The sequence below is a fragment of the Prionailurus bengalensis genome, chromosome F2 (assembly GCF_016509475.1).
Source record: "Prionailurus bengalensis isolate Pbe53 chromosome F2, Fcat_Pben_1.1_paternal_pri, whole genome shotgun sequence".
In the NCBI taxonomy this organism is placed as follows: domain Eukaryota; kingdom Metazoa; phylum Chordata; class Mammalia; order Carnivora; family Felidae; genus Prionailurus; species Prionailurus bengalensis.
In genome coordinates this window covers 24,507,705-24,579,793 of record NC_057353.1, presented here as the reverse complement: position 1 = coordinate 24,579,793, position 72,089 = coordinate 24,507,705, and the positions used below count along the sequence as shown (strand labels likewise).

At 36.3% G+C, this 72,089-nt stretch overlaps 1 protein-coding gene across 2 annotated transcripts; it reads right to left on the bottom strand.

Annotated features, from left to right (window-relative positions):
• Window positions 1-20,315: 20,315 nt before the first annotated feature.
• On the bottom strand, window positions 20,316-70,502 carry CRISPLD1 (cysteine rich secretory protein LCCL domain containing 1). 2 transcript variants are annotated; one of them, XM_043601226.1, is made up of 15 exons: window positions 70,134-70,502; window positions 68,867-69,186; window positions 43,181-43,299; window positions 42,712-42,844; window positions 40,944-41,059; window positions 40,177-40,277; window positions 38,381-38,521; window positions 38,114-38,174; window positions 37,938-38,004; window positions 37,598-37,728; window positions 35,600-35,643; window positions 35,434-35,506; window positions 29,737-29,812; window positions 23,434-23,564; window positions 20,316-20,520 (listed from the first exon to the last, which is right to left on the bottom strand). In XM_043601226.1, the coding sequence occupies exons 2-15, from the start codon at window positions 69,122-69,124 to the stop codon at window positions 20,469-20,471; spliced, it is 1,503 nt and encodes a 500-aa protein (XP_043457161.1). In that variant the 5' UTR covers window positions 69,125-69,186; window positions 70,134-70,502; the 3' UTR covers window positions 20,316-20,468. The 2 variants fall into 2 exon arrangements, with proteins under 2 accessions (XP_043457161.1, XP_043457162.1); XM_043601227.1 differs by lacking the exons at window positions 40,944-41,059; window positions 43,181-43,299; window positions 68,867-69,186; window positions 70,134-70,502 and having other exon boundaries at window positions 42,712-42,779.
• Between the last annotated feature and the right edge of the window lie 1,587 nt (window positions 70,503-72,089).

The window sequence follows — 72,089 nt, the reverse complement described above, 5'->3', positions numbered from 1 at the left end:
GCAAAAAACAAGCTATGCACTAAAAGTCATAAACCATCAAGTTTGCTAACCTATGGCTTGAATTGGGGGGACTTATAGCTTCCCCCCTCAAAATTCCCAACTAAGTTTCACTTTGAACTTGTTTTGTAAACACTTATCAAACATTTTCCATATATATTATTTTCTTCTTATCTAGTTTATATATTTTTGTAAATATATAAATAGATTATGAATATATTGAGAATGAGAGCCCAAAGAGAGTAAGGAAGTTTCCTGTATTTGTAGGATTCAGGATAGTGCCTGTCACATAGTAACTACACAATAAACTCTGTCATAAAACAGAAAACAACACACACACGCACACACACACACACACACACACACACACACACACCCTTGTGAAAGGTAGTGTGCTTGACTTTAGAATGATGCGTTTTTATCAACAGTTTTGCTCTGTATGGTCTTATGCCTTCCATGAAATTAATGAATTATTAATACAAAGATATAACCTTATATCTGTAAAGCAGCTACAGGTAATGAAGTGTAATTTTTTTCTTCTCAAAGCAGCTAATGTGTATAAGATTTCATGGAGGCATTGTGAAGAAATTATGCTTCCAGTAGTTTAGCATAAGTATGCTTTTAGTATGCTTTTATGTTGTGGGGGCAGCTATTTATTTAAATCAAATAACTTATAGGGACATCTGGTTGGCTCAGTTGGTTGAACGTCCAACTCTTGATTTCAGCTCAGGTCACGATCCCAGGGTTGTGGGATCAAGCCCCACGTCAGGCTCTGTGCTGAGCATGGAGCCTGCTTAAGATCTCTCTCTCCTCTTCTGCACCTCTCCCCAGCTGTCTGTTTCTCTTTCTTTCTCTCTCTCTCTCTCTCTCTCTCTCAAATTAAAAAAAAAGAAAAAAAAACTTCTTCCAACACTCAGTTCTGAATTTCACAAAGAATATTTCATGTATCATGTATGAATTTGCATATGCCCTTTATTAGCAGTCAAAACCATCATACAAAGACATGAATTTTGAATTCGGAGTTCGAATTTACTAGTTAATAAAAATAATACTGTCTTTGTATCTCAGTGTTCTTACCCCCAAAACAGAAATAATATTACCTATTCTATCTACCCTCACAAAGTCCTTCTGTTTGCATGACAGTGCTTTTAGAATTCTTAAGTATTATATAAATAAAAGATATTATTGTATTCAATAACACAAACTCAAACTTCCAGATAACCTTAAAAAGATAATATTCAGGAAGATGCAGCAACCAGCCAAAATTTAATTTAATTAAAAATATTTATCAAGTACCATTATATATCAGACAATATTCAAACATTTGAAATGTGGTGGACAAGACAAACAGAACACCCTGCCTTCAGGGAGCTTATCATCTTGCTGACAGATATGTTAGAGGGTGTGTGTTTATAAAGTGAGGACACATGTTTAAGGGTGGGCAGAGAGGAAAGAGAATTATTTTAAATACTAAATGTACTGTTTCTTCTTCTGGCTTCTATGAAAGCTAACCTAATTCATAGCAAAGGAGTATATAAGTCTGTATTTCTTTATACAGAGATGTACTGAAGGAAGGGGGAAAAATGAGTCTAAACTTTAATGCCACTAAGTCCCTTTTGGTTAACTAAATTAACTCATATGAAGCCGTGATGAGTCCAGAATTATGTGGAATTGCTTAACATTACAAGGTGAGAGGATCTTGGTGTACTGGTAAAAAAGAGGGCCTAGAAAAGAGACTAAAAAGATAACAAGGTGTAAAACTTATAAAACAATCTGGTTGGTATGGAAGTCCACTGGGACAAAATGTGTATGGAATTCAAACACTGGGATGCCTAAAGGATTATTAAATCACAGGAACTTATAATCAGTTTTGAATCATTTTTGTTTCAATATGAATGTTTTCCATTACCCTAGACTAAGGAAAGGTCCACTATACACACAAATACTTGGGTTTTAAGAAACTCAAGGAAAAGCAATTTTTTTTCTATACATGTATTGGTATGGAGCAAAGAGAGGAGAAGAGTCTCAGGAAGTGAGACATGAAACTGAACATTCAATAGGACCAAGAACTAGGATCCCACAGTCACCACAAAAAGTAAGATCCTAGGAGTGCACAGCAATCTAAGTGAAAACATGAGATACTGCCTACCATCTTACACATATGGAAACTGAATACAGATCTGTGGGTCTGAGCCAAGTTTATACAAATATCATGCAGATTTAAATAGATGCCTTCAAGTAACGTTCCCCCCACCCCCAACATTGCAACATGCTGTTTTATTCCAATGGAAAAGACTTCTAAAACCAACAAGCAGAAGTAGAGAAGTAAAGAGTATTCTGTATTTAGATTGTGGAGATCTACAGATACCTTGGTATAGTGGGACCATAAATTCTGGGGCCAGAGAAGCAAGTAATGGGGCTGATTATAAAATCACCCATTTCATAGTAATGGAAAGCTTTATAAGGATCAAGAAGGAGCTTGGAATATCCCATAGGCAAAAGAGAGCCTCATAAGCAGAGAAATGATACATCCGATTTATGACTTAGTAAAAATATTTGGCATTGTGAATAACATGTCTATAAGGATATAAGGATAGGTATATGGTGAAAAAGACTACTCATGAATCAGTTTAGCAACAGAATTAGCAACTGTCCTGTTATCTAATACCTGAGCAGTTTCATTCAAAATTTTCTTCAGAGGTCTAGCATCCTTGCCAGTGTAAAGTACTGAGCAGCAGAAATATGCTGCCTAAAAAAATGGAAACTCAGATTCAAGTTTAAAAAGACAAAACCACAGGAGGATGACTTTGGTATTTTCTTTTAACTAATGAAAACATCAAAAATTGCTAATACCCACAGTTTTCCAGGAAGAAAGAATTGCTTTACATAGGACTTTCCTGCCAAAGTTTTCTTCTCCCCTACGTTTTAAAAGAGAGCCTTTGGGGCACCTCATACTTTATAAACTCAGTATTTGAATCATTATTTCAGTTTTAAAAATTCTGTATGGAAGGTAAGTTTCCCTTGTAAAAAATGTATGCTACAGGCTGACAACTGAGAAAGCCAGAAGATTAATATTTTTTTAAATGCAGTTCAATGTATTTGAAAGATAGAAAGGAGGATCTTTAAAATATGTTAAACTGGAAAAACAATCATGAATATATAAGAATATTGTGAATAAAATTGAACACAGAATCACCCATGATTAATTTCTTAAATTTCCTACACAAAATAGTTTTTTTTTTCATGTTTTAAGAGATAACACAAACAAAAAGAAGAAATGCCCAATGGTTAAAGAGTATCAAAAAGAAGGCATATCTGTTCAAATGCTATTTACTTTCTTTGTCTGTCAGAGTATTTGAGAAACTGACTATGGGAAAATTAATTCTTCCAATTCATGGACATATAAAATCTTTACATTTATTTTTTGGTTTGTTTCTTCACCTCCACAGTTAAATCTTATTCCTAAGTATTTAATTTTTTAAATACTATTAAAATGGGACTGGGGCGCCTGGGTGGCTCAGTCGGTTAAGCGTCCGACTTCGGCTCAGGTCATGATCTCACGGTCCGTGAGTTCGAGCCCCGCGTCGGGCTCTGTGCTGACAGCTCAGAGCCTGGAGCCTGTTTCAGATTCTGTGTCTCCCTCTCTCTGACCCTCCCCTGTTCATGCTCTGTCTCTCTCTGTCTCAAAAATAAATAAACGTTAAATAAAAAATTAAAAAAAAAATAAAATGGGACTGTGTTCTTCATTTATTTTTCAAATAGTTCATTGTTAGTGTATAGAAATGTGAGTGATTTTTCTATGTTGATCTTGGACCTTGCAACTTTACTGAGTTCATTTATTAGTTCTCAAAGTTTTTTTTTTATTATTACTATCAAGTATTTAGGGTATTCTATACATAAGATCATGTCACCTTTAAACAGAAACTTTTTTATTTCCTCCTTCCCAATTCTAATACCTTTTATTCAGTTTCTTGTCTTATTGATCTAGCCAGGACTTTTAGTACTACGTTGAACAGGAGTATGAGATTGGGCACTCTTGTCTTATTCCTGATCTTAGAGAAAAAGCTCTCAACCTCTCACTGTTAAGTATGATGTTAGCTGTGGCTTGTCATTATTTAGTATGTTGAGATATGTTCTTAATTTGTTAAGGAGTTTTGATCATGAATAGTTGTTGAATTTTGTCAAATGCTTTTTCTACATCTATTGAGGTGATCACGTAAGTTTTATATCTCATTATGTTAATGTGGTTTATCAAAGTTACTGATTTGTTCACTGAACCATTCTTGCATCCCAGGGATAAATCCCACTTGATCATGGTGAATGATCCTTTGAATGCACCGCTGAATTTGGTTTGGTGATATTTTATTGAGAAGTTCTGCATCTGCATTCATTGAATATTGGCCTATAGTTCTCTTTTCTGGTAATATCCTCTTCTGGTTTTGGTATCAAGATACTACCAGCCTTGGAAAATGAGTGTGGGAGCCTGAACTTCTCTAGTTTTATGGAAGAGTTTGAGAAGGACTGGTATTAATTTTTTAAATGTTTGTTTGGTAGAACTCACCAATAAGACCATCTAGTCCTGACCTTTATTGGTTGGGAGGTTCAGTGTAACTGAAGAAATCTCCTTACTAGTAATTGGTCTATCAGATTTTCTATTTCTTCCTAATTCGGTCTTGGTAAATTGTATGTATCTACGGATATTTTCCATTTCTTCTAGGTTGTCCACGGTAGTCTCTGATGATCCTTTGAATTCATGTGGTATCAGCTGTAATGTCTCCTTTTTTATAATTTTGTTGATATGGGTTCTCTTTGATTAGTTTAGCTAAGGATTTTTGGCTTTGGTTTTATCTTTTCAAAGAAACAACTCTTAGTTTGGATAATCTTTTCCATAATTTTTCAGTCCCCTACTTCATTTATTTCTGCTCTAATCTCTATTATTTCCTTTCTTCTGCTAACTTTGGGCTCATTTCTTCTGCTGCTTTCTTCTTTCTTCTTCTTCTGGTTCCTTAAGGCATACAGTTAGGTTACTTTCTTGGGATCTTTCTTGTTTCTTTATATAGGCAATACTTTATTTTCATTCCATTTTCTGTTATTTAGGCCAGGTAAACCCTTTTGATATGTCAAAGTTAACTTATTTTATCCTCTGACATCTCCACTTAAGTACTGAACCCATCCAGAGAGTTATGTGTTCCGCTATTGTGTTTTACAGTTCAGTAATTTCCACTTGGTTCTCCTTTGATATTCTATTTTTTAACTGAGATTTGGGGCTTTATTTTTTTCATTTGTTTCAAGAGAATTTTAAATTGCTTAAGTGCTTTCATGATGGGTATTTTAAAATCTTCATCAGATAATTCCAACATTTGATTTGTCTTTGTTGCTACTGTCTTTTCTCATTCACATGGTGGTATTTTCCTGGTTCCTGATAGGATTTTTTAATTGCATCCTAGACTTTTTTGATTTTGTAATATAATAAAATGAAATACATACATATAAATATAATTTGTGTTATGTCCAGGAATTCTATATATATATATTATGTGTTTATATAAATTATAATATATTTATTTACAAAAGGTTTTCCCCTGTTGAGGTGTAGCACGAAGGCCAAGCAGGTATTTAAGATTAGCTCTTGCTTGGTCCAACTACACCACCCCACACAAGTGGGGTACCCACTAGTGCAGCACAATTTCTTCCAAGTAGAAGTATAAGAGCAAGCCCTTTCTGGGCCCTATGCTACTAGTGGAAGAGAGAGGGAAGAGCAGAATACAAACTAGTCCTATCTCTTACTATTTCACTGAACCCTGCTGATGCTGGGGTGGGAGGTGGCAGAGGAGTGAGTGGTGGGGTGGGAGGCCGTAGAGGGGTGAGTAGTGTGCTTTGCACCACCTTGTTCCGTCTCCTTGATGCCACGTAACGTGGGGGCTCACCAATCACTGGACTACACTGAAACTACCTGGGTGGGGGTAAAAGGAGCAATGCCCACTTCTGTTGGGTGGGGAACGGACGCCAGTTTCCCATTTAGCCCCACTGCCACTACCCTACCTAGGGAACTAAAGCATCTCCTAATTCAGTTGTTTGAGAATGGAAGGTCAGCTGCCTGCATGGGCCCACCAACAGCCAATGAGGCCGTCAGAATCACTGGATTCTGTGAGGCAGGCATAGTGTGGAAGATCAACTTCACCCTCCGTTTGTCTGAAACCACAGGTATAGGGGTGGATGTTCTGTTGGTGTTTGACTGAAGTAGGGGAGATATTGCCAAAAACATGTTCTATTATCAGGTTACCCCCCACTTTTTTTTTTAATCAGTACTCTCCAGACTGGAGGCTTATACATCAGTACATCCAGACTGTCCAGGAGCAATAAGAAACCCAAGGAACTCACCAACAATTAGTTCTTCAAGTCTGAGTTTCCTAAGCAACCTGTCTTCTTTCTGCCTCTGAGAGATACCCAATGCTTCCCTGTTGTGGGTTATGTGTAGGCATTTTTAGTTGTAAGGGAGAATATCTGGGAGAAATGGGCTACTCTATTCTGGTAGACTTCTTGTAGGATTCTCTTATAATGGTTTCTCCTCTTATCCGATTGCTACATCTAAGAGTGTTTAATTTTAATATGTGTATCTTCATGTAAAACCTCCTGAAATTATACATGCCTGAGAATATGGTTCTTGTATCTTCACTTTTGAATTTAATATGCTTGAATAGAAAAGTCTAAAATTTTAAGTTCTTATTTTCCAAACTTAAAAAAAAAAATACTACCCTTTTGATATTTTACACCTGGTGTGCTACTTAAATCCCTGATGTTCATCTGAAGCTTGTTCTTCTTGATCTTTTCTTTCCTTCTAAAAATATTTAAAATGTTCCCTTTGACTTTAATACTCTTAAAATTCACTGCACTAGGTGTGAATTTTCTTCTCTCCTCTTTTCTACTCTGAATACTTGCAACCTCAGACTTTTCACCTTTTTTTTTTCAATCCTGGAAATGTTAGGTTAATTGTTTCTTCAACTATTTTCTACATTCACTCTCTATTCTGGAAGCTTCTGTGTGGATTTACACGTTTCTATTTCTGGATTCACTATCTCTTAGCATTTCTTGTTTGTTTTCTATAACTTTATATTATCTTGCTGCTTCCTGGGAGATTTCCCTAATTCAATCTCTCAACTCATTCATTCTCCAGCTATATCGATTCTATTATGAATATGCAGGGATACATTATTTCTCAACTTCCTTATCTCAGCCAAAATCTTTAACCCTTTGATACTTGTTCCATTATTCTAATTTGCTTTCTATGTCTGCCCTGCCTTCAATGTAACACACTTACATCATGGGTATTCTTTTACCTTATGCCTAGTCTTTGAATTCTAAGTTCTGGTAATATCTTATCTTGCTTAACCTTTTACATTACATATCCAGCTTGTCCAAGGTATCTAAACTGTTCCTTAAACAACTGATGCTTATGGAAATTTATATATCTATCCTCGTATGTTGAATATGTTTACCAAAAAATCTCATTGAAAGTTTGATATTGGCAAGTTTTTTGTATCTACTTCATTCATAGATGACTACTCATCTGTTGATAATGCAAGACAAAGTAGTTTGTTGTTCTCTCTTCATACAAGTTAACCTGTACACATTATGTTTATGAAAGGAATGTGCTTAAAAATGATTGTAGAATAGGAAGTATGATGGCCTTAATAACTTTAAACATTTTAACCTTTATTTGTAGTTATATTTAATGATGTTTATGAAAATATATTCTTATTCCAGGAGCTTATTTATTCTTGATCCTCCTTGTCATCTTTCCAAAAATGAAAACTTTCACCTTTTATTTTGTTATATAAGGTATAGAATAAATTATAAACACCTAGAACATAACAAATACTCGAGTTTTACTTATTATGACATTTGTGCTGTTAGTTATGGTTATATTATGCTTAGGAATTCACTTATACTTTACTTAGGTTATCATCCTATGATTAAAAATTCTTAATGCAAACAAACATAAATCTTTATTTTTTTTTTCAATCAGAACATATACTTACATTTTCTTTCATTTATTCTGTGATTATTAGGGTTTTAGAAATAGAAAGAAATATTTTTCAATATCTGTTCAACTATCAAGTCTTTTCAATCTGACACTTTCTATCAAAGTGAAATAACTTACTTCTTTCTTGTATAGGGATAAATGGAAATGATAGCTAGTATACATTTATCTGTAGACATTTTAAGAAGACTCGAAAGGACGAGAACATATTGGCTAAATATGGGCTCAGAAAAATTGAGAAGAGGGGCGGCCGGGTGGCTTAGTCAGTTAAGCATCTGACTTAAGCTCAGGTCATAATCTCATGGTTTGTGAGTTGAAGCCTCCTATTGGTCTCTGTGCTGACAGCTGAGAGCCTGGAGCCTGCTTTGGATTCTGTGTTTCCCATTCTCTCTGCCCTTCCCTCACTCATGTTCTGTCTCTGTGTCTCAAAAATAAATAAACATTAAATGTTCTTTTTAATTGAGAACAATGACAGCATTTCCTTGTCGATTATGGTGGCATGTTTCCCTGGAAGTAAACGTTCATCTCGCTCTTGCAAGAACTGTGTTTCTTCGGAGTATAAAGAATTTGTAACAAGTCAGTACTATTGATACTTTTATCTAAACACTTTTTTCATTGTATTGTGTTGTTTTAAAAATCTGTGGAAGCAATGGTTAGGTGGCTAAGAATTATACATGAATATTTTCTACTTTGATTCATCATTCTAAAATTTTTATTCTTTTTATTTTTAAGGAAAAGATTTCTCAAATCCTTTCTCCCTTTTCCCCCCCGAACTTTTCCATGTCTCCTCTTTCTTTCAGACCAAGTTTTCACATCTATATCTGTTTCTCCTTTCCAGTCAAGTGCTCCAACCAGTAGACAAGGCTGCCAGTAAGCAAAGATTTACTCAACATGTGAGGATGTGGAGGAATATTGGCTGGTGCATGCACAGGCTAGCTTTTTCTGGCAGTGCTACACTAACAGCTACTGTCAAATAGAACATCATATTGACCAAGAGAGCTGGGGAAGAGCCATTGGAACCAGCAGAAATTACCTGTGGCTTGGTATAATTTTTTTTTAACTGCGGAGGAACATTCTTTTTTTCCTTTCAGGATTATGATAGATCCTCAATTGATACAAGGAAATTGTTTCAATGGTTTAAACAAGATGACTCATATAAAGAAGGAAAGACAATACAACATATGCAATGAAGTTTATATTAATACCTATTAGTAAAGAGCACATAAAGGATTTCTTATTCATATTTTCATTTTCAAATGTTTGTAAAATCCTCATATTTATTGTACTTCATGCCAAATGCTATAATTTCAACACTTTATCATCTGTGGTGTTATTAGGCAATAGAGTGTTTACAGATAAAAAGAAATAACCCATATGTAATAAGTAAATTTGTCTTGTGTTTATACTTAAATGGTTAATATGTATATACTATATCTATGTGTATTCTTGCACATAAATTGTTAGATGTGTAAATATTTATCGATACTATCCCATTAATAAAACAATGTTTTTTAAAGTTTATTATTTATTTTTCAGTTTATTTTTCAGTTTTTTAAATTGTGTTAAAAATTCCTCCTTATTAAATTGTTTGACATTTCAAATAAAGTAGTAAATGACAGAAATATTTAGTTTCCCCCAAAATTTTAGTTTTCCCCTTTGAAATGTACAATAGTAATACTTTTCTATGTCTCTATGATTGTTGACGGCTTATTCTTTTGAGGTAAAATATTTCATGGGCTTTCTATTAGAAAAAAAGTGATATTTGAACTTCTTGTGATAAGAAAATATTCTGATATTAATAATAGGTAAAATAAAATGTGTAAGTCATAACAGGTAAAATAAAACGTGTATCATTTCACTATTTCAATGATTTCAGTGTTTAAATAAATGCAAGAAGAATTTTGGAATCCCCTCCACAGGTTCTTAATTTTTTTTTTAACATTTATTTATTTTTGAGACAGAGAGAGAGCATGAACAGGGGAGGGGCAGAGAGAGAGGGAGACACAGAATCTGAAACAGGCTCCAGGCTCTGAGCCATCAGCCCAGAGCCCGACGCGGGGCTCAAACTCAACAGACCGTGAGATCATGACCTGAGCCGATGTCAGACGCTTAACTGACCAAGCCACACAGGTGCCCCGACCACAGGTTCTTAATAAGCTTTTTAGTACAAAATTAATAGCTATCACATTTAAAACAAAAGTGTCTTATTTATTTTCAATTCCTTTTGGAGTGCAGTGAATAAGAGTTTGAGTCTGAAATCATTTAACATTCCTGCATTTTGCTTTACTCAGCTGTAAAATGGGAATACAAGCATTTACTTCCAGGAAGTATTTGTCAAACTCAAATTAAATACTATATGTGACAAAATTTTGTAAATTGTAAGACATTAATGGAATATCAGGAACTATTATGTGACATTTCCATCAGCGTAACAAAAATTAATATAATTTTCATCTATTAAAAGATGTAATAGAAGCCTGTGTTAATATTAAATGAGTTTTGTAATATATTTTGCTTCCATAAAATATAGACTGGAATCATACTTTAAAGTTTTAAATCATAATTTAAAATTTTAGAATCTGTGTACATTCAGCATTGTGTGAAGAATTATTATTCACAACAATGTAATCAATATTTGTAGCATAGGAAGTAAGTGAGAATTATGTGAGTTCAATGCAAACTTCAAAGCTGAAACACAGATTTTGCTATGTTGTTCTTTTTGGTACTGAGTACAACTTGTTGCATGTTTATATCCAGTACTTCTTTTTTAAGTTTATTTATTTATTTTAAGAAAGAGAGGGAGAAAGGGCTTGAGCGGCAGAGGGGCAGAGAAAGAGAATCCCAAGCAGGCTCCACACTGTCAGCGTGTAGCCCAACGTGAGGCTCGAACTCAGCAACCATGAGATCATGACCTGAGCCTAAATCAAGACTCGACACTTAACCAACTGAGTCATCCAGGCGCCCCTGTGGTATGTTTTAAACATTTATGTCATCAAAGTCCTATATAGATGGACTAGAGTTAGTTTTGTACCAGGAGATAGAAAAAGAAAAGGAACTCTCAAGAGATTTTGCCTGAGGATGTGCACAGGGGGAATAGGGACATGTTAGAACATCACAGAGTGCATACCACATATGACCTCAAGTCACCGGCTCTAGAGCTACAATGAGCACTGGGTGTCATATGTAAGAGATGAATCACTGGATTCCACTCCTGAAGCCAAGACTACACTGTACATTAACTAACTTGAATTTAAATAAAAAAAAAATAAAAGAAAGGATAGAGAATACAATAGCAGGAACCACAATTATAACCAAAAGCAAAAGCACAGGGTGTTCAATATTTTACCTGTGTTTCTCAAACTGGACTATTTAATGACAAAAAATGACTTTTTACACTGAAAATGTGAGTGAAAAAGATGTGAGACTAGTTGGGAAAATGTTAAAACATGAGTAGTAAGCCATACCAAACATTAAAACATATTACAAAGCAAATTAATAAAGCATGTTAGCAGTGGCTCATAGATAATCAGAAGATAGTAACAGATCAGAAGATAAAGCCAATAATTATATCAAATATTTATAGACATTTGGTTCAAATATAGCAACATTTTCAAATTTATGTAGGAAAGATAAATTATTTAAAAAACAGTGCTAGGAAAAATGGATAGCCATTTGGAAAAATATAGTTGGATTTCTCCTTCCCTCAGTCCATATACCAAAATAAATTTGAGATCGATGCAGCATTTAAATATAATAAATGAAAACCTTAAAGTGCTTGGAGAAAACAATGAAGATTTTTTTAACATATGCCTGGAGTAAGAATGACCCTTTTAAAGCAGATAACACAAAATTCAGAAATCATTAAGAAAAAGATTTGATAAATTTAACAACATACAAAGTTTTTAAAACGTAAAGAAAATTGACTGGCAAAAGCAGCTTAAAATACTAAGGAAGTGTTAATTTCCTTTTTTTTTTTCCTAATGTTTATTTATTCTTGAGAGAGAAACACAGCACAAGCAGGGAAGGGCAGAGAGAGAGAGGCGGGCAGCAGCTCCAGGCACTGAGCTGTCAGCACAGAGCCTGACATGGGGCTTGAACTCATGAACTGTGAGATTATGATCTGAGCCAAATTCAGACACTCAACCAACTGAGCCACCCAGGAGCCCTAGGAAGTGTTAGTTTCTTAGTTAGAGGAGCAAAATGGTTAAGAGTTCACATGCATATATGCACAAATTCATACATACATTCAAATGCATGCATATCTGTGATTGTAAATACATATGAAGCTTAGTTGAATTTATAAAGGGAAACTGGGGGTCACAAAAATATAATTTCATCATATACCTTTTAAATTTCCATATTATTTTTCATTGCCGTCATGGATTACATTGCCTTTTCTGAATAAAATACAATTCATAAAAATAAACACATGTGACTTCTGGTTCCAGCCACAGTAGAATGGCTTGTTTTGGCCTGATCATCCAGCAAAAAACAACTATAAAAGCTGGAAAATTTTATAAAACATGGATTTGAAGGTTTTGGAAGGCATCCAATATAGAAAGGCTTGAAGGGCTAACCTCCTTGAGAGAAGGGAATGTATAATGTGAGATTCATATTCCGTCTGGCCTTTTTCACTGAAGTCATTTTCCAAATATCAGACAAAGGAAACAGAACTAGGCAGGAAATGCAAGTCTTGCTGCACGGAGGAGACTGAGGGCAGATTTGGGGACTGCCATGCTGACTGCCATTTAAAGGACAAACAGCAGGGGAAAAGGAAACTCCAGAGAGTTCAAAAATTAGTATACAAATCTCCCCAAAATCACGGGCTGACTTCTAAACTGCACTCAGAGATTAAGACTCCCAAAAAATTTTTTTAAGTCTTAGTAGAGACAGAATGTGGGAGGTTAAAATGCTCAAGCCAAGATTGCAGCAGCCACAGGGTGTTGGGAGAATAGCTAGAGTTCAAACACTGCCAAGGTGGGATGGCTTTGGTAAATTTCCAAGGCTTAAATCTGAGACCCTAGAAGGGCTATGCTCTAATATTAAGGGCTACGCCTTGGGATTAAAGACAAAAATAAAATAGCCCTAACAAAGACTGAAACCAAGTCTTAATGGGACCAAGGTGATCCACTAGTGCTCTGGCTGTTTTCCAAAAGAAAATTTAGCCCACCTGGAGGAAGATAACATCATTTTGAATTTCTACAATTTTGATCCAGTCCAAACATATGAGGCATGCAAAAAGAAAATAAACAAATCACCAAGAATCAAAGAGAAATAAGAAATAAAGAGGGGACTTAGATATTTTAGTTACTTGTTGGTTATTAGTTAGGTTGCCAAAAAATAAAGAGAAAGAGAAAATTTTAAGAGCAGCCAAAGAAAATCACACTTTGCTTTCAAAGGAGCACCAGAAAGAAAAAAAAAAAGACTAAAATTTACACCTTAAGGATCATCATTAGTATGGAAGGCAGAAGACAATGGAATATCTTTAAAGTGATCTAAAAGAAAAAGACAATTCACCTAGAATTCCCTCTAGCAAAAATATCCTTCAAAAAGGAAAGTGAAGTAAAGATGCGTGAGATAAATAAAAACTGAGCAAATGCACCATCAGTAGGCTTCACTACAGGATATTATAAGATAGTTCCTCATACTGAATAAATATGACCCTATGGAAACAGAACGTCAGAAATAAAGACAAACACTGGAAAAGGTAAATGCAAATGAATACTGACTACTCCAGTGAACAACAATAGTATCTTGTAAGGCAGATCACAAATGTAGAAGTGAAATTTAGGACAATAAAAGCACAAAAGGCAGGAGTGGGGCAAACAGTTAACTGTTTGAAAGTGCTTGCATTGAGAAGTGACAAATGTGCTAATTTAATGTAGACAGTAATACATAAAGAATGCATAGTACATTCTCGAAATTACCACTGTAAGAAAAATAACAGAGCTAAACTCTGAATGGAGAAGGAGAAAATGGAACTGTGAAAACCAATTTAAAAAAAAAAAAAACCCTTTAGAAGGCAGTCAAGAGGCCAGCAGGGAGCTCTCCTGCACTGCTATTCATCAATTGCAAACCCAACAGGAAAAGATATACCTTGCAAGTCCTTACTAAGATGTTAGGTACTACGGCACCACACCAGCAGTAGGGAAAGATTTCTTCTCTTCTCCCTACCATAACCCAGCCAATGAAGGACAATAACAACTCAGCCAATGAAAAGCCACATAGTCTGAACTCCCAGTTTCCTCCAATGGACTTTTTATTTATAACAGTCCTCCCAATTCTCCCCCTTTCCTCTATGAAAGTGCTCCTCCCCTCTGTTCTCACAACTTGCCTATAGTTTTGCTGTAGCTTACTCATCCCAGCTTGCAATTCTTTGCTATTCCCATAATATATGTATTTTTTTTTCTGGTAAAATAACTGACAGTTGTATTTTTAAGATTAATGAAATAATTAAATAAAACCTCATACACTCAAAAGTAGACAAAAAAAGGAGGAACAAGGAATAAAAAACAGATGTGCAAATGGAAAATATATACTAACCATAGGGGGTAAATATATTTCAGAGCTGACCAAGGAAAAATATATAACCAGAGGTACAAGGAGCACACACAAACTTTATTGGGCAATGCTTTGACAGGTTTGCTTGTGGAGGGATAGCTCTCACAACATGAGACTGATGAGAAGCAAAGGGGTGGGGGGTGGAAAGACACAGGAATATAATCAAGGGGCCAGGGAATCGCACAAGGGACTTAAGTGTGTAAGTGATGTCTCTTAGGAACCCAAGGGGAGCATGTCTGGTTGCTGGATGCCTCCTCTGTAATAAATGACTTCTTCAGGGAATCTTTTTATGACAAAAATATCTTCATACTTTGTACCTATTCTGAGAAAGATGTTTACATACAGAGATTAGACTGTAAACCTACTTTTACACCTACTGAAAAAGATGCTGGCTACCGAAGGGGAAATAACTAATTAGAGCACAGAATACAGAGCCATTATTTTAACAGTTCGAATCCTGGCTCCAATAATTATTTCTTGGATGATTTTTGAGGAAGTTACTGAACCCCTCTTATCATCTATAAAATGAACATGATAATAACAGTACTCTCCTCACTGCATTGTAGTGTCGATTGTGTGAGTTTAGGTGTAAGCTGCTAAGGACAGTGCCTGGCACAAACAAGCACTATGTGAAAATGGCTATTAGTACTATTTATAAAAAGCATTTGATAGGCTTCTATTTCACACAGAAATACTAGTTGTCTGATTGCTTTGTAAGATCTTTGAGAGAGCTTATGTGGTAAAAGACATATCTTACTTTAAAAAAATTTTTTTTAAATGTTTAATGTTTATTTATCATTTAGAGGCAGAGCATGAGAGGGGCAGAGAGAGAGGGAGACACAGAATCTAAAGCAGCCTCCAGGATCCAGCTGTCAGCACAGAGCCTGACGTGGGGCGTGAACTAACCAACCGAGAGATCATGACCTGAGCCGAACTCAGACGCTTAACAGACTGAGCCACCAAGGTGCCCATATCTTACTTTTTAAAAATAAGTTCAGATGCAACAAACCAATATGCTCCTAAACTGACACATTTAACTACCTAATTAGGTTTATTTCTTACTAGTATGGCAATCACCCTTACATGTACAGTATTTGATTACATTATGATAACTTTTGATACTTTCTAAGTTTGTGAGGACCTAATCAAAGTATTTAGGTATCAGGACTCTAACATTTGGTTTGTGCTCTTATTCCTGACTGTATCTCAGGGAAATATAGAAAATATGATTGGAAATATAAAGAATTTATTTGAAATTAGTCACAGCTCTATGTGACTTTGGCCAAAACAGTACATATTCATTTTCTTTTTCCATCAGCAAACTGAGAGAATAAATGGTAGTTAGATGAACTCTAAGACATTTCTCTAACACAGCATCAATCTGTGACAAATGTAAATTTATACACACACATAAACTCACACACAAGACAGGCAGAAGTTGTCCAACTACAGTTCTCAAAGGAGCCCAAGATTGTTTGTTTTGTTTTGTCGATTAAAACCATATCAAAGTTATGGGACATTTTCCAGCACATCTGTTCTGGATAATATTACCATAATTATTTCCTTCCATTGAACATCTCAGCAGTACCAAAGCAATAAGCCAAGTAGGAGCAAAAATCTTATTATTAGGCAGCAACAACAGTCTCCAATTCTTTTCTTCCCCTAATGTATGATAAACACTTCTGGTGGAATTCTTTGAGTTAAAATAAAGATCACTTGTACTTACCAGCTATAAATGAACACTCACCTCTCAGCTAAGTGCAACTACAGGGTCTGGTATTACTGCAAGGTCCAGGCTGCCCCCAACTGGGTCTGGGCAGTGGAGGCTAGAGCAGGCCACAGACTTGGACTTCTGGGGTACACACTGAGCTGCCGAGATCCAGAAGGCCCCCAAGCCGAGAGGCCTATTCCCCTGCGGCCAGATACCGCAGGAGCTCCTCAGTCTTGCCATCCAGAGCAGTGCAGCTAAGTGCGGATAAGAGGCACGTGGGAGACCTGACTCCCCAAGACGCCCTGTGCGTCCTCCACACACCTCTGGCTCACGCGACCTTCCACACTAGTCAGGGGGAACGCAGCAGGAGGAGCCCCCAGCCCCAGGCAGATGGTGGGCTGGGGCGGCCCCTGTTAACGCGGGCCTACAGTTCCAGGACACGCGGGGAAAGGCGAAGGGATAGCGAGCGAGCTGTTTATGCGAGGTTCCTGCTTAGCATCCAGGATTGCTGGGATTTCCCAGGATCTGGGGTGCGTAGCGCTAGGACAAGCCGAAGGAGTGGACCTCTCCCGAAAACCCCCAGCTACCAGAGTCCCTCCTGCTCCACAGCACAATTGATAATGCTGCGAAAGTCCGATCTCGCGATACCTCAGAACCAAACCTCCCGGGATCTCAGAAGGCATGTGGGCTTGACCAGGGTCAGAGATGATGGGAGGCACCAGTGAATTACAATGGCTGGATATGTCCCAAATCAGCAGGATTAAACGGAGTATGATGTAATCACTTTTCCAGATTCTGAATCCACGGGAGAGTGGGCATCCCCTAGTGCCTTTAAAAACTTCAAATTGATATAACTTAGCCTTTAATTTTAAAAGATTAGTGAAAGAGGATCACATTATTTGGCTAAACTATTTCTTCAACTCCTGAAAATTATGGTGCCACGGTTGAAATATCACTTCAGATAAGTGTTTTAACTCAACTTAAACGATGTCATTCTTTGTGCAATAAATTAGTTTAAACCCTAAATCTGACGTTTGGTATATTTGCAGAAATGATAGCTCTGTTTAGCTTACTGTGTTCTTCGAGAGTTTACAGTTCTTTTTGAAACATTTTAGAAATGCTAGAGAAGTCAATATTTCAAAATATAATATTGAATAGAAAAGCATACATTATAATGTGTCATTTAATAGGTTAGAAGAGAAAATCTTTTTGGAGAATTCTGCTTTGCTTGAAATACACAGATCAGTTTTATCAGATTCAGAACATTAAGGAAACACATGGTCTGGTAAACTTTAAAAGTTGAAATAATATCAATAGTATTTTATAAGCACTGACCTGTCTTAAACCCACATTTAGAATGTTTATCAATAAACTATTTTCATTAGCTCTAATATGATGTGATAATATACAGCAATATTCATTTGTGTCAAGAATAAAACTAGGAATTTTTGGAATAACCATTTATCAATATTGACCAACCATTTATAGAATGTAAAAAATCACTGTGTCCCTGGGGTAAAAAGATAAGAATGTTAAAATTCTCAAGGAGATTATCCTTAAATATAATAAAAGGCAAAATTGAAAAATTAGTATGGTCAAATTAAAAGGGCATTATTTACTTCTTACCAGGAGAATTGCAGGAGAATTCCTACAGGATTTCACTTCAAGTGCTGATGGATAGGTAGTGTAGCATGATAGATGCATAGTTTCCCAAGGTAAATAACAGAATGATTATAATAACAAGACTAACATATACTGACCACATAGCACATGTTTGACATTGACTACATTATACAAAATACTTCATTTAATTCTTAGAGTAATCCCTATTGGGTATTATTTGTCCCAGTTTTTAGGTGAGGTAAAGTGTAGAAAGTTAAATAACTTACTCAAGGCCACACCTTGTATAGAAAAGCATAGGTAAGCAATATGGAGCAAGACTACAGACGTTCTCTTTTTTTTTTTAATTTTTTTCAATGTTTATTTATTTTTGAGAGAGACAGAGACAGAGCATGACTGAGGGAGGGGCAGAGAGAGAGGGAGACACAGAATCTGAAGCAGGCTCCAGGCTCGGAGCTGTCACCACAGAGCCTGATGTGGGGCTTGCACCCATAAACTGAGATCATGACCTGAGCAGAAGTCAGACACTTAACTGACTGAGCCACCCAGGTGTCCCAAGCTATGGAAGTTCTTAAATGTTTTTATAGAATGATTTGGTTTTCTTAGATAATGGAAACTTACAGAAGAGAGTAATTCCAGTGAAAAATTTGAGGACAGATTGAAAAGGAATGGAGAGAAACAACATGAGGCTCCAGTTGGAGACACTGAAATAGTATAGGAAATTGATGATGAATATCTAGACTAGGGACAAATACGAGAAACCGTGTACTGACAAGAATAGATGGGACTTCCCTATTTGAGGGGGAGTGTGCAATGGGGAGCAAAAGATGAATCTGGGCAAAGTTTACATTTCAATCATGCTATTTAAGAAGATGTAATGTGTCTTTGGAAAAAAAAATGTGCCCACAAATCTGCTTTAAATTTTGATATTTTTAGTCTACAAATGCTTAAGTTTTGACTACTTATATTTTGAACTACTGAATTTCTGGCCAGTGCTTGATAAGTGATCATGACATTATTTTCTTTACCATTTGTTCTCCAGCAGCAGTCAATATGAGCCTCTCTATTCTTGTTTTTCTATTATCCAGCTGTCTTGCTTTCCCAGATTCTGCATGAGATTTATCTCCCTTTTCTCTGCTCCTGAACACATAGTCACTTATTTTCTGAAAATGTATGAAGTATTTACTGTCTGGTCAATTTTTAGTAATTATTTTCTATCCTTCAGATTCTTTCCTCGTTTTATTCAAATTTGCCCTTGATACAATGCTTATAAATATATGATTATCTGGTCTTCTTTTTCATATACAAATACTTAAATAATCAAGTTGACTTCACAGACTTCTGGTATTAAGGATGTTATTTATATTAATGTCAGTAACCCAAGTTTAAAAGACTTGCAATAATTTTGTTAATTTAAAATGATTTCTAAATCAAAATAAGGAATAAATTAAACTAAAAATATTTTGAAACATGATTAATTTTAATATGTTTACAAGGAAAGAGTAAATTCACCAGCAGAAAAAAAAATTACCAAAATTAACATTTTACAGATTTTTAGTCTCAAAGCACAATACATTTTTCATAGAAACAAATATATCACCATCATAGGTACCATAATATGGAAACATTTATACACAAGGCCATTTACCATTAATAAAATCAGTGGCAATGGTGATGCAATACATTAGTTTATCTTTGTTAAAATTTGTGCTATTATACTTCCTGGCCTGCAGGAGTATTTGCCAGGATACAAAAGAAAAATGTGTGACCTCAGTTTGAACAACACATAGAAAGTTCTGGCTGCCTGTGCTTAACCCTATATTTACTATATTATCACTAGGAATGTTTTCATACCACTATTCTACTATGGAATAAATAGTTCATTCCACTTACTAGTAAAGCCATTCCCAAGGAATCAAACATTTTAATAGATTCATTTGGATATTAAGGAATTACTTTATACAAAATAAGAAGTGCAATATCAGGACATAATATTCTATATGCCTAAACTTAACAGAAGAGAAAAACTATACAGGTATTAAGTGGAAAACAATTTCAGATTATTTGGAGTAGGTAATGGCATAGTACTGAACTGGGAAAAATGTGATGATATGGTTCCTTTCATTTTTTGAGAGTTGATTATATTTAAATGCACCAGATGATTTTCTGAGGGCCATTCACATTCAATGTTTAGATTCATTTTATTAGTGGCATATTCAAAGCACCATATAAAAGAACATGTGAAATGTAGAACAATCATGACTATGTAATTAACTATAGAAATAACTGCTAAGAAAATATAGCAATATTTAACACAGGATTTCTAAAACCATTACATATTCATTACCTTTCCTGAAGCTAATAATGTCCCATGTTTTATTTTTGCAGATTTTGTCTATCAAGATTTATATGCATTTGGCACTTTTTTGGGGATGAAAATAGTTGATATCTTCTGTACAGTAATGTTACAATTTTATACAAACTTCAGAAATATGGCATTTGGAATAGTCTTTACGATCCTCTTCCAAGTGTTCCATTTCACACGACAGCAAATACTCTGAATGCCTTTCCTCCTGGAGGATTCTGTAAACTGCAAAAAATACAAAAAGTATATTGATGTCATCTCTACATATAATCCTCCAAATAAATCATGCTTACTTATGACAGTCAAGAAAGCAGCTCTATGAATCCAGATGGCCAACTTTCTTAGGCTACTATAATTTATAGCTATTGGAAAGCCTGAGTGAGAATGACATAATTCTTTAAATCTCGGTTGTATGCTGAGCTGAAAGTTTACTAAAATTTAAGGTGCACAGTAATAATAGTATTTTATATAGAACTTAGTAGATTCCAGATCATGTTTTCCCATATTACCACCTTTGATTCTAATAAAACAGAGTTAGGCAGCTGTTTTTCCATTTTACTGGAGGAGTACTGAGATCCAGGTTTACAACTGACCAATATGGTTAAAAGTTAACTGCAAGTTGAGAAGACAGTGATAATTAAGCAATACTCTAGAATAATAACTTAGTATTTTTTAAGCCTGATGAAATTTAAATAATGTTGCCACCATACTTAATATTTTTAACATCTATAGTTTCAAGAAAAGTTTTAGTGAGGAATTTAGTGGTCAAATCTGAAAGGTCCTAAGAATTTCTTCACTGAAATGGAATCACGCATACAAGCACTCAATCTCATTTTAAACACAACGTATTTTAAAACACAAATTAAAAGTGATACAGAGTCATACATTTAATTCTTTCTTAAATTATTTATATTTTATTTGGCAATATCAGTTAAGATATGTTTCATTTAAATGCGTAAAAGGTAAAACATCGATAATACCATTAATTGTTGTTTAGTCTAATTAAATGTAAACTTTTGAAGTCTTTACATTTTTGAATGAAGTTTTTCTTAATAATAAAAAGGGGCTTTTAGAGATAAACACAATAAATGCTAGGAGGGAGACCAAGTGCAATTCCTTTTACATATATATTTACATACAAGAAAAGAAAGAGGAGACTTTTTAGAGTGAAGAAGTATGAGGGTATCACAAGAGTGCACATAAACATGTACTCACACAGACACACTAGGTTGTTCATACAAGCAGATAGCCAATCAAAAGCCATACTTATCTACAGGACACTGACAGAGTACTCTAGAAATTAGCTGGGTTTGGTGTACTTATTCTTTGTACACAGTGATACACTGGAAAAATGCATATTTCTTAGTCTACAGACCTACTGCTGAACCCAAGCTCTGAGACTGACTAGTTAGAAGAGCTTGGGCACATCATTTAACCTTTATGAGCCTAAGTTAACCCATTTATTAAATCAGGGTTTACAGAATTGACTTTACCGGGCCATTGGTGGAGCTGAGCTACTAAAAGTGCTCAGCAGTGTCTGGGAAATTCATAGTAGGTGCTCAAAAATAATTATTATTCTCAGTTTTCTCAGGATATCATCTTATACTTTTAGAATAAATATAAGAAATATGACAGGTAAATGAAACACCACTTAGTTTTAGCTTATTAAATTGCCTATCACACTCTACAACTCAAAAATGTAGTTTATACATATCTATTTTATATATATCATACAATATATATTATAAATATAATGTGTATATATTAAGTGCTGTGTATGTGTGTGTTTCCATTTTACTGAAGACATTCCTAGGATCTTTCAGATTTGACCATTAAATTTCCTCACTAAAATTTTTCTTGAAACCAGGGCACCTGGGTGGCTCAGTCGGTTGAGCATCTGACTCTTGACTTCAGCTCAGGTCACTATGTCATAGTTTGTGAATTCAAGCCCCATATCAGGCTCTCCGCTGTCAGTGCAGAGCCTGCTTGGCATTCTCTCTCTCCCTTCCCCCACTTGCTTGTGCTCTCTCTCTAAATAAACTTAAATTTTTTTCTTGAAACCATAGATGTTAAAAATATTTATCAGTATGATAGCAACATGATTTAAATTTTGTCAGACTCAGGAAATAATAAGTTAGTGCTCTAAACTTCCTATGAACCACATGAGTCAGGTTATAGAGAAATCACCTTCTTAACAATGGCTTCTTGATATGGTCTGCTGAAAATAGATGGTAAATGCAAAGCTGTCTTTTTATAAAGATGGCACTCAGAAGGTTATGTGGAAGTCAATCTAGATACCCTGCATGGCACATCCTTTGGTGTCCTTTAGAGAAACTTTACCGTAGATGTGGAACCTCCACTAGCAATTCTGAAGAATCCAGTAAATGTCTAAAAGTTAGAAATTTTTCTGTATCCATACAATATACATAAGAGCTAATATTATTTGTACAGGTACAAATGATTTGAAAAATCACTATAGGTTCTGTGCTCTTAACTTACTTGATAATAAGTTACTTGATACTTAACTTACTTGATAAAGTAAGTCATACGAATTTTCCCAAACCACAAAAATATATAATACTAATGGACCAAATAATATGAGATGACCAGAAAGCATGGATTTATGTCATAATAGATATCCAACTTCCAATCAAAAAGAGAATTTGGTTCTGGAGAAAATCAGACTCACTCTTTTATCAAATACTTTGTCATATAACTGGATTAGAAAAATATTCAGTGCCCTGCTCACCTAGAAAGAATTATATATAAAAACTAATCTAGAAAATCCAAAGGAGGATGAAAGAAATTTCCTTATTAACAATTAACAAAAGAGTGGTTCTGACTCATAATCCGATTTTCATGTTGATTTTTATAAGCCTGGAGGAGACAGGCACCTCTGGTACTTCAGATTCTCCCATCCCTGGAAGACCAACCATTTCAGCGTGCAAAGGAAACACACTGGCACAGCCACATAACTCCAAACCCATACTAAAGTGAGTTGGTTATAAAGCAAGCATAAAGGTGTATGTATGTATATGTAGAGAAAGAGAAAGAGAGACAGACACGGGAGGAGAGAGGGAGAGAGACTCTGAGTATATAAAATACAAAATATATATGTAAACAGATTTTTAAATTTACCTTTCTGAGAAGATTCCATTCTGAAAAGACGCAGTGTAAGTCTTTCTTTTGTCCACAGGCATGACGTCAACATAACCACCATGATTTCGAACCACCCCAGCATGTACTGCTGCTCTGCAGATACTGGACAGCTGAGGCAACAAGGAAAAACCCACCGTTATTAGGAAATTCCTGCTGAACTTGTCCAGTCTACTGTTCTGTTGGACCAAAGTCACTGGCACTTGTCTCTATACATATAGTCAGCAGTTACAGGTTGATGTTCTGTGCATAAAGGAATGTTGCAAAAGTCACAGAGTTAAAGCCAATTCTGAGAAAGTCTGAAAGCAGATCTCAAGGGTGGCCACAATGGTAAACTCCCATCACTGTTTAATCTAACAAACACTTACCTTTCCAAACATCATGCTTTTTCTATAGTGGAAGTAAGTAATCAGATACAAATTCGCTCTTTTTATCTTTTTTAAATGTTTATTTTTGAGAGAGAGAGAGAGAGAGAGAGAGAGAGAGAGCGCGCATGAGCAGGGAGGGGTAGAGAAAGAGGGAGACACAGAATCCAAAGCAGGCTCCAGGCTCTGAGCTGTCAGCACAGAGCCCAACATGGGCTCAAACTCATGAACTGTGAGACCATGACCTGAGCCAAAGTTGGAGGCTTGACCAACGGACCTACCCAGGCATCCCTGCTCCTTTTATTGCTTAAATTTTAGCTTTTGCTAGTCACTCTGACCAAATGTTAACAGGTTACATTATCTGTACTTGGTTTATGTTCATTTTTGTCTTATTAACAGATAATAGTTCTGTATATCTTTACGGTTCCTTTTCCAAAATACAGGTGTGTATTAAATAAGGAGTTTTCTTCTATTAAATAATATAGCCTACACAGAGAAAATTTAACCATGAAGCTAAATATAAAGAACAATCACAGCTTCCAACCTATATCTGCAATGTCTATCACCTTGGTTTGAATGGTCTGACATAAGGTACTATGTTTACATTGTACCAGTTATACCTTCTTAATTGAACTGGAGTTCTACAGAAGAGAAAATTATTGTTTCAGGTCCATGTTTTTAAAACCATTACCTACGGACCTCTAAAAGTTGACTTTGTTTTTTTTTTTGCCCCATTCAAGACTTCTCCAGATTTTAACATTTGCTTTAATCCTCATGTTCTACCAAAATTTGTCAATAGCTGAATACAGCCTGAGGAAATCCCACAAAATGAAACACTTGAACTGTTTCTGTATGAAACAATCCCCCCTCATATCCCAGGGGTCTTTTCTGATCGTACTAGTGTGTTCTATTTTTCTCTCTATGCACATGTGAGTGACTTAATGTGCTTTTTTAAGTTCACATAAGCATGTGCATCTTACATGACCTTGCTTTATTACTGTGCTCTGAACTTTGTGGCATCAGTCAGAACTTATTAGATCAGAGAGCCTGAATGCCAAGCTGTTTAATCCTTTTCATGCTTTTGCTATATCAAAAAATACCATATATCTAAAACCTCGTATCGTTACTCCGAAGAGGCATTTTATTCACAGTTTAAAGTTCCTCACTGATTTAACATTTGTATCCAATATGGTTCATAACAGATGAAATTAAAAATAATTCTGTACGCATTTCAGTATTTATCTTGCTCTGTTAAAAGAGTATTATCAGCATTTTCCCCAAGGCATAAAAGTGCTTACATATAACATTCACTAAATCCAAGCACTTAATATGTTTTGAAACTATTGTTTTGCCCATAACTACGCAGTCAGCAGGCATTCCTATTTGAGTTCAAAGGTCAGAAGAGATTTTCTTTTTATACCCGTACTTTGTAAGAATTAACATATCACGAAAAAAGAATTTATCTGTGAAAACAGTGGAACACTTTTAATGAATGCAGAAATTAACTTTATTTGTAACAAATGATAAAAATTCAAAGCAATAAAATGTACAAGTAGTAACGGAAAGAAACAGAGAGAGAGAAAGGTGGAGGGGTTGAGGCAGAGAGAAGATATTTTTCCATATCTTGTATTTAAAGAAATAATATATTTTGTGTGGGGGGGAGGGGGGGGTTGGTAGTTAATGCTTGAATCTCTGAATCTGCACTGACCACATAATAGTAGTCCTTGCATTTCCAACTAACTCTTAAAATGATTTATACAATCATTTCCTATACATAATTGCCTATGCAGTCCAATAAGGTAGGAAGATAAAATGATCTCAAGACACAAAGTCTAACAAAACCTAAACTCTAGAAAAATAGACAGCCTATAGGTATAAGAAGGTATAGGATATTATGAAAGATTTTCACCGGGCATGATTAAAATTTAAAGTTTGGTGCTTAAAGGGACAATCTAAAAAGAATAACTTCTTCTGAAATCTTTGAAGATTCTAGATAGGCTTATTCATGTACATTTATGGATTTATTTCTTCAACAAATATTTATGTGCAAGGTATTCGCTAAATTTCTGATGTCACTGTGTGCTCTAAGTTTTGTTAAGGCAGGATATAATTCTGTCTTGTTCACAGGTTGGCATACATCAAACTGTTAATAAAAAATGACGCTCCAATTGCCTAGCTGTTGCCCTCATGGAACTTCAAAATAATAAAAAAGATAGAGAAACAGTCATAACACTAACAGAATCAGGTAAGTGCTAAAAGTAAAAAAAAAAAATAAAGTTCTAGGGGTTGAAAGAAGGGCTATGTAATACATGTAGTAGGAGATCCAGCAAAACACTCCACAGAGAAAGTGGCAATAAATTAGGATGTGAAGAATGACCATGATTTTAACAGACAGGAAAATAAGTAAAGCATGAGGACTAATAAATTATTATACCAGCATGGCCTTTTAAGCTGCAAATAAGTACACAGCAAAGCTGAAGCCTGGGAGGGACTCAGATGTGGAGAACAATTGCAAAGGTAAAGCTGAATGAAAACAAACCCTGGACTTCAATGAACTCACCAACAGAAATAAGGTGGTGAATACTATTTCAGGTCTCTTTTTACAAACCTATTTCCATGGTATTCTATTGAATATGTGCTTCAAGAGTATATTTCCTGAATTTGTTTTTGCAACTCTCTGGCTTAGAAATTTGTAACGGTTTCTAAATGTCTGCCACATAAAATCTAAACTCATCAACATGCATTCAGATTCTCCATTTACATGTTTCAAGAGCTGGATACTCCACCCCTCACACAAAATTGGCTGCAACCCCTTTTAGATTGAATGCTCACCTGTTCAAAGATAAGCAAACCTATGTGTTATGCATACATCTCGCTTGCTGTCATCTCCCCGTTTTTGTAAATGTTGTTCATCCCACCTAGAATGTGTCCCTAATCCAATTCCCCAACCCACACTTGAAACCTGGCTCAAAAAGCACTTGTCCATACCAAAGGCCTCCCAGCTAAGAGTCCTTGTCCAACCCAGTATATTGGACAATGTCCATTATAACATCCCCTCAAGTGCTTTCTTTTCATATGTATTTTCACATATTATCTGTTCTTGATTTTATGGTGCTCTTTAAATCTTGCCATTTGCAACAATATGGACGGAGCTAGAGTGTATCATGCTAAGCAAAATAAGTCAATCAGAGAAAGACAAATACCATATGATTTCACTCATATATGGAATTTAAGAAACGAAACACATGAATATATGGGAAGGGGTAAAAAAGAGGAGAGAGGGAAACAAACCACCAGAGACTCAATGACAGAAAACAAATTGTGGGTTGATGGAGGGAGGTGGGTGGGGGATGGGCAAGATGGGTGATGGATACTAAGGATGGCACTTTTTGTGATGAGCGCTGGGTGTTGTATGTAAGTGATGAATCACTGAATTCTACTGAAACTAATATTACACTGTATGTTAACTAAAGTTTAAATTTAAAAAACTGGTAAAAAAAGAAGTAAAATTTTTTAAAACAAAAGAAAAACATGTTCCCTTGGCAGTGTAAGATATTGTTCATACATATGACAATCTCTTAATTATCAAGTTTACACTACAAATACTGAAGAACCAAAAGGAAGATTTAAAAAAACAAAATGAGGGGCACTTGGGTGGCTCAGTCGGCTAAGTGTCTGACTCTTGATCTTGGCTCAGGTCATGATGTGGTTCCCAAGATAGAGCCCCATGTGCTAACACTGTGGAGTCTACTTGGGTCTCTCTCTCTCCCTCTCTCTGTCCCTCCTCTGCTCTCTCTCTCTCTTTCAGAATAAATAAACTTCAAAAAATAAAAAATAATAAAAATACAAAATGAATTTTCCTTCAGAAGGATGCCTCTGGTCTATTTCAAAAGTGTCTGATATAACATATATGGGCAGGACATAAAAAAATTTTGGTAAAAATAGAAGCATAAAATACCTAGGAATAAATCTAACCAAAGATGTAAAGGATCTGTATGCTGAAAACTATAGAAAGCTTATGAAGGAAATTGAAGAAGATTTAAAGAAATGGAAAGACATTCCCTGCTCATGGATTGGAAAAATAAATATTGTCAAAATGTCAATACTACCCAAAGCTATCTACACATTCAATGCAATCCCAATCAAAATTGCACCAGCATTCTTCTCGAAACTAGAACAAGCAACCCTAAAATTCATATGGAACCACAAAAGGCCCCGAATAGCCAAAGGAATTTTGAAGAAGAAGACCAAAGCAGGCGGCATCACAATCCCAGACTTTAGCCTCTACTACAAAGCTGTCATCATCAAGACAGCATGGTATTGGCACCAAAACAGACACATAGACCAATGGAATAGAATAGAAACCCCAGAACTAGACCCACAAACGTATGGCCAACTCATCTTTGACAAAGCAGGAAAGAACATCCAATGGAAAAAAGACAGCCTCTTTAACAAATGGTGCTGGGAGAACTGGACAGCAACATGCAGAAGGTTGAAACTAGACCACTTTCTCACACCATTCACAAAAATAAACTCAAAATGGATAAAGGACCTAAATGTGAGACAGGAAACCATCAAAACCTTAGAGGAGAAAGCAGGAAAAGACCTCTCTGACCTCAGCCGTAGCAATCTCTTACTCGACACATCCCCAAAGGCAAGGGAATTAAAAGCAAAAGTGAATTACTGGGACCTTATGAAGATAAAAAGCTTCTGCACAGCCAAGGAAACAACCAACAAAACTAAAAGGCAACCAACGGAATGGGAAAAGATATTCGCAAATGACTTATCGGACAAAGGGCTAGTATCCAAAATCTATAAAGAGCTCACCAAACTCCACACCCAAAAAACAAATAACCCAGTGAAGAAATGGGCAGAAAACATGAATAGACACTTCTCTAAAGAAGACATCCAGATGGCCAACAGGCACATGAAAAGATGTTCAGCGTCGCTCCTTATCAGGGAAATACAAATCAAAACCACACTCAGGTATCACCTCACGCCAGTCAGAGTGGCCAAAATGAACAAATCAGGAGACTATAGATGCTGGAGAGGATGTGGAGAAACGGGAACCCTCTTGCACTGTTGGTGGGAATGCAAATTGGTGCAGCTGCTCTGGAAAGCAGTGTGGAGGTTCCTCAGAAAATTAAAAATAGACCTACCCTATGACCCAGCAATAGCACTGCTAGGAATTTATCCAACGGATACAGGAGTACTGATGCATAGGGCCACTTGTACCCCAATGTTCATAGCAGCACTCTCAACAATAGCCAAATTATGGAAAGAGCCTAAATGTCCATCAACTGATGAATGGATAAAGAAATTGTGGTTTATATACACAATGGAATATTACGTGGCAATGAGAAAAAAATGAAATATGGCCTTTTGTAGCAACGTGGATGGAACTGGAGAGTGTGATGCTAAGTGAAATAAGCCATACAGAGAAAGACAGATACCATATGGTTTCACTCTTATGTGGATCCTGAGAAACTTAACAGGAACCCATGGGGGAGGGGAAGGAAAAAAAAAAAAAAAGAGGTTAGAATGGGAGAGAGCCAAAGCATAAGAGACTGTTAAAAACTGAGAACAAACTGAGGGTTGATGGGGGGTGGGAGGGAGGAGAGGGTGGGTGATGGGTATTGAGGAGGGCACCTTTTGGGATGAGCACTGGGTGTTGTATGGAAACCAATTTGTCAATAAATTTCATAAAAAAAAAATTTTGGTAAAAATAAATTATTATGCACTCATATTTGCATAAGAATAGTTGTTTTTCAGTGTTATTATTGATTAGCTTCTCTGAGAATATGTATACCAACACAGAATGTTTCCTTTTTCTATATATAAATGTATATACATACATTTAAATATTGTGTAAACACATATATCCATGAATACTGAGAGCTGCATAAATTAAGATACTTACATCAGAATAAACTCGAGTTCCAATTACACGAGCATAATGTGGATTTGCCTGCATACAGTTACGAGGACAGTAGACTCTGAAAAAAAATATATATATATACAAATATTAAGTAGCGGGTTTCTTTAGCCATTCTTACTCATAAGACCACAGACATGCATACACAAATGTTAACAGCATTCTCACCCTATTCATTTTTTTTTTCTAAAATAGGTCAATTGTAGAAGCCAGGCAGTAGATGCAATTGCTTCTGCTTAATTTACCCACTTCTAGCGTTTGGCACAAATGTGTTTCTTTTATTTTCTAACTTAACCAGGAAGCTTTCTAATTCAGGGGTTAAGCAGAAAGACACATCAGGTTGTATCTCTCAGTATCTGGGAACTGTACCCAATGTTTCTGTAGAATTTAATAAACAGCTAACTTGAAACCGACTCATTGTCTGACTCACACATCTAGCTTCTTTCTTCTATGTTCACATCTTTGGTACATCTTTCAATTCCATGGTTTTAATTGTGATTATAAGTTACTGATTTCCAAATATGTATCCCCAGTTGAGACCTCCTAGTTCCAAATTTGTGTCCTATTGCTTATTCAATATCTCCACTAAAATCTAATAACAATTTCAAACTAAGGGTGTTTACAACCAAATTCCTAATCTTTTCCTCCAGTCCCCATATCTGTTCCTTATGTAGGCTTCATACAATAAATGGCAACTCCATTATTTCAGATCCTCAGGCCAAAAACTTTATTCTAGCTTCAATCCCTCTCTTTATCTCACACCTTGCATTCAGTCCGCCAGCAATTTCTATTGGTCATCCATGAAATAAAATCAGAGCATCCCTAAACACCTCAGTTACTATAGCTCCAGACTTTATCATCTGGTGTCTAGCTTACTGCTATAGGCTTTCCTATGATCTCCCTGCTTCCAACCCTGCCCCTTCCAGTGTTGGTTTTTTTCCCACTTGAATTAAAGCACACAAGACCAATCATATTCTTATGCTCCAAATACTCTAGTGGCTTTCCATCTCATTCAGAATAAATGAAAAAAATCCTTACAATGGCCAATAAGTCCTGCATATCCTGTCCCCCCATTATCTTTCTGACTCCATATCCTCCTCCTCTTCCACTTCTTCCCCCAGATCCAGTCATATTGGCCTGCCACTTCTCAAACATACAAAAATAGGCTCTTCCTCAGGGCCTTTGCACTTATCTGTCTCTGAGCATGGAATATTCTTTCTCCAGATATCCTATTGCCTTACTGATATCTGATTGGCTTAGCTCATTTAAATAACATTTCCAAGGGACATGTGGGTGGCTCAGTCAATGAAATGTCCGACTTTGGCTGCTCAGGTCATGATCTCAAGGCTCATGAGTTCGAGCTCTGTGTCACACTTACTGCTGTCAGCTTGGAGCCTGGAGCCTGCTTCAGATTCTGTGTCTCCCTCTCTCTCTGCCCCTCCCCCACTCATGCTCTATCTCTCTCTCACTTAAAAATAAATAAACATTAAAAAAATTTTTAGGGGCGCCTGGGTGGCGCAGTCGGTTAAGCGTCCGACTTCAGCCAGGTCACGATCTCACGGTCCGTGAGTTCGAGCCCCGCGTCGGGCTCTGGGCTGATGGCTCAGAGCCTGGAGCCTGTTTCCGATTCTGTGTCTCCCTCTCTCTCTGCCCCTCCCCCGTTCATGCTTTGTCTCTCTCTGTCCCAAAAATAAAATAAAAAAACAAAAAAAAAAATTTTTAACTAAAAAATAAATAACATTTCCAAAAGCTTTTTATTTCCACATAGGATCCAATTATCACTGTTCAATCAATCACATGATTAAAAACTCCACTCTGAGAGTTTAAGAAACTATCAAGTGGCACTTTTTTTTTTTAAATCAATGGGCTCTTTGATTCACACACACACACACACACACACACACACACACACACACACAAAAGGTTTGATTCACACACACACATAAAAGAACATTAAAAACTACATCTGGAAAAAAGGGAATTCATTTTAGTAAATAAATCAGAGTCTCAACAAAATGACTACATGAAAATCACTGTCTGATGAAGGAATCAATGATTTTACCAAAAGTATTCTAAACTCTTTTTTTAATGTTTATTGATTTTTGAGAGAGTGAGACAGATTGTGAGCAGTGGAGGGGCAGAGAAAGAGAGACACCGAATCCAAAGCAGGCTCCAGGCTCTGAGTTGTCAGCAAAGAGTCTGACAGGGGGCTCAAACCCACAAACCGTGAATTCATGACCTGACCGGAAGTCAGAGGCTCAACCCACTGAGTCAGTCAGGGGCCCCTTCCCCAAAGTATTCTAAAAATACTTCAATTGCAACTACCTTTACCAGCTGAAGCAACTCCTTCCTAAGATAGCTTTTAAGAAATAGCTGCATTTCTTATTTCTAAAATCTGTATAATACTGTTTATTTTAGAGGATATATGCTTATAGCATCTAAACCAGAAGCATTTAAATATAAATAAATGAGTTTTATAACTTTAAAGAGTTGATTTTTATAAAAGATGCTGTTGGGGGTTTCTATAGGAGGAAAGTTGTCCCCATTGAATGTGAAATTTTCTATGTGTGTTTGAGAACAGTTGGGCATTCACTGCCCATCCTATGGTAGTAATAGGTGCTCAGCCCTTAGGATCATACTGTGCTGGCTCTACCTTGACCATATTTGGCACTTGGTTTGTGGAAGGCCAAGGTGAGTAGCTCCAAACTGAGACAGTTTCTACTTAGGCAAGTTCAGATCAAAGATAGACTGAAGGAGGTTTTTACTTGATTGTGTTCTAATCTCTGGTTATAACACCTTGTTACGTGTGACTAAGAATGTCGACAGTGACCTGGTAAACATTCTTTTATATACAATTTACTTATAAGCATTGAATAAAAATGTATCAACATTTTAGTGATACCTGCTTTTACATTTTGGACATTCAATAGGCTTCAAAGCTCTAATTATTTATAGATACATGTTAAGCATGATATGATTTCTGCCCTCCCCCTCCATGTGTCATCCCCAGGCCAGAAAAAAAGATTTCTAATAACACACACAAACACATGATACTTATAAGGTTATGGTACTGAATCATAGAGATTGCTTATTTGGGTCTATTCTATCAGCTATGGAACCTCTCAAGGACACAACTATACAGGTAAATATTGTTTCTTCATGCTCATCTTGAGTTAATTTCCTTTCGTTTATTTGCCCTGGGCATTTTCTCCCCGAAAGATTTATGTCTCAACTTATTTAAGTTATATGAAATTCTGAAACAGATGTACCAACCACATGGTTCCCTAAAAGTTATAAACTGTCATATAAGTAATGTGTTATAACATAATTTATGAAACTATTAAAATTTTTATATGAGAAAAGACAACCCTTTGTTTCAGTAGTCTCTAAAAGGAAACAGAAGGGTGAATTTCCAGACTACGTAAGGTCAAAATTATGTATAAATCATTACTTCTACCAATTTGTTACGTTGGTAGCAGTAAAAGATAAAATTTAACTAGAAGAATTTTTCTTTTGGGGCAATATTTCCCTTTCTGGAATAACCGAAGAAACAGGAAAAATGCATTAACAGTCTACTTGAGTGATTTTCTGTTTATTTTGGAACAATATTACTATAAATTTATGCCACAGACATTAAAATTGCCATTTACTTAGCATCTACTAGAGGAAGGCTTTATGCTGGAATACTCTTTCGGGATTATCCTTACTATTTGGTCCTCATAGCCTAGTCACATGGCTGAGAGGGCCTAGCATTATACTGTACATAGTTGGTATTTCATAAATATTTATTAATGGATAATTCTAAATTATTTATGAGAGATGGAGACAGAATGAGTGGAAAAGGGGCAGAGAGTGAGGGAGACACAGTATCTGAAGGAGGCTCCAGGCTCTGAACTGTCAGCACAGAGCTTGACACAGCACTTGAACTCACAAACCTTGAGATCATGACCTCAGCCTAAGTTGGACGCTTAACCGACTGAACCACATAGGTGCCCCAAGAAGTACCCACTTCTTACATCATCACAGTCTTTTATTGCCTTGTGAACAACCAATATTATTCTTTAAGTAAAACATTACCTTAGTTTTAAAAGGCTAAGTGAAGGAGTGCCTAGGTGGTTCAGTAGGTTACGCGTCCGACTTCAGCTCAGGTCATGATCTCGCAGCTCGTCAGTTCGAGCCCCACATCAGACACTGTGCTGACAGCTCAGAGACTGGAGTCTGCTTCAGGTTCTGTGTCTCCTTCTCTTTCTGCCCCTCCCCCACTCATGCTCTCAAAAATAAATAAACATTAAAAATTTTTTTTTAAAATAAAAGGCTAAGCGATGAAGCTTTTCCAAAATAAACTTTTCCATAAAAAGTGAGCTCCTTCAGTTTTTTAGTAACTACAGTTTATCAATTATAATTCTATCTCAAATCTCAGTATTGGTTCTTGGAATTAATATGTGATTTCCTTGTATTAATGGAAGAAACGTGGATAGAAATAAGAGTGGATATGAAAAGAACTTCTTCATTTTTCCTATGTACGGTTATGACTTATAGCCATAATACTTCTAACAATTTTCACCTTAGCGTGGTCAAGATAAATGAAGCACTCTTTTTTTTTTAATGTTTATTTTTGAGAGAGAACGAGAGAGGCAGAGTGCAAGCGGGGGAGGGGCAGAGAGAGACAGAAACACAGAATTCAAAGCAGGCTCCAGGCTTGAGCACAGTGGGGCTCGAACTCACAAACCGTGAGATCATGACCCGAGCCGAAGTCAGACGCTTAACCGACTGAGCCACCCAGGCGCCCCAGAAGCACTCTTTCATTAGTGTGTAGTAGATAAACTCCATTATAATTTTTAAAAAGACAGTATACAAAACAAAAATAAAAGAAAGGCAGAAGATGGGCTTTTTGACATACCAATCTCAATTAGATTTATCTAATTTAGGAAGTGGATGGAAATACTTAAAAATATGTGTGTCATTATAGTTTCAGTGGTAATGACGTGTTGCAGACTGAATGTTTGTGTCCCCCCCAGATTCATATGTTGAAGCCCAACTCCCATTGTGATGGTATTTGGAGATTGGCCTTTATGGAGTTAATTAAGGTTAAATGAGATCATCAGGATTGGGCCTTGATCCCAAGAAAGGAGAGTCTCTCCTCTCTCTCTTTCTGTCTCTCTCAACCTACCTCCCCTGCCTTTTGAGGACACAAAGAGAAGGTACCATCTGGCAACAAGGAGAGAGGCTTCAGAAGAAACCAAAACTGCCAACACCTTGATCTCGTCTCCAGCTTCCAGAATTACGTGAAAATAAATTTCTATTTTTTACACCTCCCCCCCCCCCCCCCACCCCCCAGTCTATGGTATCTTGTTACAGCAGCCTGGGCAGACTAAGATATGTGAACATACAGAATACACGCACAGCCTTGGTATTATGGAACAGACAAAAGCACTCTGGCGTTTGGAGAAAGCACACTAGGAGTGTCTGGAGAGCAGGGAGTTCGTGATGAACCATGCTCCCTTTTGCTTTGCAGTTCAAGACCACAATTATAAATGGATAATTCTATCCATTCCTAAGACCATACACCCTTCAAATCCTGGAGACAGCAGAAGTCCAGGCAAAAACAGTTATCACAGAGTAAAAGCCCAATCCACGTATGTTCACTGGTCAAGAATAATGAGACAATTTAGAAAACATTACCTTGGGCAATGTGAAGCAGGCTTATGAAAGGGACAGAGCTGTTCCACAGTTGTTTCACAAGTGACAGCCTGAACTGAAGAATTAAAACACAAGACAATAAGCAACTCTTTGGCAATAATAACATGCAACAGGGTGGTAAGAAAATAAGGTTTAAAAAAGTGCTAACCTGTTACTTTAGAGACTGTGAAGGAATTAGCAGACTGATATTTGCTGAAAATAAGAACATAAAAATGTCAATCATTTTTTAGATGCATCATCATCGACATAGTTTCTGGTATTTTTTCGGTCTGTGAATACTTTGTTTCTTCTTAAACATTCTTACTTAAATATCTAAGTAAGCTGTAGTATAAGAATACATCATCTATTTTATGTTAAGTCCATATTAACTTCAAGTATGAACCAAATCAATACGAACCAAATTAATCATTCTTGATATTAGAGGACGATCTCTTCTCATGACTAATCTCAAAAACGTATAGATAATAGCATAAAGCCACATAGATTTATATCTACATATTTGTTTCCTATTAAAATTAAAACTCTAACTATACTAATTCCCTGTCACCATAGAACAGAACTATTTAAGCTCTCACAATGGTAAATACAAAGTAGCATTATAAAAAGACTTTTAGGGGCGCCTGGGTGGCGCAGTCGGTTAAGCGTCCGACTTCAGCCAGGTCACGATCTCGCGGTCCGGGAGTTCGAGCCCCGCGTCAGGCTCTGGGCTGATGGCTCAGAGCCTGGAGCCTGTTTCCGATTCTGTGTCTCCCTCTCTTTCTGCCCCTCCCCCGTTCATGCTCTGTCTCTCTCTGTCCCAAAAATAAATAAACGTTGAAAAAAAAAATTAAAAAAAAAAAGACTTTTAGATCATAAGTACCTAAAAGGAATGTGTGTTATTCATTTTTTTGTTCCCCCAGTATCTAGTAAAATGTCAACGCTGAATGAATTCCTCCTTATTGTATGCATCATTAAAAAGCAGGATAGAAGAATAGGTATTCCATTATATATCAAAATTTTTATTTGGCTTAATTATACCCAGAGTTTCAGAAAAATATCTACTACAAAAGATAAAGCTTATTTGTGATAGTATTTTAATAGGACACACCCTTCATGTTTCAAGTTTCTGTAATAAACAAAAATTAAGTTCAAACAAAAAAAAGTAAATAGGACTAATTTTCTTGAATCCAACACCCAATGTTTGGCTTACTGAAGCTCATAACTTTTGTTATTCATTGAAGGTAATTAATACATTTTACTGAATTAATAAGCCAATCAATAAATGCTTCTATACAGCTTTTGCTTAAGAGAGATTGCTAGGCACTGAAAACCATCCATAAAGCCTTTGAACAAAATTATTTACATAGAATAACATTCCATCAAATTTTCAAGAGTTTTTAATAAATTCTTTCTTATCATTATGAATCCTCCACTGTGGAGTCATGCAATTGTATAGTTAACAAAGGAAAGAAACTATGTCATACATCCTAAGAAAAGGAATTCCATATGAGGTTCAAAGTTTATTTTTTACACAGAAGAAACACACTACAAAGCTATTTCAAATGGCCACATTTTTCTAACTTGTATAGTTTATATCAAAATATGCCGTGCTCTAAAATAATATGTTTCATATATTTAATATGAGAAACATTTCAAAAGTTAATGCTTTTATGTTGAGTTCAATTACATTTAGATGGACAAAAGGTACATAGTATACATTTACATTTTAGAGAACTTTTCAAAATGCTCTTTTACCTACTAATATAGTTTATCTTATTAGCAAAGTTACTGTTGCATGAAATAATCCATTTTCCATAAACAGGGCAGGAAAGTACACAAAACAATTAGCCTTCTCTGAGCTATTTTATTTTATAGCTGAAAAATCTATTGCTTTACATTAGGGATAACTGTAAATCTATACATCTTCAATGAAACTCCAGAAAATGTGGAGCTTTATTTAGCATGTTCTTTAGAAGCAGAAAATGTTCAACGTTGAATTTAGATACTTTGGCTCCTTTTTGTCTTTGAAATTACACAGCTGAAGTGAGCTGATATGACAATTACCAAACTTCTCTATAAATTCTTCTATGCTTTGTTCTAAAAGAATTTGTCAACTCATTATTAAGATTTAAAATCATCTCATCCAAAAGGTCATTTGGGTACTTACCCAATTGTCTGAACACCATTTCTATTGGATTTGATGAAATAATGTTTTCTTCCTTGTCTAGTGATATCCACCCAACCACCATCATTGTCTATTATGCCATAATGAATTGCGGCTCTACAAATGCTGGATTGCTTAGAGAAAAAGGAAGGGAGAAAAGAATATTAAAACACTAAGACTGCTACATAGGACATGACTAGCTATTACTTAAATGACTTTAAATTAAACACACATACCTGAGCAAAATATCTATACTTCATATAAATCATTGTGTTTGCATTAAAAAAATCAAACTTTATATAGAAAGATCCTGTTCCAAAATCATTATATTTATTATACTTACCATTTCATAATGTACACTGCCAATAACTTTGGCTTTACTATCCAAACAGCCAGCAGGGCATTCATATCTAGATGAAAGAAATCAGGACCAAAATTTAGTTTTTCTGAATGTTAGTGTGAAATAAAAATATTACTTGTATTTTGTCAGGTAATTTTGAAAATAAGGATAAACATTACCTATTGCAGGTTGTTCCCTTGCACTGATCTCTTAATCTTACTTCACAAGAAACAATTTGGGCTGAAAAGTTAAAAAAAAAAAGTGTATATATATTATATACAATATATTTTGGTAATATATATATACCAAAATAATTTAGATAATGTATAAGTCACTACAATTCATCAAGCTTTTGCCACTCTAAAAATGTCCAAATTAACAAAATATAGTTGCATCTGTCATCAACATAAACTTTAACATCTTTGTAAATCATGCAGAGCTCTTACACATTTGCTGTGTGCTTATGACTTCATTTCTGTTACTATCATCTGCTCTTGTCTGAACGTGGGTGTCCCGGACTTGTGACTGCTGCCGTTCAATTTCATTTGTTTCTTCTTCTTGAGGAGGGTAATACCTGTCTGATCCTTCTGTTAGAGAGAATGGATGTAAGAAATATGATTCCACCTTAAATGTGCACAAATCATCACATAATGGTATACGTTTATATGCCTGTGTAACATTTAAAACTAGAAAAATCTGTAGTTTCTTGGCACAGATTTTGGCTTGAGGTGGTGATCTTATGTACTGCGCTGGAGTAAATAAAATACATGGATAAGCCTTTGAGCTCTTGATTCATTTATGCTTAATAAATGAAAAAAATCAGCTAATATTAAATGGAGTCATTTCTAAACTTTGATTTATACTTAAGAGTGGTATCAGTGATTGCCTTTCATAATGCCACCATGAAGTCTACGCAGTGATCTGATGAAGTCAGGGCTTTTGTATGACATGAAATCATATTTTTAGGAGAATCACATTTAAAATTTCCAAAAGCGTCACATTTAAAATTCTCCCAATAGGAAATTTAGCTTAAAGAAGGACTGACATGCCCTTTTAATTTACTACAATATCAGTTTCCACAGAAAGGTTTTTCTCTTTTAGAAGGAAATTCAAAATGCAGAAATTTATGAGTTTAATTTTTTTCCAGGTTATTTATATCAAGGGCTTAACAGTGGCACAATTTGGAAAGGTGTGTTATTTTCATGTATGTCCAAGAACTCTGAACCTAGAAAAGGGAAGTATGACTTCAGAGGAAAGTCAGTTTTAAGTAAAACAGTGGCCACTGGTGAAGGGGCAAGTAAGTCGGAGGTTTAGGGATGGCCAAAAATGGAAAACAGACTCACACACAATGAAAAATGCTTCCAGGAATGCAAAATGGCTCATAACAGTGAAATACTATACTGTTACTTCTTGTCTGCTCATTATACTAATGAGCACTCAGTCATCAAGGGGAAAAAAAGGCACATCTCTTTATGAATACTGAAAAAGAGCTGCATTTATTCATGTTTTCTAAAACACTTAAGTCTACATTAATCTTCATTTGGTCATCAGGAAGAAAAAAGTATAAGGGAGTAGAAGTGTTCACTCAGATGCCCAACAAGAGTGGAAGTTTTACAAAGCTTTATCATCTAAGTTTGCTCTTCATGTGCTGTAAACAGGACACTGCATTTATATGCACATTTTAGGACATTAAATGCATTTCAGAGCACTACTTTTACAACAGTTTTACAATACTATTTTATCTTTTTTATTTGTCATGTTGGCCATGAGAGATTATATACTCTGTAGCAAGAAGCAGAGAGTTAGTGTAATTCATTGACCATCATTCAGTAACATTCATGGATAGGTATATGGGCAAAAACTTTTAAAGTGTCAAAAATAAATTGCATTAGATTGCTAAATCCTTCAAAAATGAAGACACTTGTGAAAACAACTCTAGTCAATAATATATCAAGATTGCTTTTAAAAATGCAAATATACTTGTCACTCTAGGATAATCTCAAAGTAGAATTAGAAGTGGTTATGTGGAATAATGATGAAACTTTCTTTTAAATACAAATTTGCTATAATAGACATTCATATATTTTTAAAATATTTTTAATGGCTTCAGATATTTTAAATAGAGTTCTGGAAACTTTGTAAGTAATAATTAAATATGCTTTTTGCCTTTCAAGTACAAATTAATGCAGATGTTGGATTAAAATATAAATCAAACTGAATACTGTGACACAATAGCACATACCTTTGTAGCATAGATTTTCTCTGCAGCCTCCTCCAAAACTAGGTGGGCAGGCAGAACAGGGCCGTCCATGTTTATAGGGGGCGTGACCCCACCAGTTTCCCCTTAAAGAGAAGATCCACTCTAGTAAGAGGTAGTCTAATAACATAATTTATGAGACACTATAAAATATTACTATCTTCTAAATAACGACTTTGGTATGCATATTTAAATCATTTATATTTTTCATCGGAGTCCCTTTGGTTACTAGGTTTCTATGTAAACTGCTGCCTTATTATTTTGAAAATATTCTAAGTAATTGTTATGTACATTGTTAAAAATTACAAAATTAAACTTTTACAGAACACCAAACTCTATTATGGGATATTCATCTATATTCCATTCGTTTTAATAAACAGACTTGAGACTTAGATTTGACCCTAAGTACAGTTGTAATATTTTCAACATAATCATTCAATGGTCTTTACACAGGTGAAAATACATTTCTCATTTAATCTATAGATGCTTTTCTCTAATAAATCCAAAGTATTAAAAATACCTGTGGAATATAATAATATGTAAAACTGAAGTCATAAAAATATAATCCCTGTGTTGACAAAGATCATATTTTCAATTTTCATATTCCTTTCAAGGGCTGAGGTTATGCATCAGGCAACCATAATTGTTGCCATATTAAGTAAACTGAGTTAAAGCAATATACTCAACTATATATATATATGATAATACATATATACAAATTTACATATAAAAGTAATGTTTTGTCTACTTACTTTGGGGAATAGTTGCACACCAAGTAGACAGCTTTAGGCCATATTTGCCCCCAAATGTTCATGTTATGACACAAATTAATGGCACAGCCTATTCTGTTACTTGTTGCCCACACCACCTACATTAGAGAAAAGAAAATATATACACAATGGAATACTACTCAGCGATGAAAAAGAATGAAATCTTGCCATTTGCAGCAATGTGGATGGAACTAGAGGATACTATGGTAAGCAAAGTAAGTGAGTCAGAGAAAGATATATGAGTTCACTCATCTGTGGAATTTGAGAAACTCAACACATGACCATAGGGGAAGGGGATGGGGAAGGAAAACTAAGATAAAAACAGAAAGGGAGGCAAACCATAAGAGACTCAAATACAGAGAACAAACTGAGGGTTGCTTGGAGGGGCATTGGTGGCAGGGATGGGTTAAATGGGTGATGGGCATTAAACAGAGCACTTTTTGTGATGAGCACCAGGTGTTATATGTAAGAGATGAATCACTGGGTTCTACTCCTGAAGCCAAGACTACACTGTATGTTAACTTGAATTTAAATTAAAAAAAAAAAAAAAAACAACAACAAAAAAAAAACCAAAAAGCTTGGAGAAAGTAGGCTGAGATGAAGACAACAATATATATCAGAGAGAAATGTATAAAACTGAACTTGAGAAATGAATCTTTATCATTTAAGATGAAATAAGGCAATGCCAAAAGGATATTTTTCCTGAGGCTTTGGGCAGGGTTTAATTCAATCTGAAGAAGAGTGCTATGAGTAAATAACTCTAACTATAAAAAGTAAGCATCTTCAAAATACACATTTACTAAATAGTTCAAAAGTTACATCCTCACAAACCTAAATGCTATGTTAATGTTTCCATGAAAAAGCTTACCTAACAAAGGAACAGAATTTCACATCTTAAGCTGTATTGGAACAAAAATTTATGGGTTCAATTTCTAATATAATGTGTATTTTTCACGGCACCACTGGTTATTATGGAATTCATCACTGATCTTAATCTTGTCACATGCAAAGGTAGACAGAACAATTTGCTTTATATTCACTAACAGTCAGCCATAAAAATGCTAGTAACTCAGGTCTGTGGTTTATCTAGTTGAATCCACCTTTCGTTGTTCAATTTAGAGGTTTAGAAGTTATCCAATACGAAATGTGAACAATGAATTAAAAAAAACAGGTAAATGCTGCACACAGGTCAATATTGAATGTCATGGTAAATAACCTATAGTTTTATTCTTTGGAAAATAAAAAATACTGAAGATGGTAAATTCCTCCTCGTTTGCATTTCCTGAGGCCAGACTAAACATGTTTTACATGTAAAATCATTGAAATGACCTCTTTCTTTAGAATGTTTGTTTATTTTTGTGGGGGGGTGAGGGGCAGAGAGAGACGGGGGACACAGCATCAGAAGCAAGCTCTGAGTTGCCAGAAGCAAGACCTATGTGGCGCTCGAACTCACAAACCACAAGATCATGAGCAGAGTCGAAATTGGTCGCTCAACAGACTGAAACACCCAGGTGTCCCAAGATAATGTCTTTTTTTTAAACTGACTTTTGGACTTTTTCTAATAATTACTTTTATCTTTTATAGAAATTGATAAACCTATTCTACAGACATCAATATCTTTTTTCAATAACCATACCAAATTCACTAAGAAAGACATCCACGTTCAGTATGTAAATTCAGTTGTGTAAATTCTGCTGCAGTTACACAAACTCAACTTAGAAAAATGAGGTGTAATATACCCAAAACATACCTGTGTATAATGAGTACACACAGGTCCAGAACATCTGAATGGACAATACGGGTTGCATTCGTGTTCATATGGGTAGCTAAAGTCTCTCACTTCATCATACCATGCTTGTACATGAAATGTTGGGGGTCTATATCTATTTGAGAGAAAATAACCACAAAAGAGTGAGTAAAATTGGAGAAAAAGTAAAATCAAATATTGCAAAATGTATTGATAAAGTCTGGTAGAGAGAGATTCTTGTGTAAGTTATTAATCTTAAGTACTACGCCCATTACGTTACCACTACATCAATGGTTTAAAACAAAAACTAAGTCTAACATATTGCTGGTTATTCTGCTATTACTTTTATTTTGTTGGTGTGATTATTTGCTTTCTTTTTAGGCTTTAAGCCTCAGAAAATTTCTCATTAATGAATTAATAAGTATTTCAATCATTTATGTTTTCAAAAACAAAAAAGTTACACTTTACATACCTTCCCCAGTGGGCTCCCAAATTCTGCCCAATTGATGGAAGTAGGCTTGCAGGTCCGTGTTCCCACAAACAACTTTCCGCCCAGGATTCTGCAGATCTTTCCAGCTCAACATCCCATGTCTATAGTTCAAAACAGAAACAAAATACAGAAACACACATATGATGTATAGGTAGAATTCAGGTTTTTCTTCAGGCTATAATGTGGTTCTATTCAGTTCTGTTTTTCCCCTTTTTACTACTTTGCAAGGTCAACATCTCAATCTGAGTTCTCACCATCTTCCACCTAGATTTTTACACAAGCTTCCTAACTAGTCTCCCTGCCTCCATCTCTTATCCCTACAATCTGCCCCACAAATTTTTAGAATTACCTAAGTGAGCACAAATATGCTTAACTGACTCTTCTGTCTAAACACATAGAACAAACTCCCATAAACATAAAGTTCAAGATCCTTGGTCACACAGTTCCTTATAAAACATGCTGTTCTTAGCTCTTGCTGGCATTGTTTTCTGTTTAAAACATTCTTCTCCCAATTATTTGTCAGACAGACTCTTATTCTTTCTTCATAATCCAGCTTTAGATAATACAGTCTAGATACCTTTTCAATTTTCTCAGATGTAAGCTATTCTCTCCTTAGGGCTCTTAGAACTTTGTAATACTTCTTTGTTTAGCAGCTATTACAATGCAGTGTTAGCATCTGTCTATGTGTCTGTCTCTTTAACAAGACTATGAGTTGCTCAGAGGCAATCATTTAACTCATGCCACTTATCTTTAGCCTATTTTTTTGTGTTTTGTGTCTGTCATATAGACAAGGTGATTAATAAACGCTTATTGAGTACATGAATGATTAAAGAATCTGATTCCTATAAAAATATATATGCATTTTTATATACAACATTCAATGAGAGTGATTGAACTGTACTTTTAAAATAATTTACATAGGGCGCCTGGGTGCCTCAGTTGGTTAAGCGGCTGACTTCAGCTCAGGTCATGACCTCACAGTTTGTGAGTTCGAGCCCCTCGTCAGGCTCTGTGCTGACAGCCTGGAGCCTGCTTCAGATTCTGTGTCTCCCTCTCTCTCTATCCCTCCCCCGCTCACACTCTGTTTCTCTCTCTCTCTCTCAAAAATAAACATTAAAAAATAAAGTAAAATAATTTACAAAGAAGTATTTAAAATTACAAAACTACTACTGAAACTATTTTCTATGTCCTAGGTTTAATATTCAATTAGCTAATTTGAAAAACTGGCAGTGTTTGGTAAATGTGAGGGTAGAAACAGAGCTGGGTTCAACCTTGGTAAAATAACAGAACTCTGGGCATGTTAAGAAGACTGAAAAATAGTTCTGGAACTGGAACATGAGGACACAACCTAAGGTGATAGCAACGAGACTGGAGAAGAGCAGACAGACTGAAATCATGTTGCAGAATTTAAATTCCTAGAGGTTGACAGATGACTAAAGGTAGGTGGTGAGGGAGGAAAAAAAGATGAAGACAATGACGGTTAACAAATACGGAGAAAGAAAATAGAGAAGGAATAGATTATTGTCATGGAAATATGTCTAATGTATTTCAATGCAAATTTCTAGGGTGATATCTGTGATTCATGCAGTATGTATGCCAAGTAGAGTAGAAATACATGAATGAGGTTCTGGGAAAAGAAATTTGTGATGAAGACATGAATTTTGAATTATCACCCAAAGATGACTTTCTTCAGGAAGATGATACAGAATGAGAAGAGGAATGAAAAGAAAATTCTGGGGCTATCAAAATTGAAAGGGAGGAAAAAAAAAAACGAATTAGTAACATAAACCAGGGAAAATGGGATCGAAAGGTTAAGGGAACACTGAAAGAAGATTAAGTTATACAAACAATGGGACAAGGACTGGAGGATTAGAGAGTGGGCAACAAAATCAAATGCCACGGAAAATTCCAGAAAGACAAGAGATGCTAAGTACTAATTCACGATCAAAAGCAATCGCAGAACAATGCTGGGGAGAAAATCAGAACACACAGGCACATATGCGACTGGAAGGAGAAAGTGGGGAAACCAAGTGTGGGTTACTCTGTTAATACTTTAGAAAGAAGAAGAGAGATAGGCAGAAGTTAAAGAAAAGTAACATGCCAGGTTCTCAGGGAGGATTTGTTTGTCTTGATTTTTAAAGGATAGAAGAAACGTAGTCATGACTGTAGGCCAAAGGAACGCACACCAAGGGAAAAAGACACACACACACACACACACACACACACACACACAAGCCTTGAGGCCACTGTGATGATTTTAAAATACTCTTCCCCACAAGTCCCACAAAGGTGGTATTGAATTTCCTCCTCTTCCCTTCAGTTTGAGCTGGATAGTGAGTGGCTCTCTTCTAACACACAGAACGAGACTGAGACTTCTCAGACTGGGTTAAGAAATGCAGCCTCTATCCAGTTCTCTTTTAAGACACACATCTTGACAGACTTGAGGCAACAATTAGAATCTGGCTACCCTGAAGACCTAGCTGGCAAGATAATGTGGAGAGATCACACACAGACTGAGGGATGCAGGACGAGTTTCCATTGAGTTTTCCTCGCCCAGGCATGAGTCAGTTTGCAAGTTTAGGTCACTGCAAACAAACATGTAAGAGATCACAAATAGGAACTACTCAGCTGAGCCCTTAAGAGAGACCATAGGACCCTTCTTCAAGGTCAATCTACTCTTGTTTTATATCTGATTCTACAATCTCAGACGTCAGTTTTTCTGATGAAACTGAAGATGGATGCTTTTTTATAGAGGATAAACAACTAGCTCCAGATTTACAAATATGTTATATTGCAAAAGTTTGTTTACTCTGTTGTATAGAAATTGAAATAAAATCTAAAACATATCATTCAAATGCTTTAGGCTAGGCTTTCTTATTAGCAAAATGTGAAATAGAAGATAACTCAGGTTCCTTCAAGGACTAAAATTCAATTATTGAGTATACACTATGGATAAGCTATTTTTTTAAGGTATGGTAGGTTTTCTATATAATCCACTAAAAATAAGGGGGGAAGCATATCAAATGAACTAGTAATTCTAGAATAGGGACACATTATTTTAATATAAAAACAGAGGCAGAGGAACATACAACTAAAATTTCCTATTAATATTTAACAAATTAATTAGTGACAATTTTAAAATAATTATTTTAAAGAATCTAGTCAAGCATAGGTGTTTACTAGGTAAAGTTCAATAATGAATATCAAGAAGACTCTTTAAAAAAATCTAATGAAAATATAGCTGTCCTGGAAGAAATATTATTGTGAAAACAGCATACAATGTTTATTTTTATGCCACAACATTATATTACATGTTTTACGACCACCAATAATTCATACCCATCCCGTTTAAATGTAAGTTAGTCTTTACACACTTCTATTTAAATTCAGGTTTGTAAATAAAATCAAGATGTCCTGACAGATGTTTTTTCCCCCCTCTGAACTATTAACCCAGCACTAATTTAAACCCAAACCACACTTAAAATTACCATTTCTTTAAAAAATGGGTACTTGAGGTGTATAGAAATGAAAACCAGTCTATTTTCCAATTACATCTGTAAGGTGCTTCTTCTCAGAGCACAGTGAAGTGTTCAATGAAGTTTTAGTACTAAAAGAAACATTTAGAATACTAGTGAATTCTTTGTCTCCAGTGATATTTTTAAAGCTGGTTTAACATGGAGATTTTATCATTTCCTCTTGTGTATGTGTGTGCTTATATGAGAAATCCTAAATGTTAACAAAGGACTTCCAAAAGTAAACCTAGAAATACAAAGCAATTTTAGTACTGAAATATCATACTGGTAGAAATTGAAAATGTAGTATATAGTTATCTAGACATGTACATAAAATTCCACTATTATATTACCTTCAGTGAAACATGAGTGAACATATACAATCCATATTCTTAGCAAAATACATGCTCTCCTACAGTAATAGATAATGATAGCGAGAAATCACACAGGAATGTAGTTTTAACAGAGTTAATACTAGGTTACTAGTGATAATGTTAGTGATATTACTTTTCCTTTCTGTTTGAAACTCAGAATAGTTTTGTCTCTTGAAAACGATTAAGTATTTTCAAATATATCTTCTTGACCACAGTAAATTTTCAGCTCTTTCCAGATAAACATAATTTGAAAATTCATGTCCTGGAAATTGTTTAATCTTTATAGCTTCAAAATTATGATTATAATACATCAAACGAATTAAAGGCCAAAGTTAGTCATTAAGACTTTTCCTGAAGATAAGCATTTTCTTATAATTGAATCTTCAAAACGGTTATTTAAAAAGCTCAAATAAAAGGTAGGCTATTTTTCAAATAAAAATAAAACAATTTCCCACAGAGTAATGTTAAAGGATTTATTAATCATTTTCACTTTAGACTGTATTAAAGAACATGGAGTAAGATTTTGTGAGATTATCTGTCTGATGAAAATTTAAGTAGGACTCTACATAAATTACCCAAAGATCAGTGAGAGGGGTGGACACAATGGGCATCAATCAGCCCACATAATTACTGGTATACACTTATTAATAAAGGTATCATGATAATTAGTCTACCAAAGAGAATACACTAGGTGACACTGAAGTTAAGTACTTTATTTTACAGAGTTGGATTCACCACTAAAGAAAATATGTAAATGAGTAAATAAAGACATTTCAATAGGAAATTGACCAATTTTAAGCAGTCTGACACATTTAAATGCACACAGAAATAATCTGTTGGATAGAAACTCTCATATAATTTCAGAATTGTTATATGTCATGCTAAGCAGGGAGAAATAGGATTGCAAGATTTTCTACCATTTCACAAAACTCCACCTAAGTGGATGAAGCCACGATAGGTCTTTTCCAAGACCTGTTGAGAAAAATATCTTTAAATTGTGAAAGTAAACTTTTTCTAAAACAACTGGAAAATATAATTAATGTTGTAATTAATTATACAACAAATCAAAAGAGTATCTAATACAGAAATAATGTTCCAACTCATTATACCTTTTCGACAAATTGATTTTTTAATGGATTTCCAAGATAAATGCAAAAGACAAAATTGGTCTTTGACTATCACACTATTAGGTAGCCTAATCAAATGCAAACATCAGTCCATGATACAATTGGCAATTTAATACGGACTTTTAAAATATGCATTGCTTCCTGACAAAGTAATAACGTTATGAACACACAGTGGTGTTGAAAAGGCAATTATGTTGGAAGTCCAGTCTAGGCTAGAAGTTCTGGTCTACTTCCCACCACTGAAAACTATAAATAGCATGATAAAATTATTTTTAAAAACTATCTTAGCATTTGAAATAAATTTTGACAAAAAAGAATTTCACAAACATTCTTGTTTTGAGACATATACATCTGCAAATTTAACTCAGAATACCACCCTTATATCTCCAGGCCTACCTCATTTCTGAGCAGTCAATGTTTGTCAGAAGTAATGACAGCACACTAGCTTTCAATTGTATTAAAAACACTCTTTCCCTAGTGCTAGTCTTCTGGATACATGCAAGTAAGGTCATTAGTGATAAATTTTTCTTTCGTTTCTTTGTATAGAGTAAAAATAAGCTTGCACTTGTTCAAAGTATTTCAATGGGTAATTAAAACACATGATACACCCTGGAAGAGTTTTCTTTCCTATTTAAATTATGTACTTTCAAACTTATCTCTTGATTATGTCAAGTTTGCCTTCTGTTTCCTTATCTATAAAAATAGGAAGCTGATATAAGTCTCTTCAATTGCTTTCAGCTTTAAAATTCTATTATTTTGCACTTATTGTCCCTTATAGAATGCTCTGTATTGTTTATAAAACCTCGTAAAAACGTACAAACTGTACAAGTCTGTAAAAGTTCTGATGACAATTAAGGGCATTTCTAACTAAGAAGCAAAAGCTGTTTTGTGATTAAAAGCTGTTTTGTGATGAGCAGAGGACTAGAATGGACATTTTTTTCCCCAAAGAAGACATACAGATGAGCAACAGGAACATGAAAAAGGCTCAACATCACTAACTATCAGGGAATACAAGTCAAAACAATGAGATATTACCTCACCAATCAGAATGGTTAGAATAAAAAATATAAAAAAAAAAACAAACAAGAAATAACAAGTGTTAGGCTGTGGAAAAAAAGGAACCCTCTTGCACTGTTAATGGGAATACAAATTGGTGCAGCCACTGTGGAAAACAATAATGAATTTCCTCAAAATATAAAAATAGAAATACTATATAATCCAGTAATTCCAGTACTATTTAAACAAAGAAAACAAAAATACTAATTTGAAAAGATATATCTACCCCTTCATTCCTTGTGGCATTATCTATAATAGCCAGGATGGAAACAATCCAAATATCTACCAAAAAATGAATTGATAAAGAAGATATGTTATTAGAATACAATGGAATATTACTTAGCCATAACAAAAAGATCTTGCCATTTGCAACAACATGCATGAATGGACCTAGAGGATATTATGCTAAGTGAAATAACTCAAAGAAAAGAAATACCATTTGATTTCACTTATATGTGGAATCTAAACAAAGACAGAAACAGACTCATAAGGCGGCGCCTAGGGGGCTCAGTGGGTTCAGCATCTGACTTCAGCTTAGGTCATGATATCATGGTTTGTGAGTTTGAGCCCTGTGTCAGGCAAGCCTAGAGCCTACTTCAGATTCTGTCTCCCTCTGTCTCTGCCCCTACCCCGCTCACTCACACACACTTTCTCTCTCTCTCTCAAAAATAAATAAACGTTAAAAAACATTAAAACGCTCATAAATACAGAAAACCAACTGGTGGTTGACAGAGGGGTGGGGGTAGGGGGATGAGTGAAATGCTTGAAAGGGATTAGGAGATATAGACTTCTAGTTATAAATAAAAAAAAAGTTTTGAGATGAAAAGTAAAGCATAGAGAATATAGCTAATAATAGCATAATAACTTTGTGTAGTGACAGATGGTAACTGTACTTATCATGGCAAGCACTGCAAAATATACAGAATTGTCAAACTATAATATATAGAATTGTCAAATCACTATGTTGTGCACCTGAAACTAATATAACACTGTATACCAGCTGCACTTAAATTAAAAAAAAATAAAATTAAAGCTGTATTGTGACTTACAAGATTACAAAACCAGAAAAGTTTCAGATCTTCCAGTTGTAAATCTAGGGAAGAACTCAATTGTTTCTGAATCATCTCTGTTAGAGAAAGTTTTAATATTGTCCAAAACAGGTAAATGACCGAAACTTAAATGAATATGACAAGAATATATTCTCAGCTGAGAACTTAAAACCAGGACCCTTTCAGCCTAATCCTGAAAACATAAAGGTAAAATCTCTGAAATAAGACACAGACGTCTACATGTAATTTTTCTGCACAGCCAAAGGAACAAGAATTTTTGGCCAGCTCATATCATTTTGTAAAACTGATATAGTTTTATGGATTTCCAAGACATAAATACATGTGATATACATGTAATTTTTCTGCACAGCTAAATAGAACAAGAATTTTTCAGTCAGCTCATGAATGTAGAAGTGGTTGAAGAAAATCAAAGACATATAGAGTTATGTCTTTCCAAATACCACCTTATTTAAAAGATAATTCTTATTGTGGCATCACTTCTGGAAAAACAGGTTTATAAATTATCCATCATACATCAAAACTAAATCCCTCCCCAAATCACTTTTGTGTTCTCCTATATGAATCAGAAAGTGCAATCCAAAAATCTGACAGGCTAAGTTGTCAACACGATTCTCTCAACAGCAATAATGTGACCTCCAAGAAAGAATCTGTCATTCTACGCAAGTCACACATTTGACAGTTCACGAGATTTCAGATTTAAATTCCAAATAAAATGCCTTATTATAAAATTTCTCAAGTCACCTTATTTTGATCCCTCTTGGTGGTATTATCAGACTTACAGTAAAGAAACTGACATCAAGGAAATAAATAAATAAGCAAATCAATCTATGCTGAAAGAGTATATGATGTTTTTTGTGATAAAGTCGTCTGGTATAAAAAGCACTATAGAAAACCACAGTAACACATTCCTTACAACTCGGAAATTACCTCAGGTGTTTAACTACTGTATTTCATCTGTTATGAAAAGACTTTGTAGTGACAGGGAAAATGTACGAGGCTCAGATTTCAAAAGGAACACCTGTGTTACCACGCACAGAGGGCAGGTACCGAGAAAGTAGCATTACCTCCAGGCGATGCACTTCTGAGGGGCTCCGGGAAGTTACAGGGATAAGAGGCAGATGTGGCAGTATTTCACTTAAAATCCACTTTAAAACAAAGCCTTAAAACCTTTAAAAAGTAGCAACCTGTAATTTAGGGATCTGCCTCTTCACTTCATTAAAACTGAAATATTTTTTATTATTATTTTTTTTAATTTTTTTTCAACGTTTATTTATTTTTGGGACAGAGAGAGACAGAGCATGAACAGGGGAGGGGCAGAGAGAGAAGGAGACACAGAATCGGAAACAGGCTCCAGGCTCTGAGCCATCAGCCCAGAGCCTGACGCGGCGCTCGAACTCACGGACCGTGAGATCGTGACCTGGCTGAAATCGGACGCTTAACCGACTGCGCCACCCAGGCGCCCCTAAAACTGAAATATTTTTTAAATGGAAATTTAACATATGGAAAAACACACATGAAGATTTCAATTAAACACATAATTTCGCTATTATACAGAGAGACTGAATGCATGATGCAGGGGAGATTGTCCTGGTGAGACAGCAGAGCCATTAACTTGACACAATCCTTGTTATTTCTACAAAACATCTACTGATTCATCTCATCTCATCTCACTGCCAAGGCCCTCCCAGTCCAGCCATAACTTAACTACATCACTTATATCCTACCCTCTATTCAAGAGGGACCCTCAACAGTGACTCTCTGAAACTTTAAAAAAAATTTTTTTTTCAACGTTTATTTATTTTTGGGACAGAGAGAGACAGAGCATGAATGGGGGAGGGGCAGAGAGAGAGGGAGACACAGAATCGGAAACAGGCTCCAGGCTCCGAGCCATCAGCCCAGAGCCCGACGTGGGGCTCGAACTCACGGACCGCGAGATCGTGACCTGGCTGAAGTCGGACGCTTAACCGACTGCGCCACCCAGGCGCCCCTGAAACTTTAAAGAGCTTGTAAATCACCAGAAGAACTTTTTAAAATGCAGATTCCAGGAGCACCTGGGTGGCTCAGTAGGTTAAGAGGCCTACTTGGGCTCAGGTCATGATCTCTCAGCTTGTGGGTTTGAGCCCTGTGTTGGGCTCTTTGCTGACAGCTCAGAGCCTGGAGCCTGCTTCAGATTCTGTGTCTCCCCCTCTGTCCCTCTCCCGCTTGCGCTCAGTCTGTCTCTCTCAAAAATAAACGTTAAAATAAATAAATAAATAAATAAATAAATAAATAAATAAATAAATAAATAAGATGCAGATTCCAATTTTGTAGGTTAGGAGACAACTCTAAGCTATTTTCTAAGACCTGGAGCTAGGACCACACAATGAATAACCACACTCAGAGTTGCAAGCTTCTAGCACCTGTCTAGTTTCTTGGACAACTGAATCCATTAGATATTTTCCCCAAAAGGAACTGCTCTTTCTCTGTTCTTAGTTACTCAAACTTAATCCTTTCACCAAAGTCCTGTTCATAGTCTCTCCCCATTTGGAAGTCATTCCAACTATGATACTCCATTTATCACACACTTCTCTGAACCTTCTTAAGCATGTAATTTACCAATTACTATATATTCCCCTTGATCTGTCTCCATTGTTTTGAGTCTTAATTCCCAAACTAGAATTTGAAATAAAAACTTTGCTTCACACTTTTGTGTGTGTTTTCCATGGCACCTAATATAAAATATGGCATATTATGCATTGCCGGTATGGACCCATCAATTATCTCTTGTCTCATAGCTGGCATGGGAACGGGACACTAACTGAGATGAAGATCCAGGACCTAAGTTCTCTGCCTTAAACATACATGTGTGATATAAACTCAGACGGAAGAGTATTCATAATGTACCTATGCTTTGTAAATATCATACCTTTGTACTGACTTTGTGATTAATCCAAGGCTGTGATGCCTTCCTTATTTTTAGTCATTTAAGAAAGGAGTAGTTAATAATCTTCAAGACCATGTTCTAGATGTTTGAGGAGACTTCATTATTTAAAGAAATCTTTTAGTAACTGAAAAAGTACCATCCATCACTTATATAAGCCTTGATTTATGGCAATGGATAAATTTATAAGAATTAACACCTGTGTTTTAGTTTATTTATAGCTCATTAAGTTTAGAGAAACGAAAGATTGATCAATGAGTCAAGCCTAGAAAAATATATGATAGGAAATATAAACTCTCATAATAAATCACCCTATAGAATCTACTTACGCATTAGTTTATATTTTCTTTTTTTTTTAAATCAGGCAGTAACTTTTTATTACTTAACTCTTTTCAAACTTCCTTCACAACAGTCTATGTTTATGAGGATGAACAAGAATAAACAAGACAATTGCTGGATCTGACTCCTACCCTAGTGGCCTCTAAATTTGGTACCTGAGGGGCGCCTGGGTGGCGCAGTCGGTTAAGCGTCCGACTTCAGCCAGGTCACAATCTCCCGGTCCGGGAGTTCGAGCCCCGCGTCAGGCTCTGGGCTGATGGCTCAGAGCCTGGAGCCAGTTTCCGATTCTGTGTCTCCCTCTCTCTCTGACCCTCCCCCGTTCATGCTCTGTCTCTCTCTGTCCCAAAAATAAATAAACGTTGAAAAAAAAATTTTTTTTTAAATAAATTTGGTACCTGATTTAGGAAATTAAATCTAACATTTTTTTTATTATTGTAACCTGTTTTATTTTTTATTTTTTTTAAATTTACATCCAAATTAGTTAGCATATAGTGCAACAATGATTTCAGAGTAGATTCCTGTGCCCCTTACCCATTTAGCCCATCCCCCCTCCCAAAACCCTCAGTTTGTTCTCCATATTTTTGAGCCTCTTCTGTTTTGTCCCCCTCCCCGTGTTTATATTTTTGTTTCCCTTCCCTTATGTTCATCTGTTTTATCTCTTAAAGTCCTCATATGAGTGAAACAATATGATTTTTGTTTTTCTCTAATTTCACTTAGCATAATACCCTCCAGTTCCATCCAAGTAGTGGCAAATGGCAAGATTTCATTCTTTTTGATTGCCAAGTAATACTCCATTGTGTGTGTGTGTGTGTGTGTGTGCATGTATATACACATACCACATTTTCTTTATCTATTCATCCATCGATGGACATTTGGGCTCTTTCCATACTTTGGCTATTGTTGGTAGTGCTGCTATAAACATGGGGGTGCATGTGTCCCTTCAAAAAGCACACCTATATCCTGTGGATAAATGCCTAGTAGTGCATCCTGGGTCATAGGGTAGTTCCATTTTTAGTTTTTTGAGGAACCTCCATACTGTTTTCCAGAGTGGCTGCACCAGGTTGCATTCCCATAGTTTATATTTTGTATTTCACTATTTGAATATAACTTGGGTTTTGAAAGTAAATAAGATATTAATTGCTTTTATGTATTATATTTAGGGATGCTTTTCTAGTTTTCAGAAATAAAGAGATGGATTAACAAATAAAACACTTAGGCAAACCAGGAAAATAAAAAGCTGATGGACACATAGAAACCTAAGCCTATAATTTAACAGTGTACCTTCAATTTTAACCAAATGCTAATATAGGAAACATTTAAAAGAATATGTTTACATAGTTTTAATGAAACTGCTATAGTAAGTTGCTCATTGTTCCTATAGTGAGAATTCTGTGTTAACTTTTCACTAATTCCCATCTCAAGAATGATAAACTGTTATGCTTCCAAGAAGTCAATAGGAGCTATGTAAATATGGTTTCCCGTTTTCCTTGGCTGCTAGGAAACTCAAGGGAAGTTAATAACCACAGCAATCAGGTTTTCAGGTGCCCTTTAGGAATATGCCTTTAGGTCTGTCTTCTTCAATAATTAACAATGACTAAGATGATGATTCTAAGAGATATGGTTTATAAAGGTCCTTATTTGAAAATCTGAGAAAGAATATTATGTTAAATATTCTTCATTTGTTTCCACAAAGCCATTCTCAGTCCCTAAGTACCATTCTCTATGTCTCAAAAGACTCAGTTCTACACATTAACTTACTTTAGGTTAGGTTCTCTTGCCCCTGGATTCCAATTGGATTTGGCTAATGGAAGACATGAACAGGAAGTCAGAGGGTGGGAGGTGTATTTAAGTATGCATTACTCCCTCACCAACCCTACTCATCTCCTTTGAACCCTCTGCCTCATTCTGATGGCAACAGTGTCCTGTCACACAGCTCTACTTCCAGACGCCAGTCCTCACCTGGGTGTGACATCGCCATTCAATCCTGGGTGCCCCTTCCCGGTCCCTTATGGCTCAGCTTAGCCCTGTCCACAACTCTAAATATAGCCCCATGACTTTTTCTGGTGAACTCTTGTTTTTGTGGCATTGTTTCCTGCTAAATAATATTTGAGAATAAAAATATCTCACAGAATTTATATCAGCTAACTGCCTACCATATTAGATCTTAATAAATGTTCTCTTTATCCCTGTTCCTTTAAGGATCTGCTTAATTTGGTGTGATTCACATAGCCTTTCAAGCGAACATTGCTGATATTTATGTGACTAAGGAAGAAATTCAAATCCAAGATTCTGAGTAACTGAAAAACAAGATAATTACTGCTACCTAAAGTCCCAATGAAAAAGTAAATAGTCTTATAATTCAAATTTAACAGACTATTAATTATACATATAAGTAAGTTATTCCTAGTTTTGTTTTGAGTCTATTAGCAATAAACTTTTGAACTTAAGACCTTTGTTTCTATTAAATTTCTTTTTTTTAATTTTGTTAATGTTTATTTCTTTTTGAGAGAGAGACAGAGACAGAGTGGGAGAGGGGAGGGGGCAGAGAGAGAGGGAGACACAGAATCTGAAGCAGGATCCAGGCTCTGAGCTGTCAGCACAGATCTGGACATGGGGCTCGCTCAGGGCTTGAACTTGCAAGCTGTGAGATCATGACCTAAGCCGAAGCCAGACGCTCAACTGACAGAACCACCCAGGCACCCTGAATACATTTCTAAGATGATATTTCCACTGAAGCTCCCAAGTACCTCCAAAGTTTAGGTAAGATTATATATATATACAGACATATATACATATATAGGATACACACAGATAAATACACAGGAATAATTTAAAAAGTGTTCATAAACACTAAGCTTAGAAATCCATTGTAATAAGTTTCACTTATAAAAATCAAACAAATACTGTCAAATTATGTCAAAGGATGTATTTCTTTTTTATTTTTTTCCTTTTAGATTTGGATACAAAGATGAATAAGGTTAGGCTGCTCCAGTCTGTCATGATATGCATTTGAAAAGGTTCTTTTCATCATATATAGAAAAAATATGTCCCAAATATCTCCATAATAGAGGCTTAGATCAGTTCTCAGATTGTGGCTTCCATGTCCTTGCCTTCAAATCAACTGTACACATATTTTCATATCAACCCCTTTACTCAGAAGGTTCTCATCACCCAAATGCTCTTCCAGACTCCCCACCATACAATAACTAAAACTTCTTCCACATACTATTTCAAAACATACCTCTTCTAAGAAGCCTTTCCTGATTATTGCTTTTTCTGAAATTCTTTAAGACTTATATGCACTTTAAAATATATTAATTTGTACTTTTTACCACATTGTGATTGACATTTTAGAAGCAGTTCTCCAGCAAAAGCCATAGTATTCTGATCCCTATATCTCCTGAGTCTCCCTACTTACTGAGGGATCTAGACATCCTCACTTCAGGAGACATAGGCCATTTTAACACTGAAATCCAATGCTAAATTAGCCACCTGTCATAATTATTAAAGAATGATTTTACCTAAGCAAAATGCAAAAAAATTACCTAACCAATATATAAAATTAAGTAAAATGTAACACTATACTTCACTGAAAAGAATGCTTTTTCAATTTTTAACAGCATTTTGTTATCAGAACAGAAATACTCAAATTATTTTGCATGCACCCATTTTAAAATTATTGGTGGAAATCTAGTCATCTTTTCATTTTTCATTTATTCATTCCATTTTTTCCCCTTCCAACTACCATCTGTCATCCCCAAGGCCTAATGTTTAAGTCAGTCTAATTGGAGGAGAAATGGAAAGTGAAATCTTAAAATCAGTCAATGGCACAGTTCTGCAGGACAGTGAAAAGTGAGGTGCAATGACAGAATAAACAATAAAGGCCATAGGAGTGAAGATGGAGGAAGTAGAATTGCAAATTTCAAATTCAAATTAAAGCATCTGTCAGCCACTTAGCTGGGGAATGCAAAAATTACTAAAGCACAGCCGCTTCCCATAACGGAATGGAAGGTCAGAGAAAGAGACAGGATGCAAACACCAGGGGCACAGGCAAATATGAAATGCTATGGAAGCCAGGGAAGTGAGTGGGAGTGCACCTAACTCTGTATGGAGGGTTTAGACAAAAACAGATTCTTAAGAGAAGAAATCCATTACAGAGAAAACAAGGAAAGCATTCTAACATGTGCAAAGGTAAGCAGGCTTGGCAAGATCTGGAAAAAAACATCAAAAAACCCAAGGTATATGGAATCATGGCACAGGTGCTCCTGTGAAATACTGATGCTTTTTGTTTAGTTTTCTGTGTTCACAGAACTCTTGGTGAACAGACCTCTTGCCCTTTCTTTGTAGGCAGGAGTTCTGATGCTCTTATTCCATCTCAGTCCAGAGCTACGGCTCCCCCAACACCTCTAGAACTTTGGTATCCCTTTTCTGGACAACATCCGGTCTCACTATATACAGCCATTCGGTATTTCAGGTATGGATTTGCCATGTCTGGAGGAAATATAAGATAACAGTTTTGTTTTTCTCCCAACACCTTGATTGGCTTGCCCCATTTGCAGGATTATTTTCTATTGTCTGAGATAACACACACACGTGGGGAAGTCTCTGAACAAAACTCTCATGTTCGTTCCTGGGTCTTATCTAGTTGCCCCTCCATACTTGCCTCCATCTTCACTTCTATGGCCTTTATTGTTTACTCTGTCATTGACTGCATCTCACTTTTCACTATCCTGCAGAACCGTGCCATTGACTGATTTTAAGATTTCATTTTCCATTTCTCCTCCAATTAGACTGACTTAAACATTAGGCATTGGGGATTTTATCATTCAAATGTCTTCACCTTTTTGGTTTCTTAACACTTCTTAAAAGAGTGAAAAGGAATTTCTGTTGTCTGACATTAGTAGTTACAGCTGCTACCTTCTAAAAATGGAGAAGGTGAATGTGATAGTTGAGGAGGGGAAAAATAAAGAATGAGAATTGCAGAGTCAATATTTCATGTCCTCCAGAGAGCCTAAAGTCTATTCAAAGTTTCAAGTCCTCCAGGGAGCCTAAAGTCTATTCCCAGACAGTGCTGCCACATCACCTGGGAGCTTGCATAATCCTGAGGCCCGCACAGACTTACTGACTCAAAATCTGTATTTTAACAAGATGTTCAGGGGATTTATATGCACATTAAAGTCTGAGCAGTGCTGGACTAAAGCACCTTTATTCCTATTCCCCAAATCATACCTAATTGCTTTTCCATGAAAAATACTTGCTATCTTTAATTTCCTGATGACTGATTTCAAAATTGTCTATCTACCAACCTGCTTAGGAAAAACCTAGTAACAACTCAGATTCCTCTGTATCCTTCACCCTCACATTAAAGCTATCAACCAAACCTTCAGCAATGGCGTCAAATCATATCCTGAAACAACCCACCACTCTCCATCTTTACCACTTATCCCCCTGGTCCCAGTCACCATCATCTCACATTCAGAATATAGCAATGGCTTTCTGTCTCTCTGCTTTCAACCTTAGCTCTCCTGCGGACCACTCTCCATAATGAAGTCAGAATAATTTTTGAAACTGGAAACTGACCAGGTCAATCCCTTGCAAGAAATTTTCCAGTGGATTTCACTCAGAATAAAATCCAAGTTTCTCCTCACCTATAACCCAAAAGGACTTCTGGCCCATGCTTATAAGTCTACTTCATTTTCTAACACTTTCCTCATCACTAAATAAAATTCAGTCACACTAGCCTTCTTTGTGACCCCCACTTCATTTCTGACTTAGAGACTTTGTGTCTGGCATTCCTTTTTCCCAGACCTCTGTATTTTTGTTTAGCTGACTACTTCTTGTAACTTAGCTCTCAGCTCTAAAGCCACCAACTCAGAGAAATCTGCCCCAACCACCCGATAAGTGGGATCAGCTCCACTTCTATCATTCCCTACTGTCTCATTCTCCTTATTTTCATTAATTTGTTGAACATTTTATACACTGATATATTCTCCAGCATCAAGAACAGTGCCAGGCATAAAAATGTTCAATCAGTATTTGTTGAATTAAATGCTTTCTCAAACACAAATTTATCAGTAACAAATTGGTTTAATCAATTATAACAGTTTTTCTGTAACTTCTTAAAATTTTGAAGGCAACACATATATGGGAAAATAAGGAAAGGGTTCCTTAATTTTTTTTATGTTTTTGAGAGAGAGAGAGAGAGAGAGAGAGCGCATGAATGGGGGAGGGACAGAGAGAGAGGGTAAGGAAAGGGTTACTTAAACATACTTATTATAATACCTTCACCAGACAATTCATTACCACTTGAATTTGTACATTTTCTTCCAATGAACTAGACATTGTATATATGTATATATTACACACAGTAATATATAAGACATATGTATGTCAGTTTAGTAAATATTTGGCTTTAATTGAATTAGTAAAAATCATTAAAATATGAGAATTTAAATTTTAAATCATGTATAATTATTTGGTTGTATAAGTTCTTAAAAGTACTGTGTGTGAGAGAACACAGCTGAACAATAGCAAAGAATGTTCTTGAATTAAATGTCACTCGCTTGTGTTTATAAATTATTAGATAATTATTTTGTTTGTAATGAAGGCATTCAGTAACAGTAATTGCAAAAAAATAATTATGCAAAGAAACTGCATTTTCCTATTGACCATTGTTATAAATTTGGGATATGTTCCCTAATTGAATTACATCTTCTAAAACTAAGTTGAAAAATTTGGGTTAGAAAATGGTTAAGACTGCAGATACTACCTGGCCCATAGAACATGGAACATACATGTTTGACAAATAAGTGAATGAACAAGCATGTTCATTTTTTCATCCTATTCTGCCCAACTACCCTTGGACCACTGGGACTTCACCTAGACTATTTTATCACACCTTCAGTGTGGTGTCCATGTTGTTAAACTCAAGAGTCCTCATTTTACTTATCTTCATAAGCGGTATCTAATAGAGCTGATCAGCATTTCTGGCTTCCAGGACATCACGCTCCCTGTTTTGTTGTTGTTGTTGTTGTTGTTGTTGTTTCCTAATTTCCAATTCCCTTTGCTGTTTCTCCTCACCTTTCTACCTCTACACTGTAAAGTGTCTCAAGGGCTCAAATCTCAAACATCTCTACCTATACTAACTTCCTTGATGATCTCACTTCTTTTCACAGCTTTAAATACCATCTAAATGCTGACAAGTGTTAACTTCATGTTCCAGATTAGCCCACACCACGTGTCTAATTGCATTCTTGACAAATTCACTTGGATATTTAAGCTAAATCTTAAGTTTAATATGTCCAAAATTGAGCTCCAGCTTTCTCTACCAAAAGCTGATCTGTTGGGGCACCAGGGTGGCTGGGTCGGTTAAGCATCTTACTTAGGCTCAGGTCACGATGTCACGATTCATGAATTTGAGCCCCACATCGAGCTCTGTGCTGACAGCTCAGAGCCTGGAGCCTGCTTTGGATTCTGTGTCTCCCTCTGTCTCTGCCCCTCCCCTGCTAGCACTCTGTCTCTCTCTGTCAAATATAAACATTACCAAAAAAATTTTTTTACAAAAAGACCTGATCTGTGTACATTCTTCCTTATCTTAAAAATACGGTAACTCCAATATTTCTAGTTCATCAGGCAAAATCTGTACAGCTATACATCACATCCAAAATCTGTTAACTCCAAAATGAAATAAAATCCTAATGACATACCCCATGATAGGGAAACTGGTGACTACTGGACAGGAACTGGACCACTGTCCTGTTCTGCTTCTCATGCTAAAATTCTCATCCTCTGTTGTTTATGGAGGGAGTGAGAGGTAGACTGGCTTTTAGGCAAGTGGGACAGGAGAGCAAAACACATGGGAAAACAGCAGGCATTCTTACCCTGTAAAGCAGGGAGGCAGAGATTGGTTCCACCTCCTCTGATCTATTGGAATATGGTTGGCAAAATGTGTATCCAGTAACTGAGTCATTTCTGAGATCTCTAAAACCATTGTGGAAACCACTATCAGTTGAACAATATAGAATCTTCCCCATTGATCTTCAAACCAGAATGGTAACTGCCACCAGTTTTCAAAAAACCATAGCCAGGGATTGAGTGGATTTCAAAATTGCACCTGATGCTGAAACTCCTAGCCTCCTGCTGCCTGGCTCACCAAGGCAATTTCGTTAGTCTTGCAACAAGGCTTCCTTGAAAATTTCAAGACTGATGTTATGATTACAAAGGGGTTTTAGTGTGTGTTCACACTCTTGTCACCTCTCACCACCTTCATGGCTACCAACCTATTCCTAGTGTTAGATGGATTATTCCAATAGCTTCATCTCCTTGCTCACACTTTTGCCCCACCTCCCACCATCTAACTTCTGTTCTCAACAAAGCCAGAGGATTCTGGATAAGTAGAAGATCATACCATTCCTCTGTTCAAACAGTTCAAATGGCTTCTTACCACTCAGACTGAAAGTGAGTTTTTAAAATGATTTTTATCTGTCCTGATCTCATTTCCTACATTACATCCCCCCCCCACCCCCACATCCCCACCTCCCGCCCTTCACTCTGTGTCAACCACGTGGGCCCTTTGTTGAATTTGGAGATTCAGGGTCTTCATACCTATTTTAGGCAAGGAAGAATATTTGTTGTGGTTACCGCTGGGCCCTACATGGTGCCTGCCATAATTGTAACCTCCAATACCTGCTGATTGAAGGAATAAATAACAACAGCAATTTCAAAATATGGCATTTTTCTGGCTTTGAGTGTTCCATTCTCCTACTGAAACTACTTATCTTCTCTTTCCTTTCTAAGACCCTTGACTTGCTGCTTACATTTAGGAGGTATCTTTAATCTTCTAGAACTCCAAGGTAATTACTAAATTCTATAAAACTGGGCTGTAATGTCACTTTCTTCCTATGGGTATTGCCATTTACAATGCAACTTCTGAAAAGAAAAATACATTAATTTCAAGTGCTAATATCTTTAAAAAACAACAACTATCTATTCAAATTAAGGTTTTGTAAATTTTTAACTTCCATAGAGTAAGATACTGAAAATAAAACATAACTTTATTCTATCTAAACAATATTATTAAGATAAAGTAAAAACACTTCAGGAAAATTAAATAATCTATTTTAAATACAGAATAAAACATCTTAACTTTAAATAATTATAACATTCTTTGAACTAAGAAAGATATTTCATGCACTTTTAAGTGAATGTAGATTATACTGTATGTCAATAAAAGATGAAAACATTTACTTTTTGAAAATTACCAAGCAAGTATCAATATACAGAGAGAAAAATTACCATTTGGGGAATCAAGAGTTGTAACAAAATCTTAATTGATGTGAATTCCTCCCACTTTCAGCAAGATAAAAAATGTGTAAACATGGGCTTTTGGCCAAATGACTTATGAAGCCATCATTTCATTATCTGCATTTATTCTGAGTATATGTAGCAGGTGGAAAATAATGTAAGAAAATATGGATTTATGAGAGTAAACAGCAACTCACAAGACAAAGATCACTATTTCAGGCATGGATTCAGGCTACAGACAGAAATAGGGCAGAACCCAGACTATTAAAAAAAAAAAAAAGCTGATCTGTGTACATTCTGTCCTATATTAAAAATATGGCAAACTAGGTTGACTCATGTCTAGTTTCTGGGATCATGTGATATACTGAAATATAGGAAAAAACAAGAACAATAACAACAAAACTTGACTTCCCATGTTAAACATGGCCTTAGAAAGACTCTAAGTGGCAAGCTGGAACCAAGTCATTGCAACATGCGCCACGGGCCAAAAGGACTGCTGGTTGTTTGGCTCAGCGAACCTCTGGTTGCCTACCAGAAGGAGAGGTATCCAGATGCATTTTGTTCTACATTTGGAAAAGTGCAATGCCAAGGTGTACCCACAGTTTCACCCATATGTGAGGTGACAGCAAACAGGCACAGCCATCAACCCTCCCAGCAGAATGTCTTTCAACAGTTCCCTAAAAGATGTGGAAATACTTATCTTAGTGAGAGAACAGCTTATATCATTGGCCCATGTGTCCTTTTTTAGGTAAAATTTCTTGGTTGCTAAAGTACATTCTAGAGTTAGGTACACTTTGCATCACAGTGAACTATTTGGGATTTCAGTCACTCTATAATGTTTCAGAGGCTCATGTTAAAAATTTATAGCAAGAGGTAAATACCCATTTACTTGAATTTCAGAACACTTGAATATATTTATTACTATCTCAGTAGCTCTGTATTACAGGATAGTCTTTAGTATACCGTAAGTATTTTAAATATTGAATTATTTGAAACATTTAATCCTTCATCTCTAGTATTTCCATTTTCTATGTCACTGTCTCCAGTGTTGTTGATATCCTTCCTCTCAGAACTTTTATTATTTTAATTCTTCTTTCTTGCCTGTCCTCATATTTCATACTTATATATAATCTTACCTATTCTTCTATCCATCCTGTTATTCAACACACATTTATTGAACAACCAACAATATTAAATCAGCAAATATTTACTGAGTACTTCTGTGCATCAGGCACAGGGCCATAAACATAAGTAAGGACTGATGCTTACCTTCAAGGATTTTAGTCTTAGAAATCATACATGTGAACATTAACTGCAACAAAATTTTAATACTACAAACAGGTTTGAATAAAATATTTTAGGAGCACAGAAGGAGTAGGTCAGAGGAATAGGTGTACAAGAGAAAGCTTTGCAGAAGGACAACATTTGAACTTAGTCTTGAGTAAGAGATTGTCATGAGGAGATAGGATGTACAGACATTCTGGGCTCAGAAGAAATCAATGAGTAAAGAGGCACAGAAACATGAGGAAGCACAACCACCTTTAAGAACAATGAATAGTTCAATGTGAACACAGATTCAGATATATACAAGGGAGTTGAGGGCCATGGGGCAGAATTGACAGGATGTGCCTCATTTTATACATTTATCAAGGTGAACTTGAACTTGTGAGCATCTAGAAGTTAACAGAAGTTAACAGAAGTTTTGTGCAGCTAAGTAACCACCACAGATTTGTTGGAATAAAAAGATTTAGTGACAGTGAGGAAGGTGGACTAAAGTTAAAATAAAGTAGGAACAGACTGGTAGAGTCTGTTGGGTGAGAAGGTGTGGTACCAATCTAAAGGTGAGATAATGAGCAAAGGTTAGCATGAAACGGAAGAGATGAATTCAAAAGACATTTCTGAGACAGAATCTACAGAATTTGGCAAGTAATTGTGTATTCATGTTTGCATGTATATGTTATGTTAAAGTGGGGAGAAAAAATGGGAGCATGGCAAGAGTTGGGAATGGGCTTAATCTTCTATTTTGTGGAGTATTTTGTTTTGTTGACAGAGGACTAAGCAGGTGTTAATGAGTTCCACTAAGAAAGAATCCAGGAAAGGAAGCAGGATCACAGGCAAAGATGGAGGGAAAAAGGTAAGGCAGTTCATTTTCTTTACAGACATCTGAAGCTTGAAGTAGTTGTGGAGTAACACCACAGGGAGACGACTCAGAAAGCAGAAGGAAATATGTAAATGAAGCTCAAAGAGATGATGGTTAGATAGAGATATACACTATGCTATGGACTAAACACCATCAATATACGCACGGTATTTAAAGTCAAAGGAGTAAGGGGGTGTCTGGGTGGCTCAGTCAGGTAAGTGGTTAAGTCTGTGAGTCTTGATTTCAGCTCAGGTCATGGTCTCACAGTTCGTGAGTCCTGCATCAGGCTCTAGAATGACAGTGCTGAGCCTTTTTGGGATTCTCTCTCTCCCTCTCTCTCTACCCCTCCCCTGCTCACCTGTGCACTCTCCCTCTCTAAAAAAAATAAATAAATAAACTTAAAAAAAAGTTTTTAAGCCAAAGTAGTATAATGTCCAGCAGGAAGAGAGACAGCCAAAAGGAAAAACCTGAGAAACAAAGTTTTATGAGACCAGCAGGAAACAAGAACATGTTGATAATATAACCAGAAACGTAAAAGAACCAAATGATGAGGTTAAAACTCATGGAAAGGAAAGGCTTGAAAAGAGTATGCACAACAGTATCAAATGTCTTATCTCATTACCGCTTGTGTTTTTATTCTTTACATCAATTTTTTAAAGTTTTTTTATGTTTATTTATTTTTAAGAGAAAGAGGGGGGGAGGGGCAGAGAGAGACACAGAATCTGAAACAGGCTCCAGGCTCTGAGCTGTCAGCACAGAACCCAAGGTGGGGCCTGAACCCACAAACCATGAGATCATGACCTGAGCCAAAGTCAGATGCTCAACTGACTGAGCCACCCAGGCTCCTCTTTACATCAATTCCACTACTGAGAAAAGCAATGCCCAGAGTGGTTGCTGACTGTCAGAGCTCACATACCAGCGAGGAGTAGAGGCAAATGTGAACTTGCTGCTATCTAGGTGCACGGCTACTATTTTTCCCTTTAAAATCCATTGTCTCTTCAGCAACAGTTTAATTTGATTACCTAAAAGCTCTAGTTTTTCAATTTACCCTAAATTAAATGTGGGTAATATCTCTCTGTAAAGTGTCTAAAGTAAAAAATTGTATGACTTCTTATATATGAGCTTTCAAATAGCCAATTATGGAGGCTTTCCAAGCATCACTGGTTTCTATAATCAATAATTCATCTCTGCCCTTACTGATTCTGCCACAGTTCTGTGCTTTCTTCCACCTGCTCTTCTTCCAGAAATTTCCCTGGATCTAGCATTTGTCTGTTTCTCTTCCTCTAGTTGAGATGTGCCCTCCCCTCTTTGCCACAATCCAGGGTCTTGACCACCTTCCAGGAACACCATAAAACCCATCTTCCCCACTGATTAACTCCCACCATTAGGAATATTCCATTATCTGTACTCTCTTGACATTATTCACACACTAGAGCATTGAATTTTGTGTCCTTGTTTATTTAACATTTTCAAATGTGTCTACTCTTTCTCCTCAGTCTATAAGCTCTTCCAAGGGCAGATGTGGCTTCCCAGAGTCTATTTTTAAACCTATTAGTTAAATGAGGATAAGAACAGGGGTAGGGATGGGATGTTAATAAAGGTGGATGTGGCTTGACTGCCATAGGTTCAAGGACAAAGAGTAGACTAAAATAGGCACCAAGTATAAGTAAGGTAACCGGCTATTCACATTTTTAATGTGATATGACATATGGCATACAAATAGACAAAGCAGTGGCACCTAGAGGGTACTGCAGATTTTACAGGAAGCAGATCTTTAAGCCAAACTTTAATTTTGCTTTCTCAGAATAAATACACTTTAAATAAGTATTTGAATAAATTATATTCTCACAAAGTGGATCAAATGTGTACTTATACTGCTATGTACTACATAAGTCAACAACATTTCAAATAAAGTAGTATTGTTCTTTTAAACTTCCCTTAAATGTGTATTCTAGAAAATGTTTTCCAGTATTACAGTTGGACAATGAAGTCCTCTGCAGCCCGTTAATGGCCAAGACACAGTTCCAGTGCTAACAGTATCTAAGGGCAACACAACATAAACCCTGGCTGGTTTCTACATCTGCATTTCAAGGATAGAATGAAACCAGCGAAACTAAAAAGAAACTCACAGAAACAGCCCAGACTAGACATCATACAATAGGTAGTTATTTTTTTTGGAAGTCCGACATGAAAACGAATTACAGAACTGTTCTTTCATTATTTCCATATAACTTAAAACACACACAAATATTTTCAGGTTTCTTTTTGGGGGTTTGAACTCCCAAGTTCTTCCTTATTTTAAATACAAAGCAATGGAATATCTATGCACATGGAATAAGCATATGGCGGCCTCCTTGGAAAGGCCCCATAATTGGCTCTTTCTGTTTGAAAGCTCACAAACGAAGAAGTCCTAGAATTTTTTACTTTGGACAAACAGTTTAAAATACACAAAAAGCAGACATGTGAGACATTACCATGTCATATCCTACACAGATTTTTTGCAAAGAGCTAATGACTTTTCTTAGGAACTTTACTGCAACAGTATGGGGAGACATAACATTAGCTATATGTCATACTAACACTTACTGAGATCTTGCAATATGCCTGATAATGAGCTAAACTTTACATAGGTTATCTTGTCAATCCTTACAACCCTCTGAGGTGAGTACGCATGCTGGACATGAGAAAACTGAAGTAGAGAGAAATTAAGTTGCCCTAAGTCACACAGCTAATGACTATAAGTGCCATACTTTAAACCCAGACCACCTGATTGTCAGGTCCTGATTCTTAACCTCTATTGAGTGCTCTTGAGTGCTACCTACTTTCTTCAGGGTAAATTTTTTTTTTTCTGGCAAAAGTTAAAATAATATAATGCTATATTTTGTAATGGGTAATGTGAACTTAGAACTTTTATCTATCATGAAAGCTGCCTAAATAGGAAATACCCCTCAACACTATTGTGAATGCAGAAAGAAGAAAAACTAGAACGCTTTAAAATTAACTGCACCCTACATAGGCATTGCCATCACCAATGATTATTATCAATTTTTGCTAGTACCTTCCTAATTTTAGTATAATAAATATTTGAATAGTTTTCTAAATATTTCAGGCATAGAGTATTACACTAATGAGTTATATACTAATAGCTTTTTAAAAGTAAGTTTGATTCCCAAACTTGGTACTTAATTCTAAAAATTAATATGAGGTTTTTAGGATAAGTCACTTATTTTTTTTTAATTCTTTGTCCAGGCTTGTTTTCACTTGTCAAAGTGCAAAGTGCATAAATAAATCCAGAAGAAGAAAAAAGTCATTGCCAAAGCACACATAACATAAAGCAACCACAGAAATATACCCTTCACAATGTTATTTACATATTGGTAAGAAGCATGGACCCTTTGGAAAGTTATCGACAATCTAGAAAACTGCTTCAGATTATTCTTCCTTGATTTTTCAGATCCACCATTCATAAGAAAGTTCCATCAGTTAGGAATTAGGAAGTAATAGTTCTACTAACTCACTTAAAAGCAAATGCATCAGCTGTTCAGGATTGTCAGTATAGGAATCTTCCTAGTAAGAGTAGAATGTGAAGCTTTTAGCAGAAACATTGCATCTAAAGGTATTTAAGTCTACTCCGAAATTCAAAGCACTCTTAGAATAAAAGGAATCTAGTAAAAGAATATGCAGAGGAATATACTCCCAAAGAAAAATTTTAATTTCATACAAGACAAATGGTAAAGATTAAATAATAGCATGAGGTAATTTAACCAGGAAGACTGAAAGCATTAATGAACATTTTTTTGTACATACCATTTGAAAAATTTCCTTACCATATACTGCATATTAGATGCTGTTGGATACACCTGACTTCGTAATTTATTATGAAGGTCCAAGATACTCTGCATGTCATTGTCTGTGATGGCCCTTTTCCCTCTTTGCTTGGCCATCCACCACTCACCATCCTCATCCATGTACTTTTCCAAAAGTTTCTCCAATAAAGTAGCATTAGGAACTACCATGGCTGGAATTGCTCTAGCCATGAATAGCACTGTGGTTACTCTGAGCCACTCCTGCGCGGTACACTTCATAATGAATGATCTCAGGATTTCCCCGGGAAAATCTCCAAGACAGGCTCTTCCACTCCTTTTGGCTATAACGACATGCAGTGTGATTAAGGTGAAAATCTAGGCAGATATTAATTTTCTAATAACAAAAGTAAAGTAACAGTAACAAAGGCCAGTTTGATTTGTTTATATAATCCCAACAAATGGCCACGCACTTTTTGAAATAACTTATCTCCAATCCATTTTTCCTCCAGAGGACTTTTCATAATGCATTGTTTCCACAAAATAGACAACTATAATTACCAAAATAACATGCACGAGGACAAAACAAATGGCAAAAAAAAAGAGTCAACCCTTCAAATTAATTTCTCAATTGAAAAGCTTAAAAGGGCTATGTATGTGTCAAATACAGCCTGCAAAGCATATTATCTATTTACAGTGTTTTCTGTAAATACCTCCGTTGTAAGGTATTATTTTCGACCAGTGTCCTATCTCTAGTTCGCAGATACTCGGAATGTCCATCACATTCTGGAATTGTGGTGAATGTTTTAAAGAAGTACAAAATGTCATCCACACATGTATCCCCGGGCACATCTAGAGGGCCCACGGAACTAATAGGAAATAATGGTCTGGGAGGAAGTCTCCTCTTACCAGGCGCAGGGCAAGAAGAATTCAATCATTATTTCCTGGAAAGTGTGCGCCCAACCTGTGGCCTGCACCCGAAAAAGCCAACAGTTCATCAGCAACTTCAGCTTTTCCTCCCACACGCCGCAGGCGCACATTCTTCACTTAACCCAAACGGAAAGCGCGCGACAGAAGGAGGAGGTGAAGCCCACAAAGTCACTTGCAAGAACAAGCTCCCGCAAATCTCATCGCTGCAGCTTTCCAAGTAGCCCACCCACATTCCGTGTCTGCCCATTCTCTACAAGCTGGCTTTTTTTTTTTTTTTTTAAACTGGAGGTTTAGAAGAAAAAGGTAGATAGGAAAGGGTGGAGCCTGACGACTAGGCAAAGCGTTTTAGAAATGCCTTTACCTCTCCAGCGTGAAGTTCCCTACGAGAGCGGAGCCCAACACGACGGCCGGCCTCCCGCAGCCGCCCCAGCCTGCGCACACGACTGCACACACACAGCCGGGTCGGGAAGGACCCGCGCGGCGCGTCCGAGGCGCTGACTGCGGTGGACTCGAGCCTGGGCCTCCGCGGTTCCGTCAGGACCTGGAGCAGGCGAAGCGCTCCGAAGTTAGAGCTCGAAATTGGGGCTGAAAGGGAGCCGCCCGGTTAGCTAGCCGGGGTGGGCGCCCGGGCTTCTCGGAGCGTTCTCCGCTAGAGCAAGGGGCGGAGACAGGAGCGGGGCTGGGAGGCGAAGGCTGGCGGCGACCTAGCGCTCCCACCCGTTGCCGCCGCGGTGCGCAGAGCCAGGCGCCGGGCGCTTCCGCCGCTCCCGCGAGCTCCCGGGCATTTATTGCGGTCCCTGCGCGCGCACGTGACGTGAGCGCCCCTCCTCGCCCACCCCCACCTCTACTCAGCCTGGCCCGCTGCCCGCTGTGGAGCATGGAGCAGCCGCGCTGTTTCCCCCCCGGCCCGGCGAAGCCTGGACGCTTGGCCTTTGTGGGCGTGCTTTGGGATTCAGAGGCCCGGAGTACAGGTCTGGACCCTGGCGGGGGGACGTATGCAAAAGGAAGGCCCCCACTCCTCCCGCCCCTCACAGCTCCTCTGCTTTCGGAGGCCTTCTTCCTAGTTCCTTCCAGAGATGCTAAAATGGCTTTAACTACCCTTACAGAGAAGGGGGCGCTCCAGAGAGCATGCAGAGGGAGCAGGGATGGGTTAACACCTTAGACCCTAGAGATGCGGAAGAGGTACTGGGGAGAAGGGGATGGGGAAAGAAAGGCTTTTTCTTTTATTTTCTCCAGGAGATCACTTCTGTTTTCCAGGACCCAGTTCTAGAATTGAGATGTTGTTCTTTTTGGCTCCATTAAACTCTTATGATGACCAGATGGGGAAGGGGTTTCATAGAATGATGTTGTGAGCTGTCACTTGCCTGACAGTTGAGAGTCCCACTTCGTCATCCATAAGATATGGGACATTCATTTCCCAAAGTGACCAGAAGAAAAGGTGACCAGTGTTGTTTTTTTTTTTTTCTTTTCTAGGAATGTAGATAGTTTTGGCGTTGACATATGAAGGGCACCCTCAATTAATTTATCAATGCTATACTAACAGGAATTAAAAACCCAGCTCTAGAACTGATAGGGAAATGAGCGTCAGTTTCCCTGTTGTCCGTGTTATTATCTGGAGTACTAAAATTACTAACTTTAAATTCACGGAAACTCATCCTACTGAATGTGGTGCTCCTTCTACAGGAAGGGTTTTTTATTAAGAAGCATTTGTTTAATTCATTTACCTTTGCTTTCCTTCTATAGCGAACCATGATTTTAATTCTTTACTTCTAAATGCTACAGTATATAGCATATGATCAAAAGAAGTAAAACATTTGACAGTAACTACCAAATCATCCCAAGCTGCTACCTGTCTCCTTCCACCATATAATTACACTTTATCAAACCTAAAAACTGAGATTTAAGCCTCTAGTTGAGTATGAGACCTTGCTTCTTCTCACAGTAAAGAACAGGGAAGCATCACCTATCGAGGGCACAGAAGGTGAAAGATTTTGGTGCACATATGACTTTCATAGAAGGTGTAATTTTGCAACTTCATAGCAGTTTAAGCCCCAAAGGCTTGATTTATACTTTTCAAAATTATTTATAACTCTTCTGCGCAGGGTTCAGAAAACTGGCTTTCTCTCCTGGAAACTACAGTTTTAATGTGGTATTGAAAAGTATATGGAGTAGCAAATAAAAAATCTTAAAAGTGAGGCGCCTGGGTGGGTCAGTAGGTTAAACGCCCAACTCTTGATTCTGTCTCAGGTGGTAATCTCACGGTTTGTGGGATCAAGCCGCATGGGACTCGGGATCAAGATGCATGGGACTCTTGTGC

Coding starts and splice junctions, on each gene's coding strand:
- CRISPLD1 (XM_043601226.1), bottom strand. CDS start 69,124: ATGAAGTGTACCGCGCAGGAGTGGCTCAGAGTAACCACAGTGCTATTC. Junction 38,175..38,380: donor CATAAGCACACAGCAAATGT/GTAAGAGCTCTG, acceptor TTAACTTTTCAG/CCCAAATTGTTTCTTGTGAA. Junction 35,507..35,599: donor CACAGTCTCTAAAGTAACAG/GTTAGCACTTTT, acceptor TTAATTCTTCAG/TTCAGGCTGTCACTTGTGAA.